The sequence below is a fragment of the Ambystoma mexicanum genome, chromosome 5p, assembly GCF_040938575.1.
Source record: "Ambystoma mexicanum isolate Mex_15411 chromosome 5p, UKY_AmexF1_1, whole genome shotgun sequence".
In the NCBI taxonomy this organism is placed as follows: domain Eukaryota; kingdom Metazoa; phylum Chordata; class Amphibia; order Caudata; family Ambystomatidae; genus Ambystoma; species Ambystoma mexicanum.
Window position 1 is genome coordinate 53,248,401 of NC_090930.1, and position 72,089 is coordinate 53,320,489.

The 72,089-nt window shown below is 49.6% G+C and overlaps 2 protein-coding genes across 2 annotated transcripts; one reads left to right on the top strand and one right to left on the bottom strand.

The window, feature by feature from the left end:
- Positions 1 to 14,182: 14,182 nt before the first annotated feature.
- LOC138480717 (zinc finger protein 182-like) lies at positions 14,183 to 39,134 on the bottom strand. The gene is made up of 2 exons (XM_069612423.1): positions 38,180 to 39,134; positions 14,183 to 20,396 (listed from the first exon to the last, which is right to left on the bottom strand). The coding sequence occupies exon 2, from the start codon at positions 18,640 to 18,642 to the stop codon at positions 17,569 to 17,571; it is 1,074 nt and encodes a 357-aa protein (XP_069468524.1). The 5' UTR covers positions 18,643 to 20,396; positions 38,180 to 39,134; the 3' UTR covers positions 14,183 to 17,568.
- A 15,934-nt stretch (positions 39,135 to 55,068) lies between these two features.
- On the top strand, positions 55,069 to 55,929 carry LOC138480485 (melanoma-associated antigen C1-like). The gene has a single exon (XM_069612263.1). It carries the CDS (start codon positions 55,069 to 55,071, stop codon positions 55,927 to 55,929), a length of 861 nt encoding a protein of 286 aa, XP_069468364.1.
- Positions 55,930 to 72,089: the final 16,160 nt, after the last annotated feature.

The window sequence follows — 72,089 nt, forward strand, 5'->3', positions numbered from 1 at the left end:
GCGGGGTAACCTACAAGTTCTCCACCTCTTACCATCCCCAGACCAATGGTCTGGTTGAGAGATTTAATAAAACTCTCAAGGGCATTCTAGGTGCTTTGGAAGAGCCCCTAAGGAGGAAATGTGATCTCCTCCTGCCATGCCTGCTGTTTTCTTACAGGGAGGTACCTCAATAGGGTGTTGCTTTCACCCCCTTTGAGTTACTCTTTGGACATTCCGTGAGGGGGCCCCTTGCCTTGATCAGAGAAGGTTTGGAAGCCACCCCTCCAATTCCCGCCAAGCAAGGGGGGCACTATGTGTTAGGCCTCATACGGAGGATGACACAGATGATGGGTCAGGCGACAGCGAATCTCAAGGCCAGCCAGGAATTGAATAAATACTGGCATGAACTTAAAGCCTCGCAAGTGGATTGGACTCCAGGCCTGGAGATCCTTGTGATGGAGCCTACCAAGCCTCGAGCTTTGGCAGACAAATGGACTGGACCCTTCAGATTCATCTCCAAAATGGGCGAAGTCAATTATCTGGTTGACATGGGAGCCTCTGGGGTAGCCCCTTAAGTATTCAATGTTAACAGACTCAAGCCTTTCCATAGGCGAGCGGAAGTCTCATGTCTCTTGCTGGCTTTAGAGCAAGAAGAGGATGAGAGTGAGCCCCTTCCTGATTTTCTACATAGCAACCTTCAGGGGGGCTCAGTGGAGGGAGTACATCTCTCTCCAGATCTGATGACAGAGCAGCAGAAGGCCTGCAGGGCTTTGCTCCAGCAGTATGCCTCTCTGTTCTCACTGACACCAGGCCTTACACCGTGGTGTAGGCATGAAATTGACACTGGTGACAATGTGCCTGTCAAAAGCAGGTGCTACTGTATGTCAGATACCAAATCCAGGCTGAGGTCGCCAAGATGTTGGATCTGGGTGTTATTGAACCCTCAACCAGTCCCTGGTCCAGTCCACTTGTCCATGCCCTCAAGGCAAGTTCCCAGGCAGGTACCAAGAATTGGAGGTTCTGTGTGGACTACAGAGGAGTCAATGCCGTCACCAAAACTGACGCGCACCCATTGACCAGGGCTGATGAGCTCGTGGACACCATAGGTGCTGCCAAATGTATTAGCACCTTTGACCTTTCCTCAGGCTATTGGCAAATAGCTCTGACGGACCATGCCAAGGAAAAGACGGCGTTCTCAACACCTGAGGAACTCTACCAGTTTAGTGTCATGCCTTTTGGGTTGAAGAATGCCCCTGCCACCTTCCAGAGATTGGTCAATCATGCGCTCAGTTGGCTGGAGGCCTTCTGTGTGGCCTACCTAGACGACATTGCCGTCTACATTCCACCTGGGAAGAGCATTTGACACATCTGGATAAGGTGTTGTAGGCCTTGAAAAGGGCTAACCTCACTATCAAGGCCACCAAGTGCCAGATAGCTCAGGGGAAAGTCACGTATCTTGATCATGAGGTAGGAGGGGGTCAAATCCAACCTCTCCACAGTAAAGTACAGGATGTACATGACTGGGAGACTCCCACTACTCAAATCCAGGTGAGAGCCTTTTTGGGCCTCACTGGGTATTATCACAATTTCATGGCGGACTATGGCGGACTATGGAACCATAGCTGCACCTCTGACAGCTCTGCCCAAACAACTGAGGAAGATTAATTGGATGGTCAGAGGGCCTTTAGTGGCTTGAAAGAAAGTCTATGTTGTGTGCGCCTGACTACAGCAAACCCTTTATCGTCCAGACGGATGCCTGCGACACTGGAATTGGAGCTGTCTTGTCCCAGTTAGATGACAAAGGGAGGGAACATCCGATCATATTCATCAGTAGACAAATCAAGGGTAGAGAACCTAGGTGGGCTACTGTTGAAAAGGAATGTTTCAGCATAGTTTGGAGCCTTAAGCGTTTTAGGCCCTACCTTACGGGGTCTACCTTCAAGGTCCAAACAGATAATAAGGCCCTGAAGTGGCTTATGCAGATGAAGGGTGAGAACCTGAAACGGCTCAGGTGGTCCATTAGCCTGCAAGGGCTAGACTTCTCCATAGAGCATAGACCAGGGAAGAGTCACGCTAATGCAGATGGCCTTTCCAGAAGGTATTTTGACCGTCTGGATGAGGGTGTCTACCTCGTGGGAGATTAGGCACCCTAACCCCAGTCTGGGGGGGTACTGATTGGCTGACTGACTGCTGAATGCCCTTCTGAGTGATTGGTTGCCTGAGTGTGACCCAGCAGAATGAATGGGAGATCAACTAGTATATCTGGGGGCCTCTCACTGCTTGAATTTGTTGAGAGGCTGAAGTTCTAACTGACGCTTGATCTCGACAACCGAGCCCGAAGAAGAAGGTTGACTGCTGTCTCCCTTCGCCGAAATCCGAAAGCCTTCGAGACTGATTCAAGAGAGGACCTGGTTAGGCGCCCTCTTCCCGAGCTACGAGGGACCAATGTGCACCGCTGACCTTCGCCAAAGCTCCCTGGAAGTCAGAACCTAGACAGGCTACCGACCGGAGACGGGGACCGCTGAGGAAAACGAAGAGAAGCACCGGACATTCCGTCCACCGTCGACAACCAGGGTTCGCAGGTTTGCTATAACCGCTGGAGGCCCGTCAAAGCTGTGTTGCCCAGAAGAGGGGACCGCTTGACACCGTGCCATTGACAACCGGAGCTGCAACACTCCCTTGATTAAGACACTTGATTCCCGGACGCGCTCGTCCGCACCGCCGACCGCCGACCGCCTTATCCCGCCGGAGAAGGCCAGGCCGTCGATGCGGCGAGAAGCATACGCCGGTGGGTTTCCTGCCACCTAAAGATCATAGAGACGCCGGACGACTCAACGCCCTTGCTGGACCAAAGTTCTTCACAAACTCTTTGCAGCCCTGAACTATCGACATCGAGGCGCCCTGCATTCCTCAACCTTGCAGGATGTCTTCGACACATCTTCGACAAGCACCACCAAGACCGAAGCTGTTGCCTCAACGCCACCGAACTTCCATCGAGGATTCTCGAAGCCGAGTTCACTTTCTTCGAGGCCTATCGACGATCCGTGGCTCCTGCTTTAAAGGGAGTCATTCTGGAAGGGTCCCTCGACGCCTCCTCGAGGAACTCTACTGTTCTAGGTACATTGGGGTGGTACAACCATCTTAAAGGGAATAAGACTCATTGAACAATATAAGTACTGGGCTTGTGGTATATCTTTATTTTACACGTTGCCCAGGTGGGGGATCTCCACACAGAACTGTGTCTAGGTAATGGGTCCAGTATTCTGCCAATTGTTCAAACCAACTGCTTTCCTCCTATGTCTATTGTTGGTTACCTTTATTAATTGATTTGTGTGACATTTGACCAGAGTACAGTTGATGCACTGTAATGAAATGTGATAATAATTGTTGCACCACTTATAACTGTATATATTTGCCATTGTAGATTAACTGAGCACAAAATGAGTTATTGTTATTGTGTATATAACCTTGAACCTTAATTTTATAAAGACTCTGTTTTAACTAATACAATGTGTGGACATTCCTTTGTGGGTGCTTGGGGACTACACTGTACTTAAGAACCACCCTGCATCACCTCCTGAGAAGCTAGGCCCGATTGCTCGTCCATTGCAAGCAACAATAGAGAATCTTGTCTGGGTTCCTCTGTGCCTCTCCTCTACCATATAGAGAGCAGAAGTACAGACCCCCCCTCCAGTCTTTACAATGACATTGGCTTTTAGCATGTTTTCAACCTCCTCAATTACTATCTTCTTTCGGGCCTCTGAGAGTCTATAGGGTTTTCAGATGTACTATTTTCCCTTTTGGGGTTGTGGTATAGTGATAAGTACCTTTTACCCTTCCAGGTTTTTCACTAAATATGTCAAGGAAAGTACTCACAAGATCATCCAAATCTCTCTGCTTATCTTTAGATAAGTCTTGGGTAATGAGATTGAGGTGATCAATTTCTTCGGGTACTAGACAGGACAAAATGGAAGAGGTGGAGGCAGCTGGATTTTCTTTCCAGTTTTTCAGGAGGTTTACATGATGTAGATGGGATTTCTGTCTTTTATCAGGTTGGGCTACCCTATACGTACAGGCACCTGTTTGTTCTATTATCTCAAAGGGTCTGTGCCAATTTGAAACAAGTTTGTTCTTGGAGGTGGGTAAGGGAACTAACACTTTCTGACCGACTGAAAATGAGCAGAGGTTCACCCTTTTATCATAAGCTTGTTTTTCTTGGGTCTGAGCTTTCTTCTTATGAGTATGAACTAGAGTTCTAACTAGCTTCATATGTTGTTGTAATCGGTTAGCTGTTGTTTCGCTCACCTGGTCTCTGCGGGGGTGTTGGGGCATGGTTGGAGCCCTCCCTGGACCTGGCTCCTGTGGATCAGCTCTCTCCCCAAGGTGCTGCGTTATCGAGGACCCAGGATACTGGTTTTGCTCCTATTTTGATTGAAAGATTGGCTCTCCGTCCAGCTTTCTTACAGCAGGGGCGCTGTAGATGGACCTAGTTGCGTCACTGGTCCTTGGCGTGAATGTCCAGACCGGCTGCAACCATTCCGTCTTGAAGGTAAGTTTTGTAACTATGATTATTGTTCGTATTGATTGTGATAATCTCCCTCCATGATTATTGTCCATAATTTTATATTGTCCTCTCTCTCTCTCTTTGGTATGAAGATGACCCAGGAATGTGTGATGACAAGAGTCTAGTCCAAAGGACCTACTAGAGGTAAGTAGCCTCTCCCTGAAGCTTGCTGCTTAGAATATGAAGGTCTATGCAAGTGCTAACCTTGTGCTTCCTTTCCCTTTGCAGGCGCAGCTGGTCGGTGCTTGATGAGCGGTTTCCGAACTCCTACGGGCGGCCGGAGATAAAGATCCACCAGGATGCTGCGTCGGAAGAAGATCCTGTGTTGATGGAAGTTCGGGACAGGTAAGGATGCTGGGCAGCACCCGCGAGGGGCTGCGGATTCAGGTAAGATATGCGCGTGGCTGCAGAAGGGGAAGCGATAGCAGCGCTCCCAGCGATGGCATGGCTGACTCAGGTAAGATGCGCGTGAAGTTGCAGAAGTGAAGCAATGGCGTGGCTGATTCAGGTAAGATGCGTGCCTAGATGCAGAAGTGAAGCGATGGCGTGGCTGACTCAGGTAAGCTGCGCGCGTAGTTTCAGAAGTGAAGCGATGGCGGTACTTCCAGCGGTGGAGTGGCTGACTCAGGTAGGATGCACGGGTAGCTGCAGAATTGGAAGCTGGTTGTTGAACTTCCCGCAATGGTGTGGCCGACCTCAAGGTAAGATGCTGGAGGGTTCCGGAGACTGAGGACACACGTGCTGAAACTGGTAAGATCTTCTGAACGGCAGTAAGCTTTACGCTGCTCTAGCAGACTAACGCGAAGCACCAGCATGCGCGTGGGGCCGGCTTATATAGCCTGGCCCCAGCCACTCCCTTTAGGCCCCGCCCTGAGGCCACACCTTGCCACTCCTTCTGCCTTCTGCACGTGCCTTCCATGCATTGCTATGGCCCGCCCTATGCAGATGCACGGGCCTTCAACAGTCTGTTTGCTAAGAACAATTTATAATGAGCTTGGTGCCAGAGGCGCCAAGACTGGGTCCATTGGGACCCTGCAAAATGTGAAGTAACTGGCCCATTACCAGTGGCCATGACAGCACTCCCCCTCAAGGTCCCTCTCACGATTGTCCTTCCCTCTTGTCCCGGTTTGGTGCGGTTGTTCCGGTGAAATTGTTTGATGAGTCGTGGAGCATGGACGAATTCGGCTGGTTCCCAAGTACGATCCTGGGGCCCGTAGCCCTCCCAATCAATGAGATAATAAGGTTTTGAGCGTACTTTCTTGGAGTCCATGATGTTTTTGATCTCATACTCAAGTTCCCCTGCGATGACCTCCGGTTCAGGTGGTGTTGAAATTCGGGTGTCTGGTTTCACTGGCTTTAGAAGAGAGACATGAAAAACCGGGTGGATTTGCATGTTGGAAATCCAATTTCATGGCCGCCTGGTTTATGATGGCCTTAATCGGATATGGTCCCACGTATCATGGCCGAAAGGTACGGGGTCCTTTTAATGGGACGTGTTTGGATGCCAGCCACACTTTATCTCAGACGTGATATTGTGGAGCCTCTCTCCTATGTCGATCTGCAAATTTCTTTTGCTGCTCTTCTCATGACCACTGTCAGGGGCCACAAGCTGTGCCACAAGAAAGCTCCCACATTTACTCTAAGGGCCTCAAGACTTCTGCATAAAGTCTCCTGGAGCCAGTCCTGGCGCATTTGGCGCCAGGCTCATATACCGTAAGGAGATACTTACCAGGATTACTTTCAATTGACTACATGGGTCTTTAAATTCAACATGGAAGCAACCACACAGCCTAGTTCTTAAGAACCAAGCCATGTGGTCTAGTGTTTTGGGTGTGGCAGGCCTGGGACTATTTTCCCTGGTACTATTTTAACTGGGCTATATAAACCACACCCTGACTGCAGAACACGCTTTGCGTTATTCTGCAACTAGTAGTGTGACGGTCACCGTGTCCAGCTCCTGGTCTTCAGCATCTTCCGAGTCCTGCAAGAACAAGAACAAGAACACAATTATATTGTCTTACCTGAGGATACACCATCCAGCACTCAGCATTTCAACCGGGCTGCAATCTGTGGAAACCGAGAGGTGCTAGCTTAAGGACTTCCGGCGAACCGCTACCACAGCTGCTGCCCGAACATCGCGACCTGCAGTAACGAGAAAAGGAAAAACAACATTAGAAAGTGCACGCTTCCAAAACATCGAATTCCAACAATCTTACCTGAAGTTGATGCCATCCTTAATTGGCCGTCACCTTCTTCGCTTAAGGAAATTCAAAGCATGCTCGGCTTTGCAAATTTTTATCGCCGTTTAATTCCAGACTTCTCACAGATAGTGCACCCAATTACGTCATTACTGAGAAAAAACAACAAGAAATTCCAGTGGACTGAAGAAGCGGAACAGGCCTTTCAAGAACTCAAGAAAAGATATACCTCCACACCAGTTTTGAGACATCCTCGCCCAGACCTCCCCTATGTGGTGGAAACTGACGCTTGAAACGTAGCTATGGGAGCTCAAAGAGACCCAGAAACAGGCCAACTACATCCTGTGGCCTTTTGGTCACGCAAATTCTCACCACCAGAACTTAACTACGCAATTACAGATAAAGAACTGTTAGCAATAAAATCGGCCTTCAAAGCCTGGCGGCAGTATCTGTTAGGTGCCAGACATACCATCACAGTAATCACAGATCACCGGAACCTTCAATACCTAAAGTCAGCAAAAGCTCAATCTTCGCGACAACTGCGGTGGGCTCTATTCTTCGCAGAATACGATTATGTAATCACATATCAACTGGGAGTTTGGAATGAGAAGGCCAATGCCTTATCTAGTATGGGTGTTGAAGAAAAAACGAACAGTACCCTGGACCCCGTTGCCATCGTCCCAATTGAGAAACTACTGGGACTTACTACCACATTATCAAGCTCGCCATTGGAAAGCGCCTCCCCCGACTCCTCACCTGTGTCGACGGAGCTTGTAGTGGTCTTGCGTCTTCGACGATAGTCCTTCTTGTCATGCAGATACGGTCTACCCCGGGAGCTCGCCACCGTGAACACTTCTAAATAAGTACTCCGGTGGCGAGGCTGGCGGAATAGACAAAAAGGGGGAAAAGCTGAAAAGGCATAAAAAAACCCAGAAGGTCTTCGCCGTGGGTGGAAGGAGAATTCCGGACGATTACTGCAGTAGAATGACTCCGATGACTGGCAACAATCCGAAAGGATAGCACGGTAGGAAGATCCAATGAGAGACCGTAGCAACAAGGTGAGTGGAACTCAAACCAGGATAAGAAAATCCAGCGAAGGAAGAAAATGGGCACAGGAGTGAGGCAGAGAAGGGGAGAACGGGAAGCGGCAGAAGGAAAGGGAAGGCGGAGACTGCCGAGCGAGGAGAAAAAAAATAGGGAAGGAAAAACAAGAACACGCCAAAGGTGCGTAGGAAAAAGGAGCTAGGAAAACAAGTGGAAATAAGGACAGGAAGGGCTCAGCAGAGTCAAGAGGAAATGATACAGCAGTGCAAAACCCAAAGCACAGAGTGAAGGGGGTTAAAACGCGCCGAGCGCCGGATCCGACTGGTGATAACTCGGACTGGCGGTGGCCATGTTGGAAATGATCTAGACCGCAGCTTCAATTTCAAAGGATACTTGGAGGCTCAACAATGGCGTCTCAAGCAAACTCTATTCCATAGTCGCCAAGACTGGTGGGTCGTGACAGTATGCCCCCCTCTATCTCCCGAAACATCAGGTTTGCCAGGATGAGTGCTATGAAACCTCCGGACCAGACATAGAGCATGAACATTAGAGCTGGGTTCCCAGGAATCTTCAGAGGTAGGGTACCCCTTCCAATGGACCAAATACTCCACCCGGCCAATGTGAAATCGGGAGTCTCGGATCATGGAAACCTCATATTCATCAAGATGGTTCTTCTGATCGAAGGACTTGACAGGCATAGGACTAGGAGCAGTGCTGCAATTGGCCTGACGGAGTAGTGACGAGTGGAAGACAGGATGAATCCGACAGAGGCTCGGAGGCAACTTAAGGCGGGAAGCCACTGGGTTGATACGTGAAGTGATCTTATAAGGACCTATGTATCTGGGAGAGAGTTTCGATGTATGTCCATCCAGGTAAGTTCTTGTTGGAGGGCCAAACCCTGTCTCCTTCTGCCAGAGGTGGACCAAGCAAACGTTTACGGTCTGCCTGCTTCTTGACGGAAAGTTGGGTGTCCTTGAGATTCTTCAGAGCCAGATGGTGCGCTTCCGAGATGGTGGTTAGAAGTGTCTCAAGGCACGGTATGTTCGAAGGAGTGGAATGAAAAGGTTGTAAACTGCGAGGGTGAAGTCCATAGGTACAAAAAAAAGGACTTAACTTAGTGGCTGAGTGGACAGAGTTATTATACTAGAATTCTGCCGTAGGCAGAAGGGTGACCCAATTGTCTTGTTGCGAGTTGATGTAACATCGGAGGTATTGTTCAAGGGTGCTGTTTAGCATTTTTCCAGTTTGGCAAACAATCGATGCTGACAGAGCTTTTCTAATACTGCTCTTACATAGCCAACATGATCTTCCTTGGACTGCGAATAGATTAGGATATCGTCGATGTAAACAAGAACACAGACATCCAATAGTTCGTGGAGTGCATTGTTCATAAACAACTGAAATGCCGCTGGCGCATTGCATAACCCGATGGTTGCTGATGGTGGACTATAACCACCGGAATGACTAGGTGTGAGGTCTGAACTGCTTTCTTTATTTTGCTCGACAAGGGGGCCCCTACCCTTGTCGAGCGCTGAAGTTTTCCGGAGCCAAAGCCTGGTCTTGCTTGTTATCGTTATTGTCCGTTGCACCTACAGTTTTCCTGGGGGGTTTCGTTGGGCAATCTCGCAGAAAGTGTCCAGCCTTGCCACAATATAAACAAAGTTGTTGTTGCCTCCTTTTTTCCCTCTCTGCCTTGGATATGGGGGCACGTAACCCCCCGATTTGCATGGGTTCAGTTGCTTCATGGGCCTTAACTTGGTTGTCTCTGGGTCGCATGTAAACTGTTCTCCCTTCAGTTCTTGTGCAATCTAATTTCCGGTCTTGTAATCTACGATCCAGTTGCAGCGTCAGATTAATGTACTCTGCACAACCTTCACGAGGATTGACTACTTGGGCTAGCATGTCCTTTAATTCCCCACGTAGTCCTTGATAGAATAATGTGGTTATTTTTTCTTCACGCCAGTTGGTTTGCGCAATGAGGCGATTAAAGGTGGCAATATATGTCAATAGTTCCTGATTTCCTTGTCTTAGGGACAATAGTTCGTTATCCAGAGCTTGTCCTTGGGAGTGTCTCGCAAACAACTTTTGCATTTCCCGTTGGAACTCCCCAAAGTTGTGGAGTACTGGGTCAACCTGATCGACCAATGGTATTGACCAGTCTGCAGCACTGCCTCCTAAATACGAAAGTACGAAGGCCACTCTGGAACTGTCATTCGGGAAGGCTCCTGGACGGCACATAAAGTGCAGGCGACACTGATTCATAAACACTGCATATTTGTTGGGGTCGCCGGTAAACTGTTCGGGTAGAGCCAGCGGTACAGCCCCTGGGAGCACCACTTACACTGGTGGTGATGGTGGCAAGCAAAGGTGTTGGGGTAATTCCAGGTAATGGGACCTGCCCCGCATGTGTTTGAAGTACCTGCCTTGCCAGTTTGTCGGTTCTTTCTCATGCAACTATGAGATCCCTTCTTAACGAATGAGTCTCTTGTCTGGAGGCATGCACTTCAGCTCGTAGTTCCCCTGGCAATTGGGCAAACTGGTCAGTCTCTGAAGCATAGATAATGCCCAGGCAGAGATCCGGAGAGGCTTTGCATTCTGTTACATTCGCCTGGTCCCTGCAGGGGTGTTGGGGCACGGTTGGAGTCCTCCCTGGACCTGGCTCCCGTGGATCAGCTCTCTCCTCCAGCCACTGCGTTATCAAGGAGCCAGGATACTGGTTCTGCTCCTGTTTTGATTGAAAGATGAGCTCTCTGTCCTGCTTTCTTCCAGCAGGGGCACTGTAGATGGACCTAGTTGCATCACTGGTCCATGGCGTGAAGGTCCAGACCGGCTGCGACCATTCCATCTTGAAGGTAGGTTTTGTAACTATGATTATTGTTCGTATTGATTGTGATAATCTCTCACCATGATTATTGTCCGTAATTTTATATTGTCCTCTCTCTCTCTCTCTTAGGTATGAAGATGACCCAGGAATGTGTGATGAGAAGAGTCTAGTCCAAAGGACCCACTAGAAGTAGGTAGCCTCTCCCTGAAGCTCGCTGCTTAGAATATGAAAGTCTATGCAAGTGCTAACCTTGTGCTTCCTTTCCCTTTGCAGGCTCAGCTGGTCGGTGCTTGATGAGCGGTTTCCGAACTCCTACAGGCGGCCAGAGATGAAGATCCGCGAGGATGCAGCGTCAGAAGAAGATCCTGTGTTGATGGAAGTTCGGGACAGGTAAGAATGCAGGGCGGCACCTGCGAGGGGCTGCAGATTCAGGTAAAATATGCGCGTGGCTGCAGAAGGGGAAGCGATAACAGCGCTTCCAGCGATGGCGTGGCTGACTCAGGTAAGATGCGCGCGTAGTTGCAGAAGTGAAGCGATGGGATGGCTGACTCAGGTAAGCTGCACGCGTAGCTGCAGAATTGGAAGCTAGTTCTTAAACTTCCCTCAAGGTAAGATGCTGGAGGGTTCCGGAAACTGGCGGCACACGTGCTGAAACTAGTAAGATCTTCTGAACAGCGGTAAGCGTTACGCTGCTCTAGCAGACTAACGCAAAGCGCCAGCATGCGCGTGGGGCCGGCTTATATAGCCTGGCCCCAGCCACTCCCTTTAGGCCCTGCCCTGAGGCCCCACCTTGCCACTCCTTCTGCCTTCTGCACGTGCCTTCCATGCATTGCTAGGGCCCCGCCCTGTCCAGATGCACGTGCCTTCAACAGTCTGTGTGCTGAGCACACTTTATAATGAGCTTGGTGCCAGAAGCCAAGGACTGGGTCCATTGGGACCCTGCAAGATTTGAAGTAACTGGCCCATGGCCAGTGGCCGTGACACCTGTCTGGGACAAGGGTATTGGTGCTTCTTCTCTTTCGTCACATGTTTCCCTGAGCATGTGCAAGATATCTCTTGGTTCTCTACTGTAGAGGAGGAGCCAAAAGCCTCTACCGGAAGTGCCGCCTCTAACTAGCCTAAATGTTGGGAACCAGAAATAGCTACAAAAGCAACACCTGTAATGATGCCTATTTTTTTTACATTTTTTTAATTTTATTATAAAATTGTATATGGTTCATTACAGAACCTTTACAAAAAACATAATGATGCCTATAACATGAGCAGCCTTTGAAGCAAAGCATCCGCTAAGAAGACCATTATGTATCCACGAAAAACTGATAACCTCTTGGGACAGCTCCCTGAGGAGCACGAGAAGATGGATGAAAGAAGAGACTGGTGACATCACATGAGTCAAAGTGACGCGCCTAAGAAGAGATGACAAAAGAGAAGGTGAATAGACCATATAGAATCTGATGACAAAGTTAAGAATCGAGTAAACTTTCATATGCAAAAATGAAGATTGCACGGGTGAAGAGCACGGAAGAAAATGAAAACCAGTTTATAATTGTACAGGTGCAGTAACGTAAGTACATTAAGTATTTGTGAAAGCTGGCTATACATAGTGAATAGTTGCTGGCGGTGCCGCCAAGGTATATATATGGATAGGAATCTGGAAGTTCCACATTGTATTTAAGCAAACTGAAAATCCTGTGAATGGAAGAACTGACAGTGTGGTGCAGTAGGATAAGCCCGGCTGGAAATGGAAGGAGAATCGAGAAGGCCTGTCTGGCCCAGTGTGAAGGAGTAGGGCAGCCAAGAAACTGGTTATCTATCATGGAGAGATACAATGAATGAGAGATGGGAGCTGAGCTCCTGTTAAGGTGCGGCAGAAGGACTGTCAAATTCTATTAATTTAATACCATTAAAATCAAGCAAGGAGCTCAAAACGTGGTCTCCAGTTACATGGTCAGATGACGATAGCCTTTGGGCAAGCTACGACGAAACCAGAAGATAAGGCCATGCCCACACTCCCTTCCATTCCCAGGAGCAGTAATACTTGCAAGGCCAAGTTCAAAAGACTACTCTCATGGCAGACAGCTTGAGTGATGATGGGCTAATTGGGTGGGTAGGTCTGGTCAAGTCCGACCCACCAACACCTGGGGCACCAGCTTGCATGCTGCTAATGAGTGGAATATTCCAGAAGGGTACAAGCGTGCCAACCAATTATAAAGGGCCATGTACCAAAGAGCTCTATAGTTAGAGACCTAATGAGACGTTGTGTATCTGATGGCGCTCACAATGCATTGCACTAGGGGTGCGCAGAGCTGTTCACTAGACAGAGACCCAATCTCAACCTAACCCCCACAGAAAGTATGCCTCTATGTTTCCCACTATCCAATCACAGTCCCACATAAGTTTCATTAGTTTGCCACATAGTATGATGTCAATGAGGACAAGTTTTTAGTATATAAGTATGTTTTTTTATGAAATGGGTTGAGATCTTACTGTCAGACATCTGTTGATATCCGTTGTACTCCCTGTTTGAGATAATTGTTATTAAAACAGCCAAATCTTTGCCAACTTCCCGAGTCTGTTTTATTATTGATGCTTGAGTAATTTCTGCATCCCCATCCACCCTGTAGAGTGTTACATCGTCTTAAAGAACCTCACTGGTTGACTACCATACAGCAGTTCAAAGGGAGAGAATTCAGTAGATGCTTGCGGAGTTTTCCTCACGGCAAACAGGGCCCAGGGGATCATGCAATCCCAATCTTTTCCATCCTCATTTACTAACTTTCTCAAGATGGTCTCATTGAGGGTTTCATTAAATCTCTCCGTCAATCCCTCTGTCTGGTGATGGTAAATTGAGATCCTTATGTAGTGATGTATAGTAATTCCTTTATTTCACCAATGAGCTTACTCATGAAATGCGTTCCCTGATTCGTTAGAATTTCATTTGGGAAAGTTGGATAACTCACACTTAGACTACTGCAGCAGCCTTCTTGCTGGAATTCCTGCAAACCAGCGGCAGAGACAGCAAAAGGCTCAGAATGCAGCGGTCAGATTAGTCTGCTATTTGAACAGAAATGATCACGTTTTCACTGCACACCCCACTCTACACTGGCTGGCAGTAGATGACAGAATCACGTTTAATATTGCTTGTTTGATATATAAGAGGTTGAAGGGGTTCACCCCAGCATATCTAGTAGACGAGCTTAGCCGATACCAACCAACTAGGCTGTTACACTCAGGGGACTAACTGCTGCTGAGCATCCCTCGATCCCGTTGTGTCACAAGGGGTGACAGAAGATTTGCTGTCTATGGTCCTAAGCTAGGGAATAGCATCCCCTGAGAAATTAGGTCTCTGGAATCATTCTACCAGTTTCGCAGAGCCTTGAAAAAGTTCCTTCTTTAAATAATTGGAATGTCAGAGGCTTGTGTTCTCTGAAACGGGCTGTAGGCTCTCCTTGATAAACTGATCTTTTTTGACTGATGCTCTGTATTCACTTCTTGCTCTGTTACCCTCAGATCATCTGCACCTTTATACGATTCAGTACGTCCTTGTGCGCGTTATAAATAACTCAAACCAAATCAAAAATCGAATCTTTATAATGGAAGCCTTTTTACACTCAGTATATTCAAAGTTATTCTCAGTGGTATAGATTGTTTTAATGCAAGCTGTGTCACACTTCATACAATGAAATCGTGTCTCCAGACTGTAACGACAGCTGTCCCTTATACGGTTCCGAATTGTGATATGGTTTTACACCAGTGTAGTATTTTGTTCCAAATTAAATGTTTTATTTAGGAGCTAACACAAATGATAAAACAAAGCTAATCCTAAAAAGCAAAATAAAATGAATACAGTACATATCCTAAGTCCATTTCTAAAATGAAAACTTTCTAATTAGAAGGATAAACACATTTTAGAAATTCTTAACTTTTAAATTAAAAAAAAGGTACACAAGGGAACGAGGAGAGCCACACATGCAGAAGGAAAAGGAACACACAATAAATCATAAATGGAAGAATAATTATGTTTACATCATTCTTTGCACTTTGTGTACTGATCTCTTCATTTTTTGACAGCTACATTCAAGACCCAATCATCGATTATCAGTTTATTGTCCGTCTTCAAAACCTTTGGAATCTGCTTCTTCTTTTTGCAACTGTCAGAGCACAGTACCTCTAAAACAGTTAGCCAGGAAGATCTGTATGTGCTTCTGGAGATATTGCAAGATTGCAACCGAGAGGCACCCACCACCCTGTGCTGTCATGAACTTCACTCAGGAATGAATCTACTCAAGGGTATCCTCAAAAAAATGAGAAGAGGTGTGTTGCCCTAGAACAAGCCCAGGATAATTCAGACTGGATTAGTTCTGAATTAGCCACCCAGGCAGAGGACTAATACAGTCAAAGAATACTTCCCGCTGCTCACCTACTTCACTTGCAGTAATCAGCCTACGTACTATCTCAAATCCCAAGACTGAGAATAGCCATATTTCTTCTTCTACCAAATACAGGGTAAAGAATTGCTGATGTTGCAATAGAGCAAATGTCTGCCTGAAAGCCTTGTAACACCCAGAACACATATATTGTTCTGCTCTGGGAGAGTTCTGATGTAGCATCAGATCTCCCTTTAGAATAAAAGCCTGGACAATCTTGGTACATTTATATGACGTTGCGCATTAATAACTTCTAAGATGTAGCAGTTCACATGACCTCTCACTTGTATGAATTTTCTGAGTTACTAATATATTATTCTTGCAAACCTGATCACCAACAGAGCATTCATATTCATCCTCATGAGTAGGGCCATGATGGCATTGTTTTAATGAACTGTTTTAATTGAAAGTTTTGCTTCACTTTTGAACACGTACAGGGTTTCACAGAGAGCAGCATTTCTTGTGCAACGATAGAATGATTTAGCAGAACATTTGCTACATTCCGCACGTATATGTGACGGTGGATTCAATAGTGGATTCAATAGTGTATTTGGGGGTCAAGATTAATAGGAATACTGATGAGGCTGCCCATTACGCTTACCTATGGCAGAAAATGATCCCGATGGTGAACCAGGGTAGGCTGGTACACCGGAAATGTGGTAAATTCACACTAATTCCCATCATCTCCTTCTATAAGCAAAAGGTGGCACAGACCATAACCTATGGAGCCGAAGCTGCTCTCCGCGTCTCATATGAGTGTTGGGAGAAATTGGAGGCTCATTTTTGGCGCAAGATTTTGCGCCTGCCAAATGATCTCCCACTGTGTAAAATTAGATTAGAACTTAGGCCTAAGTCTTTGGAATCACTAGTAGCTTGGAAGACGGTTTCATTATATAGCAAATGTGCCCTAGAGAATGTTTAGAAACCGTTTAAGATCTTGGCCTTGGCGAACAGGGTGGTCAATGGACCATTTGAAGAATGGAGAAATAAGGTGGAAATTTTTGTCGACCTGCTGATGTCAAACCCAATGAGTGTGAGAAAGAAACTGCTATTCTGTGATTGGATTACCACCATGGATCAGTGCAGTGGTTTAAGGTCGAAAGATCCCCTGTCCATGGAGGGAGGCAGAGTTAACGAACTTCCGAAATTCATGATCAAATTCCCTGACCCCAAATATCGTGATCTTCTGCTTAGATGTCGCCTAAATATCCTACACTCAAGAGAGATTTTGTTTAAGAGGAAAATGGTAGGGATTGAAAGTGCTAACTGTCGACATTGTATGAGCTCTTGCTTGGTGGAAACTCCGGAACATTTAATAATGAACTGTGAAGCTCTGACTAAGATCCGAATGTTATATTTAGAGGAGTCCTCATTGATGGAAACTACTCTCTCGAAAGGGGAATGGTGGAAATGGATGCTAATTGGTGACAAGCCTGGGATGGTTATAGCTGTGATGAAAATTTTGGAGGTTGTGTTAACCAACCAGGGGGAAACAGGGAGGGAGGAGGGGGATTAAGAGAGTTTTGGGATTGATGCATATCCCTATTGTCTCAATGTCAATCTGACATAGTATCATCTCATGAGTAGGTGGAGAGGATGTTGTAACATCCATGGATGGTATTTACAATTGAGCTGTTTAGGGAAAAGGTTTTATTCCTAGTGAAATGGCTGTTGTTGTTGCAAGCTATAGATGGCCTTTTCTTTTTTCTTTCTCTGGGGAACAAAGAATATTAAAGGTTTTTTTTAAGTTAATGATTGTTTTTAACCATAAAACATTTTTTTAAAAATTGCAAAAAAAAATATGTGTTTTCTAGCTAGTCCTTCAATGATTGATCAGCTGTCTCTTTGTCAGGCCTTGTCACGCTCGGCACATTTATATAGTTTCTCACCAGTGTGGTATTTTAGATACACTGAGAGATGCACTGAATGATTGAAATCTTTGCCACACACAGAACCTATATATGGTTTATCACAACTGTGAGTTCTCTGGTGTCTGATCTGGTCATTAATTGTAAAGAAAGCCTTGTCACACTATGCACATTTATATGGTTTCACGCCAGTGTGAACGTTCTGATGTCGCATTAGCACAGTTTTTGTAATTAAAGCCTTTTCACACTCAGAACATTGATACGGTGTCAGACCAGTGTCCACTCTCTGATATAGCACCAGCTGGCTGTCTGTATTGAACGCCTTGTCACACTTAATTGGTTTCCCACCAGTGTGAGTTCTCTGGTGTTGGGTGAGCTCTCTTTTTGATAAGAAACCCTTGTCACACTCAGTACATGTATGTGGTCTCAGGCCAGTGAGCAGTGCTTTGATGCCTGGCATGTTGTTGGTTTGTAATGAAAGCTGTGTTACACTCTGCACATTTATAGGGTTTTACGTCAGTGTGAGCTCTTCTTTCTAATGAAAGCCTTGTTACACTCAGAGCATTTAAAGAGTTTCATGCCAGTGTGTGCTGCCTGATGGAGCATCGGCTGTGCTTTGTAGTGGAACCACAGCTTTGTCACAAACAGTACATGTATATGGTTTCTAACCAGTGTGAGTTCTATGATGTCTGACCAGGTTTGGATTTGCAGTGAAAGCCTTGTCACACTCTGTACATTTATATGGTTTCACATCGGTATGTACTGTCTGGTGCCTGATCAGGCTCCCCTTTGTAACAAAAGTCTTTCCACACTCTGTACATGTATAGGGTTTCATGCCAGTGTGTACTGCCTGATGTATCTTCAGCTGACTCTTTGTAACAAAAGCCTTGTCACACTCAGTACATTTAAATGGTTTTACGCCATTGTGTACTGCCTGATGTAGCATCAGCTCTCTCTTTGTAATGAAAGCCTTGTCACACTCTGTACATTCATATGGTTTCATGCCAGTGTGCACTGCCTGATGTAGCTTCAGCTCTCTCTTTGTAATGAAAGCCTTGTCACACTCTGTACATTTATATGGTTTGACCCCAGTGTGTATTGCCTGATGTAGAATCAGCCGACTCATCGTAATGAAAGCCTTGTCACACTCAGTACATGTATATGGTTTCAGGCCAGTGTGTACAGCCTGATGTAGAATCAGTTGTGCCTTTCTACTGAAAGCCTTATCACACTCTGTACATGTATATGGTTTCAGGCCAGTGTGTACAGTCTGATGTAGAATCAGTTGTGCCGTTCTACTGAAAACCTTGTCACACTCTGTACATTTAAAGGCTTTTACAAGAGTGTGTACAGCCTGATGTTGCCTCAATAGACGCTTTGTAACAAATGCATTGTCACATTCTGTACATGTATATGGTTTCACGCCAGTGTGTACTGCGTGATGTACCATGAGTTGTGTTTTGCTAATGAAAGCCTTGTCACACTCTGTACATTTAAATGGTTTCACTCCAGTGTGTACTGCCTGATGTAGCATCAGCTGTTGCCTTGTAATGAATGACTTGTCACACTCTGTACATTTATATGGTTTCACGCCAGTGTGTACTGCCTGGTGTAGCATCAACTTGCTCTTTCTAATGAAAGCCTTGTCACACTCTGTGCATTTGTGTGGTCTCTCACAAGTGTGCGTTCTGCGATTCATATTGAGCTTTTTAATTGTAATGAATACATTGTCACACATTGTACACTTGTTGTGTTTCACACAAGTGTGAGTTGCCTGATCTAGTCTCAGCTGTGCCTATTTAGTGAAAGCCTTGTCACACTCTGTACATTTAAATGGTTTCACTCCAGTGTGTACTGCCTGATGTAGCATCAGCTCTCTCTTTCTAATGAAATCCTTGTCACACTCTGTACACTTGTATGGTTTTTCAACAGTGTGAGTTGTCAGGTGCTTGATCACCCTTGTTTTTAAAATGAAAGCCTTGATGCCTGCAGTACACTTAAATGGGTTCTCCCTGGTGCCACTTTGATGGTGTTGCATTGGGGCATTGTTTTATCTCAGTGGGATTCCCTGCTTCATTTTCCTGCGTTATCATTTGCTCTAGTGCATTTAAGTACTCTCGGTGTGGTGTGTCCTGCATGATGTCTTTTTTAGTGGGCAGTGGCACAAAATCATTTGCCGCATTCGGAACATGTAGACAGTCCAATCCATTGATTATCACTCATTCTAACAAAATCCATCTACAATGGAGTTCATATGTTCACTCCTTGGGGTAATAATTATAATTAGTTATTTTATCGTTTTTTAACTAAAGCGCTGCACATAGATACTTTTTTATATATAACTAATATTACCCATGTGAAGTTGGCTTTCAGTTAATAACCTTGCCAGGATTGTAACCTGTGTTCTGAAGAATGCACGCATATCTCAACAGTCAGTGAATAACCTGTTGAGCTATCTTATTAGCTAATAGCTCCTGAATACATTATTGTAAGTCTTGTTCATTTCTCCTTATAAGAGACACTTTCATACAGTCAGTACTTATATACATTCACTCAACTGGATAAAACATCCCTAGGGCAGGTATGTCTTTGCATAACAGTAATGACTGGAAATACCATTATTAAGATGGCAGGTCATGCCAGCACAACACTCTGTATGATCACATACTTTCCCTTTTAGCCTTAGTAAGTGCAGTTCAGTGCCTTTAGATGCTACTCTGGCAGGAGCTGCTGCACCAGCGTCAACATTTACAATGAACTTCAGCAACCACGTCAGCCATCCCCATGGCCAGAGACGGTGTTGGTTAGCTGGTTATGCTACACATGGGGTATCAGTGGATTCAACTTGCCAAAATTTGAGGATTTCTACCAATCAAAGTTCTGATAGTTAGTCCATGTTGTAAGTCATTTCAATCCTTCTCCTGTGGGCTTTCTACTCCTTCGTAGTTTTTTGGCCTTTGTGCTCCCAGAAACAGTGGTGTAATATGGATCATATGTAGGTGGTATCGTTCAGGATTAGGGTTACCCGTGCTTATTTTAAGATTGTGCCTAGCAGTTCACTTTATATAGAAAGTTGTGTCGCATTCAATGTACGCATGCTCTTGTCCCAGGATCAGAGTTTCTTTTGTGGTTCTCTCAAGCAATCAATGAACTGCTTACCACATTCAGTACATGTACGTAGCCTGTTTTCTGTGCACATCTCCATTCCCTGGTACGGTAAATGAGGCACTCGTCATTAGATGGTTAATATCTTCAGTGTATGGTACCCAGTGGGTACAAGAGGTTATGTGCCTTCTAAGCTCTTCTGGCATCCATAAGCTTTCCAGAGGCTGCAGTGGATAAAGTGGGAATGATTCTCTGCATCCTGAGAAGGTGTCGCTGGGGCGTTAGCCGTCATGGGAAAAGTCTTCTTGGAAAATCATTTGCCTGTCTATTCCTACACAGGACTCCTTTTAAAAATGCTTTGTTCCTGCAGATCTTTCCCCTGTTGGACTGAAAAAAGAAACCTGGAATTAGTGTTTTTAGAGCAAGAAACTGAAATAAAATAAGTAATTATTGTGTGGATTTCCATAAATGCATGTATTGCTATGGTACTGAACCAGTAAAAACTAAAATACAATTAAAATCTAAATCAAACATCAACCATATAATGTACCTCAAGGTATTGTCCCTATTAGAAGCCCTCTTCAATATGTGTCTGACCCCACTGTTCAGTTTAAGGGGAAGTCAACAGTGTGTCAAGGTTGGACTTTTATCAAATCCATAATCCCCTTTACCCCCGGTAAACTCGGGAAATCCCTCTGTAGTTCACGGTAAACACACCAACCTTGGAACCCTATTTTATCAATTATATATTCCCTCTGAGAGACACTCTTTAGTAACTAATACCTGCTCAGGAGTTGTCCTTGAGGGATAGTATTTTTTTTATTGTCTTGACTTCTGGCCACACCAGTGACTGCTCCAAGGTCGCCGCCGGGAACTCAAAAATTAAGACCTTTGGAGAAAACGATCAACAATCTGCCTCTATTTCAGCTCCTTCCAGCCGGTTGATGGGCTCCAATTCCAAACCCAATCCACAAATGATCACAGAAGCGGTACCCAGATCATTCATCAACTCCAAGTGTCAACCTCCTGAGGCCCACAATATTATATTAATGCCCAGTTTACTGGGGGCCTCTATTCCAATCTGCCTTAATAAGATGAGTATTTTATTCATTCTAGCTGAAATATTCACACTGAATGCGCTCTCTTCAGCAGACATTGAGAGGGTTGCATTTCCTGATCAAAATGATGTGTCCCGAGCTCACCTTTACTTCCCATCTAAATTGGTGCTCGATTTAGTATTAGCTGAAGGAGATCTATTGCACAATCTGGGGTTCTCTGTAGTACAATGGGTGGATGATTGTAAAGATATGGATAGTTCTTCTCGTAAGGATAACACTTTCACCAATTATCTTAAGCAGTGGAATGGGGAAAATAACCAGCTAGGTGCTAGAGTGGAAAGAGCTGGCGCGATTCAGGGACCTTCCGATTCAGTGACCTGGTGGCTTCGATGATGAAAATGTGTGTGTTAAAAATGGGGAAGTAAACGAAGACTTAACATTTCTATCATGGAACTCTAGGGGGCAACACATCTCTGCACTAACACAGCATTCTTAGATGTTTGTCAACTTGGTTTGCAAGTGGAAGGTAAGAAGTGGCACTTGCTGCATTCTGTTAGCCGGTGACTTGAATGTCAAATGTGTCTCCATTCTGTTGGATGACCTCTTTGTCAATCTTAAATTCGACAACTGCATTTTTGAGCAACACTCTAAAAATGGCTTGGTATGGAGTTCTACTCTTACTTCTTTAAATCTATATACCCTGCATGACCAAATCAACAACTGTGGTTCTAAACAATACACATGGTTCCGTGGCACTAGTCAGACAATGATTGACTATATCTTTGCCGATCTGCACTTGCTTGAGGTCCATTCTGAATTCTCCATAACTCCAACTTCTTGGCGCGATCGTTGTATGCTGAGAGCCACTTTGACAAAGAATGTATAGGTCCTTGTGACTTCAAAGTTTGTCCTGGAGGTAATGCCGTTTGTCGAATCTCCTTGAACGTCGATAAATTAGCCTGTAACTAAGTAACTAAGTTGTGACCTCTTTTTACTGCTACCTATGTAACTAAGTTGTCATCCCCTTATGTAACTAGCGCCACGATGCTTCTGAGCAGTTGCGCGCTCTACAAATACGAATTTTTTTAAAAAAGCCTATCGTTAACGAGAAGTAATGGCTCGGTCCACACTTGAATGGAAGATCAGTATGTTTAATGTTGGCAATTATGAAGGCTACATTGATATGGTGTGTGATGTATAATTCCAAATCTAGTAGTAGTCTAATTTGCAAGAAACACCAGCATGTTTATGATGTACAACCAGCTCAGAACAGATCTGCGATGAATAAAGTGGCAACCCTTCTCAAATTAATTGAAACGTGTCAAGAGTAAATTAGTAAAACAAAACTATAATATTTACTGCAAACAGCAGCAAAGCGTTTTTGATCCAGCAAGACACTGAACTGGTTCTACGAATTCTGTCTAGAAAAGACGTTGGCATGTTTTGGTCCCTGATCAAAGGACAAGCGCTGGCTACCTGTACTGCCCAGCTAAATGCTGTCGTTGAGTCAACTTGGGCAATGTTATTTTTTTATCTTTACGCTTTGAGTCCTACAAAACCCTCTGACCAAAAGGTCAATCCAATCACTGAGACGGTAAAAGAGGTTCCCATTAAAATCAGTGTAAATAAAGTCTTTGATCTAATTACTTCATGTAAACCTTCAAGAGGCGCTGGGCCTAACGGGCTCTCTAATGCCATTCTCAAAACTGATCCTAAAAATTGGGCTAATGTTTTAGCTATCTTATTTCAAGGCATCATCTCTACCAAAATCTTTCCATCTACATAGAAAATCGCCTACATTGTTCCCATCTTTAAAAAAGGCATGAAGACCGACCCGTCAAACTACAGACTGATTTCATTGCTGGACTCTGACAGCAAGCTCTTTTCATGTTTCTCATTTGGAGAAATTGGCTGTCAACAAGCCCAGACTATTCAAATTCCAGACTGGTCTATGAAAGAATTATTCAACTTCTCTAAATGGCCTTATTCTTAGATATATTCCAAACTTGACATGGGCCACCCCCGATGCGTGTACCTACATCTCATCGATTGATCTTTCATCTGCCTTTCGATCGCGTAGACCATGTCCGTCTGTGGGGCAAGATGAAAAACTGGGTAATTCCCAGTGGCCTTTTGGAGCTTATTATAGGTCTCCATGAGAACTCCTTGGTTAGGGTAAGGTTGAATAGAGAAAGTGCCATGTCTTGATGTATTCCAACTCTGTCCGGTCTCAGACAAGGATGTACCCTAGCGCCATGTTTATTCAATCTTTACGTGTTTGATGCTAGTGAGTACTTGATCCCGGCTACATTAATTACTCCTAAGGTGGGTTCTCAACATATTTTTTGGCTCGCATACGCGGATGACTTTCTTCTGTTTGACAAATCTCGCGTGGGTCTAAAAAGACTCCTCAAATCCTTTTCTGCATTTCCCGCAGACAACGGCCTTAAGATTATTTCAGAGAAAACTATAATTCTAGTTATATCAAGAAGTCTGAAAAAGCACCAACAAATGTGATCTTGGGAAGACAGTGTGATCACTTCAGCCTCCCGCTTGACATACCTCGGCTATATTATATCGGCTGCGCCAGGTTTTGTCAATGGGAGGAATGTGCTAAATCAGAAGGCGATCATGTTGGCCTTACATCGGAAATGTTTATCTTTTTCTATTCTGCCCGTACTGAAATTCTATGTAGGCAAAGTAGTGCCTAAATGAATCTACGGACAGGAATTATTTCACAAGGCTGCCCTGAAATGTCTAGACTTGTGTGAAGGGAAGCTATGGAGATGGGTTTTAAGCGTACCTACATGTGTCCCACTTGTGGCGATAAGGTTTAAATTGGGTTTTACCTCTATCCATGCCCAGGTCAAATGGAATTTGTTGTCTCTATTTAAGAGATTACTTTTGCCCATTCGTGATTCTCTTTATTTTAATCTACAAGAAACCAAGAATTTGAGTGCCAGTGTGAAACATCCCAACTTTGTCATTACAATCGGAACAAACTGTGTGAGAATTTTATGGAAAATTCACGTGAACATAGATATCCTCATATCAAACCCATACAAGGTTAAAAACCAGCTGTTTGATCATGGTTGGTTAGAGGCACATGGGGAATGACATGGCCACACCTCCATGACCCATCTTACCCATGAGCACAAAAAAGGGGTGAGATTGCACCATATCTCATTACATTTCCAGACAGTCCTCATAGGAACATTAGCCTTCATTTCAGATGGAATCTGTTGCTAACCAAATAAATCCTCGCACAGCGTGGCTTCACTGCTTCTGACGATCTAGAGTGTAGATTTTGTCATCAAGAGGGAAGTATTGAGCCATCTAGACATTTCCTTTTGTTCTGTGAGGAATTAAAGGTTGAAAGGCTTTGCTATCTGGCCAAAATGTTTCCTGCAAATCGATGGGTTCAGGAGACCCAAATCTGGCACCGCTTCAATAGCGGAAGTAATACTTCTGAAACCTTACCTGTTGCATCTGTTAGGGAGAATTCTCAGAAATGTGCTAATTCCTCTCTACCTTAGAGACCCCTAGCAACTTTGCTAGATTTTGTGGAATTGAATTTTTAACCTGGAGAGAGTGAGACCCTTTTTCCCACTCTGTCATGTTTTTTTGTTATGACTTGAACACTGTGTTTCATTTGGTTGTGGAGTCTGACAGACTCCATAGGCATCATCCTTTACATTGTGTCACACAGCACCTTCAGTGCAGTGGCAGAGGGAAGTCTTTCTGACATCCCAAAGGTTTAAATACCTTCACTTGGATAAACTACTGTTTCCAACAGCATTAAAGTGAAATTGACTTTACTTACATTTGTAACTTTCTAGACCCAGCACTCACTATCTTACCACATGGTGCTTTAGGGGTTACTTAGTATCCCCTTTGTCTAGCTTCTCATGTAACATTTTTATGTTACCCTTTCCTTGATGAATGGCTGGTGGCAGTGGTTTACTTTTAACCACCGTGGTGTGCTTTTATCGTGGGCTGCGTTCACAGCTGCAGTAAAACACCCAAGGGTGCCATTTTTGTCAAAATGACCCGTTCTTTTTTTTCCCGCCATTTCTTTGTGGAAAGTTCCTTCTTGAGATTTACTCTGCGCGCCAAACCACGTTTGGTCACTTTGCTCATTCTGTCTTTGGCGGGATTCCCGAGTGAAGCCCGCCTCTGGCTCCAGGGTGTCCGGCAGGGGCAGGAAGCGAGGGAGGTGCCCGAAACTCCCTGTGCTTAGTCTCCAAGGAGACACAAATGCACTCTTAGGGGATTGGCCGGCCGGCTGTCCGGCAAGGACAGCCGCCCTGCTGGGTGACTTACAGCTAGGCTGGAATGAATGGAAGAAACCTGCATAAAAGGCAAGGCTTTTTGGCTTGGAAGGCAGAGTCGACCACTGGATGAAGGAATCCGAAGAAGAACTTGGAAGAGACACCGGCTGCAACTCCTGGACCATTGGTTTGCCCGGTGAAGCCCTGCTGCAGTGCTGAAACTCCGAATTCGCCTCGACTAGAGAAGTCCTGCAAGGACGACTTCTCCCCTTGAGTTGGTGGGACCAATCAACTCCAAAGTAAGCCTGTCTGGACATCCTCTGGAAGCTGGTTGTATTTACAGTGCTGCTGCTGCTGCTGCTGCTGGAACCGAAGAGCCAGGGAGAGGAACACCAGATTGTATGTGTTGCTTTTAAGTTGGCCAATAGCTCCAGGAAGATCCTACGGACTCCCAAGAAGCAGGACTAACCGAGCCTGAGCCAACTCAACAGAGTGCTGGACCCCAGATGCAAGGAAAGCCGAACTCAACAGCCAAGAACTGCAGTGGTGCTATTTGCTGAGACGCGAGGAGCTGAAACCGCGAAGTGCCACTGAATAGAAGTACGTCCTTTTTCTATCGCCGACCGTCCCTTTGCAGTGCAGGAGTACTCCAGACGTCCTCCCTCTTGTCCCCACGACTGAGGCCCAGGAACACAGGATCTGCAGAGCTGCACAGGATCAGAAGCCAGCTGGAACCGGTTTTCTTCTAACCAAAGGTACTGTACAGTCTAAGAGAACTTACCTCTTGTTGTGTAACCTCATTTGTTCTCAGTTGAGACTTGTCGTGGTTACTTCTGTAGAGTTGCTAACAGCTTCTTTACCCCACAAGCCTAATCAGCTTGTGGCCCTGCTTTGATTTCTTCTTTTCTACAAAGACCTCTAAAACATTGTGCAAGACTTTTACCTACCTACAGGAATTGTTTCAGCTCACCTAGACCTTTGCCCAAGTGACTTTGGCCTGGCCTGGCCTGGCTCCCTGAATGACTCGTCTTCCGTCTGACTTTGTGTTTGGTCATCCTTCCAGGAAGGGGTTAACTTACTTTGTAGTGAGGGTTTATAAAAGTACTTACCTGCTTTCAGAATATTTGTGAGATCTCTTGTTTTGTTCTAATAACCTTTATCTTTGACATGCTCCTAAGTATTGTTCTAAATGCAACACTGATATATTAATGTCCACAGTGTCCTAGCCATTTAAGTCACCTGAGGGTGTAGGAAGTGTCTGTGTGCCATCAGAAAAGGGTACTTACTGATTTAGAACTACTAAAAGTGTGTATTTTGGAGTGCATTTGTGTGTTACTATGATATTGCCCCTTCTGAAGAAGGCTTACTCAAACTGGCTGTTAAATGCTTTAACAACTGTTTAATCACGAAACCTTGTGTGTAAGGGTTTATTTGAATACTTCTCACTGTGAATCTCTGTGTAACTCCCCTACTGCTCACATTGACCCCTCTTGAGATAAGCCTGGCTGCTCAATTACGCTACCAACCTGTCTAGTACAGACTTATACCAAAGGTTGGGTTCCTATTGCCAGGAGGTCGGGGTTTTTGTAGTGCACCCAAAGGGTACTGCATAAAATCTTGCCTAACAGCATCTTTTTTCAAGTCTTTGAATTTGAATGAAAGAAATCCTAACCTTTTGATTGTGCCTGACACGGATGCAGCGTAGCTTGGATTTGGTGTTCATCTTGTATGCCATCATTATAACCGTTTTATGTATTTTGTGATTTTCTCGTCAGATGAGAAATTGTCATGTTTTAGTGTATTATTGTTAATGTGACTTTTTATTTAAAATTGCTTATTGTATTGCTTCTGTATATGTTTACCATCATTTTATATTTGGAAATGTCTTCCTGTATATCCATGATTTATGTAAATGATTTTGTAAAGGTTAACCATATACAATAAAAAAATAAATACAAAAAATACAAAATAAAAAAAAGAATACTTTGGTTACCCCCCCCCATGCGCCTCACAGCACACGCAGAACCCACTAGGCTAGAATATGATATTATATGACATGATATGGCATTTATAACGCGCCTATACACACGTGTTTAAAGGTGCAATGTGGCAAGGGAGGGGGGAAACAGGGGAAGTCAGACAACGATCCTACTAGGCCAGGTGTCATTGAGATTGCGCAAGTGCGAGGGTAGGGAGAAGAGGAAAAGTGCGGAGTGGGGTGGGGACAGTACAGTACATGGGGTGAAGAATAAATAAAACAAAGAGAGAAGTAGGGCCAGCTGGTGGCAAGTGCAAGAGTAAGTGCAGACATCAGGTGACAAGTGCTGGCGGGGGACTGTAGGGATACAGAGAACAGTCCCCAAGTGCATATGTTTCCAGGGGGGCATTGCAGGAGTGTAACTGGCGGGGGAGGGAACCTGGGCCTGAGATCAGAGGAGGCCAGGTAACCAGTACAGTTTCAGGCAGGAATTCAGCAGGGGAGAGGAGGAGAGAAAGCAGAAGCAAAAGGGAAGGTTTTGAGGTGCTTCCGGAACCGGAGATGATTCTCCTCAAGTTTCAGGGGAGGCAGGGAGGCTGTTCCAGAGGGAGGCCCCAGCCGAAGAGAGTGATCTGTCACCAACTCGTTGCTTGGAGAAGCGACTGAACTTGAGGGAGTTGGAGGCGGATGAGCAAAGAGCACGAGAAGGAAGATATTTAGGAAGGGAGAGTTGCAGGAATTTGAGGCCCCATAAGGCCTTGTGGACAATGCAGAGGGTTCTGAACTTAATCCCTGATGCCACTGGGAGCCCAGTGCAGAGATTTCAGAGCTGGAGAGATACGATCCCTGGGCTTGCGGTTAAGGACAAGTCTTGCAGCCCTGTTCTGGATGAGTTGCAGAGGACGGAGTGTAGAAGCAGGCAGATTTAGAAAGAGGCTGTTGCAATAGTCCAGCCTAGAGAGAACCAGCGCTCTGGAGACAGTGAGTGTCTGGGGGAAGGAGAGGAAGGGAAGAATACCTCCTGAGGAGGTGCCGGTGGTAGTGTGACTTCTTAGAGACGTCAGAGATGTGAGGAGGGAAGGAGAGTGTGAGTCGAAGATGTCCCCGAGATTTTTAGCCTCGCAGCTGGGAGCAGGAAGAGGGCCAAGAGAGGTCGGCCAGAGAGCAACAGGAAAGCCGGGAGCAGTCGTGCTAATGTGGAGAATCTTAGTCTTACTGGCATTTAAGGCAGAGATCATTGGCGGCACACCACTCCTGGATAGCAGACAGACAGTCAGAGATGAGAGACGGAGAAGGAGTGGCAGATGGTAGCCTATAAATGAGCTGAGTGTTATCCCCATTGCACTGAAAGTATGAGCTATAATGATTATGCAAAATGGCACTGGATGCAGAAAGGGAACATGTATGTGCAGCTAAAGGACCTAATTGCAGTCTGGCTGGCAAAGATCCTTGTTATTTAGAGCTCCTATAGTAGATGTGCTAGTGTTTCCTCTTAGCCAATCAGGTTACACGTCTACTGCTGTTGCTATATGTTACACTACGTGGCTAGATTTTCATGTATTCCATTCAATGATGCACTGGTCTTCACGTTACAAATGCTTGTCTTTTTGTATTAGCGCATTGAGAAAGCTCGCGCAGAGCGAAACACTTGTTGGCATACTGTGTAATAAACACATTGGATTATCAAATTAGTTTATGGCTTAAATGTAGTTCTGTATTATACAACTGCCATTGCTCGTGTGTTGCACATAATCAGAAAGTCCCTGGTTCAGCGCAGGGCCCACTCCGCTCCACTGATAATCCATTTCCAGGTGTTAGCTGCTACCTTGGCACAACGCCCTCCTTAGGGAGTTTCTCTGCATACTGTGGGTGTCATGCGTGCAGCATTTCTGATACAAATCCCCCTAGCCAAGAAATAAATACAACATTCAAATACAAATGTTCACACGCCATGTTGAATGCCAAATGCGCTGTTTTTAGTTCCTTCTGAGAGCATCTTAACCTATCTTAATATTTTAACCGTGTGTGTGTGTGTGTGTGTGTGTGTGTGTGTGTGTGTGTGTGAGAGAGAGAGAGAGAGAGAGAGAGAGAGAGAGAGGAGAGAGAGAAAGGAGAGAGAGAGAGAGAGAGAGAGAGAGAGAGAGAGAGAGAGAGAGAGAGAGAGAGAGAGAGAGAGAGAGAGAGAGAGAGAGAGAAGAGAGAGAGAGAGAGAGAGAGAGAGAGAGAGAGAGAGAGAGAGAGAGAGAGAGAGAGAGAGAGAGAGAGAGAGAGAGAGAGAGAGAGAGAGAGGAGAGAGAGAGAGGAGAGAGAGAGAGAGAGAGAGAGAGAGAGAGAGAGAGAGAGAGGCGGCCAGAACGAGGATGGAAGGAATCGTGAATATTTGTGTCTTGCGTGCTGTGCTACCGTTTTTAGTATTTAGGGTGCAGTGGGAGCAGTGCAGGGTTAAAGAAAGGGAAGTATTTAGTGTGGAGGAGATGAGTAGCAAGTGTAACCTTCTGATTGATGGTAAAAATGGGTGGTGTAGAAGAGTTGCTATCAAGAGAGCCCACTGGGTGGTGTGTTGGTGGAAGGATGGGGTGTGGTGAGTTGTGTTACATATTAAAGTATTGTACAGTGTAGTAGGTGCTGCGTAGGGTTTCAGAGGGGGAGCTGATCTGTGAGTATGTCCCATGCAGTGTGAAGTGTTTGTTGGTGGGGGGAACGTGTGGGTGCCAGGTGTAGAGCTGGGTGTGTTCTTTAGATTAGGGGCCCCGTCAGGTTGGATCTTGGGGCCTTGCGCTGCTTTGGGTGGATGATGACGTCAGGGATTACCAGTGACAGCGTCTTTGGGGTCGGCTGGGGTGCGGGTGGGTTGTAATGAGAGCCGTTTAGGGAAGGTCAGGACTGGTGGCTTTGTGAGTCACAGGTGGTTGGAGTAGAGCACAGTGAGTGACCTGCGGCAGCGCGAGGGAGTTGGGTCACTTGAAGCATTTCCTTGGGTGCTGAATTGGTATGGGGGAAAGAAAGGTGGTGATGTGTGTACACAGCTAAGGGAGTGCTTGGTTCAGTAATCCTGTTAGGGACTGGTGGTGTGAAGATGGAATGGTGTTGCATTGGTTTGTCTTGTGTGGCATGGGGTGATGCCATTAACCATGTTGGGTGCGGCAAGTCACCTTCCTGTTTAGCTAGGAAAGAGGTAACATTCTATAGTTTCCCCACCTGAACTCTAAGTTTTAGAAAAGATATGAACCATTCCAAGGCCAACTCAGAAACCCTGGCAGCACTAGCAGTGGAATGGCCCTGGCAACACCAGCAAAGTAATTACCCTCGCAAACACAACAACTGAATGGCCCTGGCAACACAGCAGTGGAATGACCCTGGCAACACCAGCAACAGAATGACCCTGGTAACGGACTATCCCTGGCAACACTAGCAATGAAATGGCCCTGGCAACACTAGCAATGAAATGACCCTGGCAACATCTGCAGTTGAATGGCCCTGGCAACACCAGCAAAGTAATTACCCTCGCAAACACAACAACTGAATGGCCCTGGCAACACAGCAGTGGAATGACCCTGGCAACACCAGCAACAGAATGACCCTGGTAACGGACTATCCCTGGCAACACTAGCAATGAAATGGCCCTGGCAACACTAGCAATGAAATGACCCTGGCAACATCTGCAGTTGAATGTTCCTGGCAACACCAGCAGTGGAATGACCCTGGCAACGCCAGCAGTGGAATGACCCTGGAAATGCAGCAGTGGAGTGGGCCCAGGCAACACAGCAGTGGAATGACACTGGCAAAACCAGTGTGAAATTGCCCTGGCGATACCAGCAGCAGAATAACCCTGGCAACAACAGCAGTGGAAGGACCATGGCAACGACCCTTATGTCCTGTTATACTTGTGTTGTCTGTCTGAGCGCCCTGATTCCTGCGGGCTATGGTGCAATGGAAATAAAACAAAAATAACGAAAGCAGTGGAATGACACTGCATTGAGAGCAGTGACATTATCCTGTCCACACCAGTGGTGCAGTGACCCTGGCAAGACCAGCCGTGCAATGACCCTAGCGAGACCAGCAGTGGAAGGACCCTGGTGAGACCAGCTGTGGAATCATCCTGGCAACATCAGCAGTGGAATGTCCCTGGCAACAAGAGCAGCGGAATGACCCTGGCAACATCAGCAATGGAATGACCATGGCAACGAGAGCAGCGGAATGATCCTGGCAACACCAGAAGTGGAATGACCCTGGCAGCACCAGTGGAATGGCCCTGGCAACATCAGCAATGGAATGACCATGGCAACGAGAGCAGTGGAATGTCCCTGGCAATGAGAGCAGTGAAATTACCCTGGCCACACCAGTACTGGAATGTCCCTGGCAAGGCCAGCAGTGAATGATCCTGGCAAGACCAGCAATGGAATGACCCTGGTGACACCAGCAGTGGAATGACCCTGGCAACGACAGCAATGGAATGACCCTGGTAACACCAGCAGTGGAATGACCCTGGCAACGACAGCAATGGAATGACCATGGCAACGAGAGCAGCGGAATGATCCTGGCAACACCAGAAGTGGAATGACCCTGGGAACACCAGCAGTGGAATGACCCTGGCAGCACCAGTGGAATGGCCCTGGCAACATCAGCAATGGAATGACCATGGCAACGAGAGCAGTGGAATGTCCCTGGCAATGAGAGCAGTGAAATTACCCTGGCCACACCAGTACTTGAATGTCCCTGACAAGGCCAGCAGTGAATGATCCTGGCAAGACCAGCAACGGAATGACCCTGGTGACACCAGCAGTGGAAGAACCCAGGCAAGGCCAGCCCTAGAATGACCCTGGCAACACCAGCAGTGGAATGTCCCTGGCAACACCAGCAGTGGAATGTCCCTGGCAACAAGAGCAGTGGAATGATCCTGGCAACACCAGCAGTGGAATGTCCCTGGCAACAAGAGCAGTGGAATGTCCCTAGCAACAAGAGCAGTGGAATGATCCTGGCAACACCAGCAGTAGAATGACCCTGGCAACACCAGCAGTGGAATAGCCCTGGCAACACAAGCAGTGGAATGACCCTGGCAACACCAGCAGAGGAATGACCCTGGCAACACCAGCAGTGGAATAGCCCTGGTAACACCAGCAGAGGAATGACCCTGGCAACACCAGCAGTGGAATGACCCTGGCAACACCAGCAGTGGAATGACCCTGTAAACACTGGCAGTGGAATGACCCTGGCAACACCAGCAGTGGAATAGCCCTGGCAACACAAGCAGTGGAATGACCCTGGCAACACCAGCAGAGGAATGACCCTGGCAACACCAGCAGAGGAATGACCCTGGCAACACCAGCTGTGAAATTACCCTGGCAACACCGGCAGTGGAATGACCCTGGCAACACCAGCAGAGGAATGACCCTGGCAACACCAGCAGTGGAATGACCCTGGCAACACCAGCAGTGGAATAGCCCTGGCAACACAAGCAGTGGAATGACCCTGGCAACACCAGCAGAGGAATGACCCTGGCAACACCAGCAGTGGAATTGCCCTGGCAACACCAGCAGTGGAATGACCCTGGCAACACAAGCAGTGGAATAACTCTGGTAATACCAGCTGTGAAATTACCCTGACAACACCGGCAGTGGAATGACCCTGGCAATACCAGCAGAGGAATCACCCTGGCAACACCAGCAGTGGAATTGCCCTGGCAACACCAGCAGTGGAATGACCCTGGCAACACCAGCAGTGGAATAGCCCTGGCAACACAAGCAGTGGAATGACCCTGGCAACACCAGCAGAGGAATGACCCTGGCAACACCAGCAGTGGAATTGCCCTGGCAACACCAGCAGTGGAATGACGCTGGCAACACAAGCAGTGGAATAACTCTGGTAATACCAGCTGTGAAATTACCCTGGCAACACCTGCAGTGGAATGACCCTGGCAACACCAGCAGAGGAATGACCCTGGCAACACCAGCAGTGGAATGACCCTGGCAACACCAGCAGTGGAATAGCCCTGGCAACACAAGCAGTGGAATGACCCTGGCAACACCAGCAGAGGAATGACCCTGGCAACACCAGCAGTGGAATTGCCCTGGCAACACCAGCAGTGGAATGACCCTGGCAACACAAGCAGTGGAATAACTCTGGTAATACCAGCTGTGAAATTACCCTGGCAACACCGGCAGTGGAATGACCCTGGCAACACCAGCAGAGGAATGACCCTGGCAACACCAGCAGTGGAATGACCCTGGCAACACCAGCAGTGGAATAGCCCTGGCAACACAAGCAGTGGAATGACCCTGGCAACACCAGCAGTGGAATGACGCTGGCAACACAAGCAGTGGAATAACTCTGGTAATACCAGCTGTGAAATTACCCTGGCAACACCTGCAGTGGAATGACCCTGGCAACACCAGCAGAGGAATGACCCTGGCAACACCAGCAGTGGAATGACCCTGGCAACACCAGCAGTGGAATGACCCTGGCAACACCAGCAGTGGAATAGCCCTGGCAACACAAGCAGTGGAATGACCCTGGCAACACCAGCAGAGGAATGACCCTGGCAACACCAGCAGAGGAATGACCCTGGCAACACCAGCTGTGAAATTACCCTGGCAACACCGGCAGTGGAATGACCCTGGCAACACCAGCAGAGGAATGACCCTGGCAACACCAGCAGTGGAATGACCCTGGCAACACCAGCAGTGGAATAGCCCTGGCAACACAAGCAGTGGAATGACCCTGGCAACACCAGCAGAGGAATGACCCTGGCAACACCAGCAGTGGAATTGCCCTGGCAACACCAGCAGTGGAATGACCCTGGCAACACAAGCAGTGGAATAACTCTGGTAATACCAGCTGTGAAATTACCCTGACAACACCGGCAGTGGAATGACCCTGGCAATACCAGCAGAGGAATCACCCTGGCAACACCAGCAGTGGAATTGCCCTGGCAACACCAGCAGTGGAATGACCCTGGCAACACCAGCAGTGGAATAGCCCTGGCAACACAAGCAGTGGAATGACCCTGGCAACACCAGCAGAGGAATGACCCTGGCAACACCAGCAGTGGAATTGCCCTGGCAACACCAGCAGTGGAATGACGCTGGCAACACAAGCAGTGGAATAACTCTGGTAATACCAGCTGTGAAATTACCCTGGCAACACCTGCAGTGGAATGACCCTGGCAACACCAGCAGAGGAATGACCCTGGCAACACCAGCAGTGGAATGACCCTGGCAACACCAGCAGTGGAATAGCCCTGGCAACACAAGCAGTGGAATGACCCTGGCAACACCAGCAGAGGAATGACCCTGGCAACACCAGCAGTGGAATTGCCCTGGCAACACCAGCAGTGGAATGACCCTGGCAACACAAGCAGTGGAATAACTCTGGTAATACCAGCTGTGAAATTACCCTGGCAACACCGGCAGTGGAATGACCCTGGCAACACCAGCAGAGGAATGACCCTGGCAACACCAGCAGTGGAATGACCCTGGCAACACCAGCAGTGGAATAGCCCTGGCAACACAAGCAGTGGAATGACCCTGGCAACACCAGCAGAGGAATGACCCTGGCAACACCAGCAGTGGAATTGCCCTGGCAACACCAGCAGTGGAATGACCCTGGCAACACCAGCAGTGGAATAGCCCTGGCAACACAAGCAGTGGAATCACCCTGGCAACACCAGCAGTGGAATGACCCTGGCAACACAAGCAGTGGAATAACTCTGGTAATGCCAGCTGTGAAATTACCCTGGCAACACCGGCAGTGGAATGACCCTGGCAACACCAGCAGAGGAATGACCCTGGCAACACCAGCAGTGGAATGACCCTGGCAACACCAGCAGTGGAATAGCCCTGGCAACACAAGCAGTGGAATGACCCTGGCAACACCAGCAGAGGAATGACCCTGGCAACACCAGCAGTGGAATTGCCCTGGCAACACCAGCAGTGGAATGACCCTGGCAACACCAGCAGTGGAATAGCCCTGGCAACACCAGCAGTGGAATGACCCTGGCAACACCAGCAGAGGAATGACCCTGGCAACACCAGCAGTGGAATGACCCTGGCAACACCAGCAGTGGAATAACTCTGGTAATACCAGCTGTGAAATTACCCTGGCAACACCGGCAGTGGAATGACCCTGGCAACACCAGCAGTGGAATAGCCCTGGCAACACCAGCAGAGGAATGACCCTGGCAACACCAGCAGTGGAATGACCCTGGCAACACCAGCAGTGGAATGACCCTGGCAACACCAGCAGTGGAATGACCCTGGCAACACCAGCAGTGGAATTACCCTGGCAACACCTGCAGTGGAATGACCCTGGCAACACCAGCAGTGGAATGACCCTGTAAACACTGGCAGTGGAATGAACCTGGTAACATCTGCGGTGGGATAGCCCTGGCAACACGAATAACCGATAAGGAGGCGTGTCCTTTGACAAAAGTCAACAAATGGTCTCCGACTCCTGAACTGCTGTCGGTCCAGGGGATGAACAGTGCCCCCACTAGTGTGTGTCCATGTCCCCAATATAGCCAGTGGTGAAGCATTGCTAATTTTGTAGGACCCCACCTGTAACCCCTGGGGCGCCCCCTATGTACAGCGCTCTGGTTCTGCCCAGCAAGGATTACGCTTTATAAATTGCATTCATACATCCAGGCTTAGTGACTTAAAATGTGAAGGTAGGAATTGCCATCTTTCTTAATTAAGCATAAATGATTTACAAAGCACAGATTCATGAGGACACAGCAGCCACATAGGCTCCTTGCGTTCCCACATGACACCCCACCACATGGCTAGAACATCCCATGCCACATACAGTACCGCCCCCCTCATATGCTACCCTCAGCGACATGTACAGCACTCTGCTGGTTCCTACCTATCTGTGTGCTGTAGAACTCCCCTAATGCAATAAATACTATACGCCCCAAGTGCAGAACTCCCAGCAGCTCTAAGGTCCATCCTCTAAATCGAACACACATGCTTCAACATGTACACGGGGTGGACTGGGAAGCAAAAGAGGGCCTGGAAACCATTTTCAAGGGGCCCCATATTATACATTTTCTGACATCCCATCCCCTTACCCAAGAATATTTGGAAAGGAAAGTAGGTAACCACACAGAATGATGATGCAGAGGCCCACTGGGAAATCACCAGAGTTCGCAGTATGCCAGTCCACCACTGCATGCACACCTGTAGGCCAGTCTACCCCCTGCATGAATACCTGAAGGCCAGTCCACCGCAGCATGCACACCTGTAGACCAGTCCACCCCACCATACACACCTGTAGGTCATTCTACCCCCGCATGAACATCAATAGGCCAGTCCACCCCAGCATACACACCTGTAGGCCAGTCCACCCCAGCATACACACCTGTAGGGCAGTCCACTCCTGCACGCACACCTGCAAGGCAGTCCACACCTGCATGCACGCGTGTAGACTAGTCCACCCCTGCATGCACACCTGTAGGGCAGTCCACACCTGAATGCCCGTGTGTAGGCCATTCCACCGCTGCATGCACACCTGTAGGCCAATCCACCTCTGCATGCACACCTGTCGGCCAGTCCACCCAGCCTGCCACACCTGCATGGACGCGTGCATAGTCCACCCCTGCATGCCAGTCCACCCCAGCATGCACGCATGTAGACTAGTCCACCCCTGCATGCACGCATGCAGACTAGCCCACCCCTGCATGCACGCATGCAGACTAGCCCACCCCTGCCTGCACACCTGTAGGCCAGTCCACCACTGCACGCACACATTTAGGTCAGTCTACCCCAGCATGCACATTCATAGGCCGGTCCACCACTGCATGCACACCATTGTGGGCCAATAGTTCCTTTTCTCGCTGTATTGTATTTACATCTATGGCACTATATCATGGGAGTCTGTGAAGCTGCTCCCCGCCCCATACATTTTGCCAGTGTCATTCCACTGCTGGTGTTGCCTGGGCCCAGTGGGGTGGACGGCGACAACCCACTTTTTTCCAGAGGCTGTCTGTAACAGGAAAACCATTGACTGTCTTTTTTGACATCACACCTTCCTCAGGCCTCGAACCCGTGGTCGCTCGGTGGCAGGCCAGGCACTTCCCCACTGCACCATAAAACCTGATGACAGACATCAGCAATGGAGAAATGCCGCATTTCAGGACTGCCTGTTCCAGGGAAGAAATTGGTAGTGATTCTTGGATTTTCAAACATGCCCACCTTCTAACGTTCCCACAACACGATTAGAAGAGAAGATCCTCCTTTGTTTTTTGTGTTTTTTGATTTTATAAAAGGCAAATGCCATTCGTCCTGTGCAATGTGTATGCCTATGCAAAGCCAATTGAATGAAATGTGCATTTGTCAGTGATATGCTAATTTATGATGACGTCACACCCAATTGCATATGTCAATGGGCCCCCCACTGTCTGTTTTTATTTAAGACGTGAGACCAGCAGTAGACCCTGTGTTGTGGGGGGCCGTCTCGTGAGTACAGATGGACAGTCTTGCATTGAGCAGGGCTGTGACTGTGGGGGGCACTTGGTAAAAGGAAAAGGGCCCCTTGAGTCATTGCCCCCTGCTTACATCGCCCACTAAGGAAGTAGGGGTGGCGCAAGACCCCAGCATATCCCCCACACAGGCACATGGGAAATGCTCCTACAGTAGGGATAACACTCCAGAAGGTCACGTGCTTCTTTATAATTCAAATGCCAACTTCATACGCGTTTTTCTGCAGTGTGGCAAGTACTAGCATTTTGCACACATGTGAAAATGCTCTAATGCCAGTAAACTTGGGGGTAAACTGCATATAAACCCACCAGGAACCGAGTGGGACGCTGGAAGACACTGTAGGTCACGTGGCCCTGAAGCTGCGCGGAAAGACGTGGGGGGCACTTACTTGGCGAGTCTTTGTGGGGGAGATTTCACTGGTCCCTGGAAGAGCAGCTCATCAAGCTGCAGAGCAGGCAAAGTGCAGCAGGTCCTGCAGCAGGAGCAGCAGGCAGCTAGACACGGGGCACACAGCCAGGCACACGGTGATCAGGATGAGAGAGGGTGGGCAGGTCCCCAGACTGGGATTACTGTGGGGGTGGCATGCAGGGCAGGGAAAGTGCAGCAGGTCCTGCAGCAGTAGCAGCAGGCAGCTAGACCCGGGGCACACAGGCAGGCACAGGGACCAGGAGCAGCAGGCAGGTAGACCCAGGGCACACAGGCAGGCACAGGGACCAGGAGCAGCAGGCAGCTAGACCCGGGCACACAGGCAGGCACAGAGACCAGGAGCAGCAGGCAGCTAGACCCAGGGCACACAGGCAGGCACAGGGACCAGGAGCAGCAGGCAGGTAGACCCAGGGCACACAGGCAGGCACAGGGACCAGGAGCAGCAGGCAGGTAGACACGGGGCACACAGGCAGGCACAGGGACCAGGAGCAGCAGGCAGCTAGACCCGGGGCACACAGGCAGGCACAGGGACCAGGAGCAGCAGGCAGCTAGACCCGGGGCACACAGGCAGGGACAGGGACCAGGAGCAGCAGGCAGCTAGACCCGGGGCACACAGGCAGGCACAGGGACCAGGAGCAGCAGGCAGCTAGACCCAGGGCACACAGGCAGGCACAGGGACCAGGAGCAGCAGGCAGGTAGACACGGGGCACACAGGCAGGCACAGGGACCAGGAGCAGCAGGCAGCTAGACCCGGGGCACACAGGCAGGCACACGGTGATCAGGATGAGAGAGGGTGGGCAGGTCCCCAGCCTGGGATTACTGTGGGGGTGGCATGCAGGGCAGGGATCTGGGGGAGGCTGGCTCATGTGATCTGACCCCGGGGCAAGGCCAGGCGCTTCCTTCCTCTGCTACTGCTCCTCTTCCTCTTTTTAGAATGTTGGCATGCGGCGCTTTTCATCAAGGCTTAGTGGCGAGCGCCCCCTAGTGTCCATGTTATTTAATGCACTCCACTGGAGGAACTGTCAGTGCTCGCTCAACATTTCCCCAGCACCTTCCAAGCTGTTTGAATAACAGTTCACAAGCAGCGCGATGGAGCCGGGGGGAGGGGGAGGCGGGGTGGATGTGTAGTGGGGGAGTGGGGTGTCGAGGGAGGACGGCCACACCTCCCCTGAATCTCCTCTGCTACCCGGTGTGACATGATTCGTGACTTTGCTGCCTCGTTATGTTAGAGGCGGAGCGAGGGTGGGGCCAACTGGTGGAAGTGACAGGGCTCGAGGCTGAAAGCCTCAGTTACTATTGAGTTGAGGCCAGCATACCGCTGTGTGGGCCTCCATCTATCTGCGGGCTGCGCCTTGTATACTCTGGCCAGGCTGCGGCATTAGCGACGAGGGGGCGACCCAGGACACCCTTGGGGAACATATTCTACGTCGCATTGTGCGCCAATATTCGCCGCTGGAGCGGCCTGTTTCCCATTTCCACATAGGATCGTGCGCCAAAGCTCACCGCTGGAGCGGCCTGTTTCCCATTTCCGCATAGGATTGTGCGCCTGCGCTCACCGCTGGAGCGGCCTGTTTCCCATTTCCGCTTAGGATCGTGCTCCGACACTTGCCGCTAGAGCGGCCTGTCTCCCATTTCCACATAGGATCGTGCGCCAAAGCTCACCGCTGGAGCGGCCTGTTTCCCATTTCCACATAGGATTGTGCGCCTGCGCTCACCGCTGGAGCGGCCTGTTTCCCATTTCCGCATAGGATCGTGCTCCGACACTTGCCGCTAGAGCGGCCTGTCTCCCATTTCCACATAGGATCGTGCGCCAAAGCTCACCGCTAGAGCGGCCTGTCTCCCATTTCCACATAGGATCGTGCGCCAAAGCTCACCGCTGGAGCGGCCTGTTTCCCATTTCCACATAGGATTGTGCGCCTGCGCTCACCGCTGGAGCGGCCTGTTTCCCATTTCCGCATAGGATCGTGCTCCGACACTTGCCGCTAGAGCGGCCTGTCTCCCATTTCCACATAGGATCGTGCGCCAAAGCTCACCGCTGGAGCGGCCTGTTTCCCATTTCCACATAGGATCGTGCGCCAAAGCTCACCGCTGGAGCGGCCTGTCTCCCATTTCCACATAGGATTGTGCGCCAAAGCTCACCGCTGGAGCGGCCTGTTTCCCATTTCCGCATAGGATCGTGCTCCGACACTTGCCGATGGAGCGGCCTGTTTCCCATTTCCGCATAGGATTGTGCGCCTGCGCTCACCGCTGGAGCGGCCTGTTTCCCATTTCCGCATAGGATCGTGCTCCGACGCTCGCTGCTGGAGCGGCCTGTTTCCCATTTCCGCATAGGATTGTGCGCCTGCGCTCACCGCTGGAGCGGCCTGTTTCCCATTTCCGCATAGGATCGTGCTCCGACACTTTCCGCTAGAGCGGCCTGTCTCCCATTTCCACATAGGATCGTGCGCCAAAGCTCACCGCTGGAGCGGCCTGTTTCCCATTTCCGCATAGGATCGTGCTCCGACACTTGCCGATGGAGCGGCCTGTTTCCCATTAGGATTGTGCGCCTGCACTCACCGCTGGAGCGGCCTGTTTCCCATTTCCGCATAGGATCGTGCTCCGACGCTCGCTGCTGGAGCGGCCTGTTTCCCATTTCCGCATAGGATTGTGCGCCTGCGCTCACCGCTGGAGCGGCCTGTTTCCCATTTCCGCATAGGATCGTGCTCCGACACTTGCCGCTAGAGCGGCCTGTCTCCCATTTCCACATAGGATCGTGCGCCAAAGCTCACCGCTGGAGCGGCCTGTTGTCCATTTCCGCATAGGATCGTGCTCCGACACTTGCCGCTGGAGCGGCCTGTCTCCCATTTCCGCATAGGATTGTGCGCCTGCGCTCACCGCTGGAGCGGCCTGTTTCCCATTTCCACATAGGATCGTGCGCCAAAGCTCACCGCTGGAGCGGCCTGTTTCCCATTTCCGCATAGGATCGTGCTCCGACACTTGCCGCTGGAGCGGCCTGTCTCCCATTTCCACATAGGATCGTGCGCCAAAGCTCACCGCTGGAGCGGCCTGTTTCCCATTTCCGCATAGGATGGTGCGCCTGCGCTCACCGCTGGAGCGGCCAGTTTCCCATTTCCGCATAGGATCGTGCTCCGACACTTGCCGCTGGAGCGGCCTGTCTCCCATTTCCACATAGGATCGTGCGCCAAAGCTCACCGCTGGAGCGGCCTGTTTCCCATTTCCGCATAGGATTGTGCACCTGCGCTCACCGCTGGAGCGGCCTGTCTCCCATTTCCACATAGGATCGTGCGCCAAACCTCACCGCTGGAGCAGCCTGTTTCCCATTTCCACATAGGATCGTGCGCCAAAGCTCACCGCTGGAGCGGCCTGTTTCCCATTTCCGCATAGGATCGTGCTCCGACACTTGCCGCTGGAGCGGCCTGTCTCCCATTTCCACATAGGATCGTGCGCCAAAGCTCACCGCTGGAGCGGCCTGTTTCCCATTTCCGCATAGGATGGTGCGCCTGCGCTCACCGCTGGAGCGGCCTGTTTCCCATTTCCGCATAGGATTGTGCTCCGACACTTGCCGCTGGAGTGGCCTGTCTCCCATTTCCACATAGGATCGTGCGCCAAAGCTCACCGCTGGAGTGGCCTGTTTCCCATTTCCGCATAGGATTGTGCGCCTGCGCTCACCGCTGGAGCGGCCTGTCTCCCATTTCCACATAGGATCGTGCGCCAAACCTCACCGCTGGAGCAGCCTGTTTCCCATTTCCAATAGGATCGTGCGCCAAAGCTCACCGCTGGAGCGGCCTGTTTCCCATTTCCGCATAGGATCGTGCTCCGACACTTGCCGCTGGAGCGGCCTGTCTCCCATTTCCACATAGGATTGTGCGCCAAAGCTCACCGCTGGAGCGGCCTGTTTCCCATTTCCGCATAGGATTGTGCGCCTGCGCTCACCGCTGGAGCGGCCTGTCTCCCATTTCCACATAGGATCGTGCGCCAAACCTCACCGCTGGAGCAGCCTGTTTCCCATTTCCACATAGGATCGTGCGCCAAAGCTCACCGCTGGAGCGGCCTGTTTCCCATTTCCGCATAGGATTGTGCGCCTGCGCTCACCGCTGGAGCGGCCTGTTTCCCATTTCCGCATAGCATCGTGCTCTGACGCTTGCCGCTGGAGCGGCCTGTTTCCCATTTCTGCATAGGATCGTGCTCCGACGCTCGCCGCTGGAGCGGCCTGTTTCCCTTTTCCGCATAGGATCGTGCTCCGACGCTCGCTGCTGGAGCGGCCTGTTTCCCTTTTCCGCATAGGATCGTGCTCCGACACTCGCTGCTGGAGCGGCCTGTTTCCCATTTCCGCATAGGATTGTGCGCCTGCGCTCGCTGCTGGAGCGGCCTGTTTCCCATTTCCACATAGAATCGTGCTCCGACGCTCGCCGCTGGAGCGGCCTGTTTCCCATTTCCGCATAGGATTGTGCGCCGATGCTCGCCGCTGGAGCGGCCTGTTTCCCAGACTGTTTCCCATTTCCGCATAGGATCGTGCACCGACGCTCGCCGCTGGAGTGGCCTGTTTCCCATTTCCGCATAGGATTGTTCGCCGGCGCTCGCCGCTGGAGCGGCCTGTCTCCCATTTTGTGCGCAGGACGCTCGCCGCTGAAGCGGCCTGTTTCCCATTTCTGCATAGTATTGTGCGCCGGCGCTCGCTGCTGGAGCGACCTGTTTCCCCTTTCCGCATAGGATCGCGCTCTGACACTCGCAGTTGGAGCGGCCTGTTTCCCATTTCCGCATAGGATTGTGTTCCACCGCTGGAGCGGCCTGTTTCCCATTTCCGCATAGGATCGTGTTCCACCGCTGGAGCGGCCTGTTTCCCATTTCCGCATAGGATCGTGCGCCTGCGCTCACCGCTGGAGCGGCCTGTCTCCCATTTCCACATAGGATCGTGCGCCAAACCTCACCGCTGGAGCAGCCTGTTTCCCATTTCCACATAGGATCGTGCGCCAAAGCTCACCGCTGGAGCGGCCTGTTTCCCATTTCCGCATAGGATTGTGCGCCTGCGCTCACCGCTGGAGCGGCCTGTTTCCCATTTCCGCATAGCATCGTGCTCTGACGCTCGCCGCTGGAGCGGCCTGTTTCCCATTTCTGCATAGGATCGTGCTCCGACGCTCGCCGCTGGAGCGGCCTGTTTCCCTTTTCCGCATAGGATCGTGCTCCGACGCTTGCTGCTGGAGCGGCCTGTTTCCCTTTTCCGCATAGGATCGTGCTCCGACACTCGCTGCTGGAGCGGCCTGTTTCCCATTTCCGCATAGGATTGAGCGCCTGCGCTCGCTGCTGGAGCGGCCTGTTTCCCATTTCCACATAGAATCGTGCTCCGACGCTCGCCGCTGGAGCGGCCTGTTTCCCATTTCCGCATAGGATTGTGCGCCTGCGCTCGCTGCTGGAGTGGCCTGTTTCCCATTTCCGCATAGGATCGTGCTCCGATGCTCGCCGCTGGAGTGGCCTGTTTCCCATTTCCGCATAGGATTGTGCTCCGATGCTCGCCGCTGGAGCGGCCTGTTTCCAAGACTGTTTCCCATTTCCGCATAGGATCGTGCACCGACGCTCGCCGCTGGAGTGGCCTGTTTCCCATTTCCGCATAGGATTGTTCGCCGGCGCTCGCCGCTGGAGCGGCCTGTCTCCCATTTTGTGCGCAGGACGCTCGCCGCTGAAGCGGCCTGTTTCCCATTTCTGCATAGTATTGTGCGCCGGCGCTCGCCGCTGGAGCGACCTGTTTCCCATTTCCGCATAGGATCGCGCTCTGACACTCGCAGTTGGAGCGGCCTGTTTCCCATTTCCGCATAGGATCGTGTTCCACCGCTGGAGCGGCCTGTTTCCCATTTCCGCATAGGATCGTGTTCCACCGCTGGAGCGGCCTGTTTCCCATTTCAGCATAGGATCGTGCTCCGACGCTCGCCGCTGGAGCGGCCTGTTTCCCATTTCCGCATAGGATCGTGTTCCACCGCTGGAGCGGCCTGTTTCCCATTTCCGCATAGGATCGTGTTCCACCGCTGGAGCGGCCTGTTTCCCATTTCCGCATAGGATCGTGCTCCGACGCTCGCCGCTGGAGCGGCCTGTTTCCCATTTCCGCATAGGATCGTGTTCCACCGCTGGAGCGGCCTGTTTCCCATTTCCGCATAGGATCGTGTTCCACCGCTGGAGCGGCCTGTTTCCCATTTCCGCATAGGATCGTGCTCCGACGCTCGCCGCTGGAGCGGCCTGTTTCCCATTTCCGTGTTGGATCGTGTTCCGACGCTCGCCGCTGGAGCGGCCTGTTTCCCATTTCTGCATAGGATCGTGCTCCGACGCTCGCCGCTGGAGCGGCCTGTTTCCCTTTTCCGCATAGGATCGTGCTCCGACGCTCGCTGCTGGAGCGGCCTGTTTCCCTTTTCCGCATAGGATCGTGCTCCGACACTCGCTGCTGGAGCGGCCTGTTTCCCATTTCCGCATAGGATTGTGCGCCTGCGCTCGCTGCTGGAGCGGCCTGTTTCCCATTTCCACATAGAATCGTGCTCCGACGCTCGCCGCTGGAGCGGCCTGTTTCCCATTTCCGCATAGGATTGTGCGCCTGCGCTCGCTGCTGGAGTGGCCTGTTTCCCATTTCCGCATAGGATCGTGCTCCGATGCTCGCCGCTGGAGTGGCCTGTTTCCCATTTCCGCATAGGATTGTGCTCCGATGCTCGCCGCTGGAGCGGCCTGTTTCCCAGACTGTTTCCCATTTCCGCATAGGATCGTGCACCGACGCTCGCCGCTGGAGTGGCCTGTTTCCCATTTCCGCATAGGATTGTTCGCCGGCGCTCGCCGCTGGATTGGCCTGTCTCCCATTTTGTGCGCAGGACGCCCGCCGCTGAAGCGGCCTGTTTCCCATTTCTGCATAGGATCGCGCTCTGACACTCGCAGTTGGAGCGGCCTGTTTCCCATTTCCGCATAGGATCGTGTTCCACCGCTGGAGCGGCCTGTTTCCCATTTCCGCATAGGATCGTGTTCCACCGCTGGAGCGGCCTGTTTCCCATTTCCGCATAGGATCGTGCTCCGACGCTCGCCGCTGGAGTGGCCTGTTTTCCGGCAGCCCGGGCAGCAGCAGTGACATGCTAGACTGCTTCCCGTGAGTCCGGGCCTTGGCAGTGTTTTTTTCTTCTCGTTTGATTCCAAAGCACACTTTCTCTGCACTACCTCTTTGCCGTGAGCGCAGCAAGTCACACAGCCTCCAGTTTTCCGTCCCCACGTGACAGGATTATCACGCTTGGTGAGGAGCATCCTGGAAGTGCGTGATCCACTGGGGTGACGGTGGCACATGCATTTTTCATGTGCCCATGACCAAGTTTGGAGGTGAGGAGGCGGAGCCCTGCTCAGCATGACAAGTGAAACAGCTGCCATTTTCAATATAGCTGTCCTTATTTTCTAAGGTGGGAGATTTTTTCCAGTTTTTAAACACTTTGGCCCTCATTACGACCCTGGCGGAAAGTGACTGACCGGACCGCCACAGCGTAAATAGCGTTTCCGCCATTGCACGAAGGAGCAAAGTGCGGCCCATTCCGACCCATCGGGCACGAGCACCACGGCATGGCGGAAGTGCAAAGTCCGCGATGGCGGAAATGACCCCAAAACGGCCCACACCGCCGCCGTACGGCGCCCTAGGTGCAATACCGCCACCCATCACAGCGGACACCGCAGTGTGCGCCTACCGGAAAGTACGGTGACCGGAAATATACGGAAACGGAAGTAAAAACATGGGCCCGGAACGGGAAACATCCCGCCGTACACCTATAAAACCACAAAAACCACACAACCACTAAAAACACTACCCTGAGACACACCCCAACCCGTCATCCACCCTAGCGAAACCAAGAAAAATGGGAAAAGTAGCGAAGAAAGCGTGCGACCGCAAGCGGCAGGTCCACTTCTCCCGTGAGGAACTCACCGTGCTAACAGAGACCCTCCAGGAGAATGCTGCCGTCGTCTTCTCCACGCAAATGACCAGGACGGCACTTGCGAACAAGAAGGCCATATGGGCTCTGGTGGCACAGCGGGTAAGTGCGGTGGGGACCGCACCCCGCAACCCACAGCAATGCAGAAAGCGATGGGACGACCTGCGGATACGCGTCCGCAGCATACTCTCTGCCAACCGCAACATTGCCACAGCCACCGGGGGAGGTCCTGAATCACCCATCAAGTTGACCCCCTGGGAAGAAATCTGGGCCTCCACCATCGGAATGGAGAGCATAGAGGGAGTCGGAGGGATGGAGAAAGGAGTGCAGACATCCGAAGATTCAGGTAGGTGGGGCAGATAAAACAATGCTAAATCCACAATGTCCAATCATGTGAAGTACCATGTGTCCACATAGTGCAACAGAAACACATGTCCAGGAGAACGTCCACACACATCGGCCTGATAGCGCACTTTAAAACTCACAATAAATACATAAATAATTAAAAACCCCTAAAACACCCACTACACGTGCAGCAGGCACACCCTAACTGCAGGCTGCCAAACAACTGCACCCTCACTCCACACACAAATGAAAGCACCTCCAAGGCCCCGACCCAAATCACCCTCAGGTACCACCCCAATGCATGTGATACAATGCCATTCCAATTCCCACAGACCCATTAATAACCCTCGCCCTCCTTTACTCCACCACAGGGTCCGATCCAAACGACGAGCATCAGGACACCCCTACCAGCACACCTGCAAAGAGGGCCAAGACCAACGGCCAAAGACCCTCCACCTCAGCTGCACGCATCAAGACACGGCAGCAGCACAAATCAGGTGGCAGCACAGAGGAGGGAACATCAACAGGCACCCCAGCAGCCAGCATGCCCACAACACCACCACCACAGGTCCCCCCAACGGATGCCACAGAAGGCACTGCCTCTGGTGGCAGCAGCACCATAGGTGACACCCCATTGATGGCAGCATGCTCCGACACAGAAGACGGGGATGTCGAAGTCAGATCCATCCATGACCTGTCCCAATCCCCCTGTCTGTCCCATCCCGTACAACATGAGGATACCACGCAGGGGCACCCACAAGACGACGACTGGCCATCCCCCACAAGCCCTGTGGCAAGGCAACATGAGGTCAACAGCCCCTCTGTGACACCCCCGCAAATTGGCATGGCACAGCAGAGGCAACAGTCCCTCGACCAGTTAATCGTGCAACAGCAGCAACTGGCCACGCTCCTCAAGGACCATGCCGATGAATGTGGGGGCACTAAGGCAGACATAGAAACATCAACTGAGACACTTAGGGCAGAAATGGAGAGGAGTACAGAGACACTAAGGGCACAAATGGAGAGTAGCACCGAGAGCCTGAGAGTCCAAATGGAGAGTAGCACCGAGAGCCTGAGAGTCCAAATGGAGAGAAGCACCGAGAGCCTGAGGGGGGAACTGCATGCGACGTCCAAAGACGTATGTGCCGAACTTGCCGCAGTGCGCCGTGTGCTCACTGAGCTCTCGCAAACCCTTAGGGACATGCATGGACGTGAGCAGGCAGAGACATCATCCGTTGCAAGTTCCGTCCAGGGCAGCCCCCAACGTAGATCTGGGAGGAACCTGCGCTCCACAGGCAGGGGTGCCCCTGATACCCGCAGAGGGGGCTTGCAATAGCGACAGCCCACTGACAATGAGCATCTTTGGACACTGGTGTTCGGGGGGGAGGTAGGAGGGTGGAGGGGGTGTGTTGGGCTCACTTGGGTGGCGGGTCGATAGGGTGTTCAACATGATATCACATATGCCATAAACAGTGCACGATCAACCAATGAGATGTGTGGACAATGATCTTTGTGTACTAGGCCATCATAGGCGTACAGTCCATATTGTGCATGTACCAGACACACACAGTGCCACGAGTCCCGTGTCCATGTATCAGCCACCAGGCGTGAGTGCTAGAAGCATGCATCAATGAGATGCTGACGAATGTCACGGCCCTCCGGTGCCTCGCAGACTCCTTGAGGTGCTGCCACATCCCCACCCTCATCATGACCATCATCAGGTGCTTGCAGTTCTGCGTCAGGGGGCATGGGCACATTTCTACGTACGCACATGTTGTGGAGCATGACACATGCCATCACCATCTTTGCAACCTTCTCATGGCGGTACAGGAGTGCCCCGCCAGACCTGCTGAGGCACCGGAAACGAGTCTTCAGTAGGCCGAATGCCTGTTCAATGACTACACGGGTACGTGAGTGGGCATGGTTGTAGTCCTCCTCATGCTGGTCCCGTGGGTTCCGGACTGGTGTGAGGAGCCATCTCTTCAGTGGATACCCAGCATCACCTGTATGTGGACGAGAAACGTATGATGTGGAATGCCATTGCTACGTACGCACACCCCCCCCCCTTCCTGCCAGGTCATTGCCGCATCACATACCCCACATCATCATGCATGAAATGAGACTCACCGAGTAGCCAGGATCTGTTCCCTGCGTGTCGCTCCATGTAGCGTGGTATTGTTGAGTTCCTCAAGACCATAGAATCATGGGTTGATCCAGGGAATCTGGCACAACAATGTGTAATGATCCTGTTGGAGTCACACACCATTTGTACATTCAGGGAATGGAATTGTTTTCGGTTGCGGTACTGGGCCTCCATGGCATGTGGGACGACCAATTCCACATGGGTGCAGTCGATGGCACCAATGCAACCCGGTATGCCGGCAAGTGCATGGAATCCCACTTTTGTGTTGGTAATTTCCTGCTCCGAGCGTGGTAGAGAGATGTAGTCGTCTGCGTGCTGCAGGAGGGCATCGAGCACTTGCAATAGTGTCCGTGAGAACAGTGGCTGAGAAATGCCATGCAACTGTCCGACTGTGTGCTGGTAGGTGCCTGTGGCCAGGAAGTGGAGTACAGACACCACCTTCAGTAGGGGTGGGATGGCGGTTGGGCTATCTATCATGCTGACAAGGTCAGCCTGTGTCATGTCCACAATGGCGGCTATGGTGTCCCGGTCCAAACGGTAGAGGGTGTGGATCTGCTCATCAGTGAGGTTGAACGGATGTGCTCGGAGGCGTGGGATTGCGGGCTGCCTGCGTGGTGGTAGTGGCTGTGCTGGCGGCCCTTGCTGGCCCTGCCTTGCCCTCCTCCTCCTCCTGCGTCTCCTCCGTGCGGCCGGTTGTAGTTGGTGTTCGTCTTCTTCTTGGAGTTGGAGTACTTGCAGTGCTATCAGGTCCCCCAGGGCCAACATCGCGAGTCCTGCCGGTAGCATTTCGGAGTGGGTGTGGTTGTGGGAGGAGACTGGGTGTGCAATTTATGTGTTTTCAGGCTGTATGGCCTCCACCTGTGGTGATTCATTCCACCTGTGCAAACTGCTCTCCCCTTTGGCCGAGCACGTCCCGCACACAACGCTGCAATTCGAGGAATGGCATCTTGCTATTGCAATCATGTATTTGTACCCGATGGCCGTGTAACATTGGTTGATATGTTCATTCTGCTATGGTCCCATTGTTTCACATACTATCTTTGCAGTCGCGAACAGACTTGTGAAGGGTCAGTGGAACGTAGTACTCGAGTAACGGTGGGCCCTCATGCATCACTGTACCGAGTTGCAACGACGGGCGGGGCGTCCCATTTGTGGGTGAAGGCATTTGCCATTTCCACACACAGCCGCACTAGATGGATTAATTAGTGATTTCAAACGGCCACAGATGCCTTTTCGACGTGATGTTGCAAATGAGGAATTCGAAGGGCGGCGCTTTCGGTTTTCAGCTAGCGGCGAGGAGATGCCCACAGGTCTGACTGCAAATATAACGTTCTATTGTTCAATGTCCTTGAGACAGGGGCCATGGCGAGGATGCAATGATTGATATGAATGGTTTGGGATGCGCAATAGCGACGTGGGCGATGAGGCCGGACGTTCCCAAATACATGTTACTTCACAACACTGGAATTACGGGCTGGGGCACTGTGGATTTTGCAGGCTGCATAACGCACAGACTCAATGGATATTTCTAATGTTGTGTGAGTAAATATTCAGGCGTTTTTATACCGGGATGAGGGAATGATGAATGGATGCATGGGCAGGTGATTTGATACAGAGTTTGCCATGTACAGGGCTTCTTGGAATCTATCCGCCTCCCCTGCGCTATGTGATGCAGGGCTGCCATAGTGGGACCATCGTCTATCTGGCCTTGTTGAGCCCTCCCTGTCTCGACGCGCCCTCAGACACTTGTGTCCATGCACGTTACCAATCCCATATGATGGATTCTGTTTTGACAGACGCATGCACAGGTACACTCGTTTGTGATGGTGTTTACACCTCGATATAGATGGTTATGAGTCGCAAGTGGTTTTGGGGTGGTGATGATCCTTTGGAGTGGGCTAGCATGCATATGGCTGTGGATTTAGTGTGATCATTGAAGTGAGTTGTTCGAATGTAGTTCTGATGGCCATTCTGTTCTTTTTCTTTTCTTTTGGTTGACAGGTATCTCCTCCCCTTTTGCCACTGCCATCTGTATGCCACTCCTGCAGATGGCTTTTACTCCCGACACCTGCTGCTTCGTGTTAATCAGTGGAGCAGCATTACGATCTTATGGGACGATCGCCAATAGGCCACATGCCCTTACGCAGTACTAGTGGCTCGGAGCAACATTTCGGCCTTTCAGCTGGACTAGTGCCTCCCCATAGGGACGGCCCTGCGGTTCTGTGCGCTTCCATGTTGCCTTTTCGTACGTGAATGTGGCTCTGTGTACCATGATGGAACAGGGCGTCACACAAGTAGTGGCTGGTCATTTCTTGCGGATGCAGCCCACAATGGTGAAATGTGTTTTGGAGTTCATGGCCTAATGGCTGTATGGGCTTGGTGATTTTGTTGTGCATTAAATTTCTATTCTGATTTGGCCCGTGTAGCGTTCTTCTTTGCAAGTGATGTGGCATATTCCTATTTGGGGAGCGATGTATTGGGAGGAGATCTGCATTGGGTTCCAGCTTCGGAGTTTAGTTGCGTGGTACTGTACTGGGCGCGTTTGCCTACGAAGCCCAGTGAGGTCAGGGATGGGGGCTGCCAATATGACTGTTTGAATGTTGTCATGCTCAGGGGCGGGGGATTGGGTTTTGTGTAACAGATGGCGGTCAGCCAGGTGGACTGGTGGAATGATGTGATTTTCGGAATATTGCTGGTCACAGGTGCCTGTGTTTGCGTGCGTTTCGGGGGGGGGGGACTGTGGTCATGTCCATTGGAATGGCTTCTGTATTCGTGCCATCTGTGCCCTGCAGCTCCCATTGGCCCCTCTTGTGATTCTTTTGTTCGTTGGCATGCATGGGTGACTTGTACATTTCACTGGTTGCATTGTGACTTCATTGCACCTACGGGGAGTTGTACTTTGTGGGCAGGGAGCGGTGTACAGGCACTCAGTGGGGCCGTTTACGGTTGATTCACGATGCCGTACTTCTCACCATGGCGGAATGGTACATTCCGCCATGCTTGATGGCGTTAGGTACATGTCCGCTAGGGTCGGAATTCGCGTACCCTTGCGCCATGGTGGTATTTACGGTTTGGCATGGCGCGCGTACTTGGTGCAGTTAGCGTTGGCGTTCACTACGGTGTCGCTAATGGCTTCGTACTTTGCGGTGACGGGTCATAGTCGCACCGAGTGCTATTCGATGGCGGTATTGCATTTCCGCCATCGTTTTCCGATTTCCGCCAGGGTCGTAATGAGGCCCTTTGTCTTTCAGAGCTTTTAATTTATGGATGTCTGCAGTCAATACCATAGTTTCGACGGCTGAGTTTTAACCTGCCTTTGCTTCAGTGGTGCAAAGGTGTTTACTGCCAACATCATTTTTTCATAGACGGTCGCCAGTTTAGATGCAGCGTCCAAACAGGAGAGATTGTCCTTTAGGGGCGAGATTAAGGGGCGCAGGCTATCTGTGGCTGTTGCTGGGTGCCTGGAGCACTCAGCCCGTTTGGCCACGCCCCTTTTCGCTGTGCAAACGAGAGAGGAGGAAGAGGAGGGTTCAAAAGCCCCTCACCCTTGCCGCAGAGGCCCGCAGGCTGCCTGTGGCTGTCCGGGGTTGCTAATTCTGTGGGCTCATTAGACATATTTTGGCGCTCATCCTTGGCTTGCTTCGTTTGTGCACCTGCCATATCCTAACAGCTCTCTATGCCCAAGAGCACCCATAATTCTACCACAAGGGTTAACGAGCACAGCTCTGCCTAGTCCTGCTGCAATCTTTGGTTCACGCTGCAAATACGCTAAACTAAGGTCTTAATTAACCTTCTCCTCTTCACCTGACTAGTTTAACATCAGCTTTCTTTTGTGGCGGTTTGTTGCTTGACTTCTGTGTGGTTCCATTTTGATTTCCTGCTGCTTTTAGCCTCGCCACTTGGATCAATTGTGGCTTAGTGAGGTGAGCAGGGCTTGTTCAGGAGTCAGACTAGTCAGACTAGGGCAGCTCCCCAAGCTGTCGAGGCGTGCCCTGCCCGCCCAGCCTTTTCCTACTAGTTCAAACCTTCTTCTTGACAGCCACACTTTGGTCTTATTGGCCCTACTGCCGGGGGAGCCATTAACTGTGCTATCTGGAAGACCCAGTAAAATCTCCTGTGATCAGTGACCTTGGGACAATTGAGCACCTTTGAACTGAAGCACCTGCACTTTAATTGATCTTTGCTTATGTCAAATCGCATTATTTGTAAGTGAGTACCCCAGCGCTTTTAGATGACATGGCTGTAGCCGTTTTAAGCATTGATTGTGATCTATTGTGATTTATTGGTGTAACTGTATGCATATATGTTTTTCTAGCTTGGCATTATTCCAAATGTACCCCCCTCCCCTATAATTAGTAAGCTCCTTGCTCTACAATCATTAAGTCTAAACGGAAGGCGGTGCAGCCTATCCCCCCTCTGGGAGTAGTAAAAGGGCACACACATTATTAGAACCTATTCAGGAGGTTAATATCCTCATCACTGAAATGAAGGGCCTCTTGCATGAAAGTGAAGGCCCAAAAGCCAAGAAATTAAAAATCTCAACATGCAAGAAGGTTGCTGCTGCCCCAAACTGTATCCTGGAACTTGAAGATCCTCCCAGAATCTGTAGCTCCTATCCTAAAACCCTTGGTCCAGGCCCAAATGTCTAAACTAAGCCATTGACGAAAACCGGAGGACCCCCTGAGCATGTATGAAATAGGGCCCTTTGAGGGCCAGGAGGGGGTAAGAACTACATTTTAGCAACTGCTCAGCAGGGGGGAATCTGCCGCACAGGTGAGAGCCCACACATCATCAGAGCCCTGTGGCATCAGCTGGGAAAGCCCTGACCCAGGTGAGAGCAGGACCACAGATCATTTACCTATTCAGGGCCCTGTGGCATCAGCTGGGAAAGAGATGCCCCCCAGCCCTGACCCAAGTGAGAGAAGGACCGCAGATCATTTACCTATTCAGGGCCCGGTGGCATCAGCTGGGAAAGAGATGCCCGCCAGCCCTGACCCAGGTGAGAGCAGGACCGCAGATCATTTACCTGTTCAGAGCCCTGTGGCATCAGCCGGGAAAGAGATGCCTGCCAGCCCTGACCCAGGTGAGAGCAGGACCACAGATCATTTACCTATTCAGAGCCCCGTGGCATCAGCTGGGAAAGAGATGCCCGCCGGCCCTGACCCAGGTGAGAGCGAGACCGCAGATCGTTTACCTATTCAGACCCCCTTGGCATCAGCTGTGAAAGAGATGCCCGCCAGCCCTGACCCAGGTGAGAGCGGGACCGCAGATCATTTACCTATTCAGAGCCCCGTGGCATCAGCTGGGAAAGAAAGAGATGCCCGCCAGCCCTGACCCAGGTGAGAGCGGGACCACAGATCATTTACCTATTCAGAGCCCCGTGGCATCAGCTGGGAAAGAGATGCCCGCCAGCCCTGACCCAGGTGAGAGCGGGACCACAGATCATTTACCTATTCGGAGCCCCGTGGCATCAGCTGGGAAAGAGATGCCCGCCAGCCCTGACCCAGGTGAGAGCAGGACCACAGATCATTTACCTATTCAGAGCCCTGTGGCATCAGCCGGGAAAGAAAGAGATGCCCGCCAGCCCTGACCCAGGCGAGAGCAGGACCACAGATCATTTACCTATTCAGAGCCCTGTGGCATCAGCCGGGAAAGAAAGAGATGCCCGCCAGCCCTGACCCAGGTGAGAGCAGGACCACAGATCATTTACCTATTCAGAGCCCCGTGGCATCAGCTGGGAAAGAGATGCCCGCCGGCCCTGACCCAGGTGAGAGCAGGACCACAGATCATTTACCTGTTCAGAGCCCTGTGGCATCAGCCGGGAAAGAGATGCCTGCCAGCCCTGACCCAGGTGAGAGCAGGACCACAGATCATTTACCTATTCAGAGCCCCGTGGCATCAGCTGGGAAAGAGATGCCCGCCGTCCCTGACCCAGGTGAGAGCAGGACCACAGATCATTTACCTATTCAGAGCCCTGTGGCATCAGCCGGGAAAGAAAGAGATGCCCGCCAGCCCTGACCCAGGCGAGAGCAGGACCACAGGTCATTTACCTATTCAGAGCCCTGTGGCATCAGCCGGGAAAGAAAGAGATGCCCGCCAGCCCTGACCCAGGTGAGAGCAGGACCACAGATCATTTACCTATTCAGAGCCCCGTGGCATCAGCTGGGAAAGAGATGCCCGCCGGCCCTGACCCAGGTGAGAGCAGGACCACAGATCATTTACCTGTTCAGAGCCCTGTGGCATCAGCCGGGAAAGAGATGCCCGCCAGCCCTGACCCAGGTGAGAGCAGGACCACAGATCATTTACCTATTCAGAGCCCTGTGGCATCAGCCGGGAAAGAAAGAGATGCCCGCCGGCCCTGACCCAGGTGAGAGCAGGACCACAGATCGTTTACCTATTCAGAGCCCTGTGGCATCAGCTGGGAAAGAGATGCCCGCCGGCCCTGACCCAGGTGAGAGCAGGACCGCAGATCATTTACCTATTCACAGCCCTGTGGCATCAGCTGGGAAAGAGATGCCCGCCGGCCCTGACCCAGGTGAGAGCTGGACCACAGATCATTTACCTGTTCAGAGCCCTGTGGCATCAGCCGGGAAAGAGATGCCCGCCAGCCCTGACCCAGGTGAGAGCAGGACCGCAGATCATTTACCTATTCAGAGCCCTGTGGCATCAGCTGGGAAAGAGATGCCCGCCAGCCCTGACCCAGGTGAGAGCGGGACCGCAGATCATTTACCTATTCAGAGCCCCGTGGCATCAGCTGGGAAAGAGATGCCCGCCAGCCCTGACCCAGGTGAGAGCAAGACCGCAGATCATTTACCTATTCAGAGCCCCGTGGCATCAGCTGGGAAAGAGATGCCCGCCAGCCCTGACCCAGGTGAGAGCGGGACCGCAGATCATTTACCTATTCAGAGCCCCGTGGCATCAGCTGGGAAAGAGATGCCCGCCAACCCTGACCCAGGTGAGAGCAGGACCGCAGACCGTTTACCGATTCAGAGCCCCGTGGCATCAGCTGGGAAAGAGATGCCCGCCAGCCCTGACCCAGGTGAGAGCAGGACCGCAGACCGTTTACCGATTCAGAGCCCCGTGGCATCAGCTGGGAAAGAGATGCCCGCCAGCCCTGACCCAGGTGAGAGCAGGACCGCAGATCGTTTACCTATTCAGAGCCCTGTGGCATCAGCTGGGAAAGAGATGCCCGCCAGCCCTGACCCAGGTGAGAGCAGGACCACAGATCATTTACCTATTCAGAGCCCCGTGGCATCAGCTGGGAAAGAAAGAGATGCCCGCCAGCCCTGACCCAGGTGAGAGCAGGACCACAGATCATTTACCTATTCAGAGCCCCGTGGCATCAGCTGGGAAAGAAAGAGATGCCCACCAGCCCTGACCCAGGCGAGAGCAGGACCACAGATCATTTACCTATTCCGAGCCCCGTGGCATCAGCTGGGAAAGAAAGAGATGCCCGCCAGCCCTGACCCAGGCGAGAGCAGGACCACAGATCATTTACCTATTCAGAGCCCCGTGGCATCAGCTGGGAAAGAAAGAGATGCCCGCCAGCCCTGACCCAGGCGAGAGCAGGACCACAGATCATTTACCTATTCAGAGCCCCGTGGCATCAGCTGGGAAAGAGATGCCTGCCAGCCCTGACCCAGGTGAGAGCGGGACCACAGATCATTTACCTATTCAGAGCCCTGTGGCATCAGCTGGTAAAGAGATGCCCGCCAGCCCTGACCCAGGTGAGAGCGGGACCACAGATCATTTACCTATTCAGAGCACTGTGGCATCAGCTGGGAAAGAGATGCCCGCCAGCCCTGACCCAGGTGAGAGCAGGACCACAGATCATTTACCTGTTCAGAGCCCCGTGGCATCAGCTGGGAAAGAGATGCCCGCCAGCCCTGACCCAGGTGAGAGCAGGACCACAGATCATTTACCTGTTCAGAGCCCCGTGGCATCAGCTGGGAAAGAGATGCCCGCCAGCCCTGACCCAGGTGAGAGCAGGACCACAGATCATTTACCTGTTCAAAGCCCCGTGGCATCAGCTGGGAAAGAGATGCCCGCCAGCCCTGACCCAGGTGAAAGCAAGACCACAGATCATTTACCTGTTCAGAGCCCCGCGGCATCAGCTGGGAAAGAGATGCCCGCCAGCCCTGACCCAGGTGAGAGCAAGACCACAGATCATTTACCTGTTCAGGGCCCCGCGGCATCAGCTGGGAAAGAGATGCCCGCCAGCCCTGACCCAGGTGAGAGCAAGACCACAGATCATTTACCTATTCAGAGCCTTGTGGCAACAGCTGGGAAAGAGATGCCCGCCAGCCCTGACCCAGGTGAGAGCAGGACCACAGATCATTTACCTATTCAGAGCCCCGTGGCATCAGCTGGGAAAGAGATGCCCGCCAGCCCTGACCCAGGTGAGAGCAGGACCACAGATCATTTACCTTTTCAGAGCCCCGTGGCATCAGCTGGGAAATAGATGCCCGCCAGCCCTGACCCAGGCGAGAGCAAGACCACAGATCATTTACCTATTCAGAGCCCCGTGGCATCAGCTGGGAAAGAGATGCCCGCCAGCCCTGACCCAGGCGAGAGCAGGACCACAGATCATTTACCTATTCAGAGCCCTGTGGCATCAGCTTGTGGAAATCGAAATAATATTGTACCTCCTATCGCATTGTTTGAATGTATGTTGGCCTACGCCAAGTCGTCTAAAAACATTGTGTACATAGATTCCGCAGCAAGGTCTTGACCTTAATGTATTGTGTAAATCGCCATCTTGGATTTAGCCGCCATTTTAGGTTCTCTTGTAGTGCGGAAGTCACCCTGAACAACAAAATGGAGGCCGAATGACATTTCGAGTGGGATTCTGGCCATTGTGATCTCCGCACACATGAATAAATAATATGCCCGCAGGCTACTTGTTAGGGTCGCGAACTGGGACCTTGTCCTATCCCTGACCTATGTGTAAATGAACACTGTATCAGCAGAACTGATCAAAATGCATACATTATGGGATTGACCTGGCAACGAACCCTAGGTTTGGTTCTGAGAATGGTTAACTTGCGAGGGGGTTGGTCAAGAGCTGGATGAAAAGTATAAAAACCCGAGTATCCCAATGTTCGGTCTCTCACACTAACACGGCGAACTACCGTTGATGGTTCATCCTGTTACTCTGAGGGCCGAATAGCTATCCGTATGTCAATTGACTTTTGGTAATTGTTGTATCTTTGAATAAAGCGCTTTGTATGTCCTTTGTAACCTGTGTTGGTGTGTTTCCTTTGGGCTTCCGGCCTCATATCAATTTTTATGTTTCCACAGTTGGCGCCCGAATAGGGACCCTCAAGATTGATGCCGGATCATTGAAGGTTGAAGCAGACTATCGAACCGGGATCGGACGGTGTGATTCTGCAGGCCCGACCGATCGAGATGCGATACCTCGGCAGCGCTGCATGATCCGATCCTTGGACGATAGTCGTGTGGTCTGACACGGCATCTTGACGAGAGTCCAATTTTGAGGCGGGCAGATTTGCCGAAACCACCAAACATAAGGTAAAATTCGTTAGGTAAGTTCTTTGGTAAACCGTACGGTCCTCCTTAGGTTTGGTCAGGTGCAGTCGTGACCCGGCTCTTAATTTAACCCTGACAATTTGAATTTGGCGTATTGTATCTGCAGACACAAGTATTGGACCAGGTAACACCAATTTTTTGTGAAATGCCTGGGAAATTGTCTAGCTGTTTTAGGGCTCCGTTCCGCAGCGATCGACAATCTTTGGAATTTAGCCGTCCGGCACCACAGGAGGGGTCGCCGGCGTGTACTATTTACTGTAAGTATGGCATTGGAAGTATCGTATTTAATGATATTTGGCACAGACAGACCAGACATGCCTTCGAATTTCAGTGGCCAATCAATGGTAGTTTTGAGATCCCCCGTATTGAATACTTAGAATCAATCTTGTTAAAGAAAAAGGCTAGACCAGCAGCTTTTGATGTGTTACAAAATTGGAAGAAAGAAGCATTGCAGCAGCTTAAAAGTAGGGATAAACATGCACGTCGTCATAAAACAAACGCTGAAAAAGCATTTTTATATGATAAAGAAAAGCGGTCAGAATTAGTTAAAAATATGGATAGAGCCTTTTCACTCGGAGTCCAAAAATATACCCCTCTAAAGATTTCCATGTTTCTGAGGAATTTATTGAGAAATTATTAAATGAACGCAGGCCCGATGCCTCAGCGCCACCTCCGTATGCCCCTATTTTAGGCGCTCTGCCTATTCCTGTTGTTGCACCTGTTGTTATTCCTGTTCCCCCTGTACAGCCTATTGTTCCTAGTCCTTTTGTTGTTGTTCCTCCGCCTATCGCACCGCCCCTTCCCCCTGCACCGATAGTTGCACCTTTGTTAAATTTACCTATACCTCCGCTCCCGAGTGGCCCTGTATTGATTGAAGTTGATCCAGGTGCAGGGTCAAAGGTTGTGACTCGTAGTACTGTTTCTGCAGATAGGAAACAGGAATTGTTTGCATGGGCTAAGCATTGCATGGAGAAAGGTGATCAAGCTAATGTTTTTTCTACATTATCTAATTTGAATAGTTTTCCCGAGAAAAATGTCTTTATTGAAGGTTTGGGGACTAATTTGTGTGTGATGTGGGGTAGATTACAAAATTCGGATCTTCCACAAGGGGTGAGAGATCTGAATGCTTTGGCACTTTCGAGGGACACAGAGCAGAAAGTATATGGGCATGTTGAAAGATTGTTTGAGTTTAGGAAAGACTTTGAAAAATCACGAGATGAGGATGATGAGGACGATAGAATATATGTACAGAAACGGTTCCTTCCGTGCCGAAGAGCGGCACCTGAGGAAGTACGAATTTGTACCAAAGATGCAGTTCGATGGATCTCGTATTCATCGATACCGCCAGACGAAGTGTATGACACGTATAGTCAGTATACAGTAGAAATGCAAAGAAAGGTAATTCAGGTGATGGTACAGCACCTGCAAGAAGAATGTGTAAGGAAGAGGGTTAGTTGCCCCATAGATTTTGGGGATTTGTAAAAGGGCTTTTTCGCCCGACACTTCTACAGCTGCCTTAGTGCTCGACCTGGCTCTATTGCTTAGTAAGCGGCCAGAGGTACCTATATCTCAGTTGCCTATGAGAGAGGTTCCTCCGACCTTTGTCCCAAAAGTTGAGATCCCCACCAACGCTGGGACTGGTGCCCCCGCTGTGGATATCCCTGCACATTATGTATCGCAATTTGTTCACGTTCCGTTTTCACGACAGGAAGTGAACACAATTAGACAATCAGTTCCCGATATTAGGAAAAACCCGACGGGGTTTTACAAAGAAATAGAGTCCGTTTTACAGTCCTCTGTGTTCACCTTGAGTGACATTGACTTGTTATTCCCTGTACTCCTACCCGTAGATGTATGGAAACAGGTTCGGACAATAGATGATGTGCCGGAGTTGGGAGATACGTGGGCAAATATGATTAGAATTGATGGAGAAAGACCAGCTGGTGAGAAACCACCACAGGTAATACTTACTTTACCTGATAGGATTGTCGCTAAACTAAAAACTATAATTCCAGAGAAAAGGATTATTTGGGACAAGCTTACGGCCTGTGTCCAAGGGAAAACTGAAGGCGCCACCGAATTTTTTAATAGATTCGAGCAGGTATTTTCTGACTTCAGTGGACAGGATTTAGGTACAGAGTCGGGAAAGAGGTTGTTTGTGGACAAATTTGTACTTGGATTGTTACCTGACATCCAGTCACAAATTATGTCCTCAGAGAGCGCTTGGCAGGCAAAATCTCAATCTGAGGTTTTACACATGGCTCAGTATTATGAGAACCGTGTTAATAATGAAAAGGAGAAAATGGAAAAGAGAAAGGGTGATTTGAAAACCAAAGTATTGTTGCAGCAAATTGTTAGAAACCCCAGAGGAGGTACGACACAGACTAGAGGTCAGTATGTTCCAAAAGGAAATGCTCCTCTGAGTACTGTGAATGTTAATCAATGTGCTTATTGCCGCCAGGAAGGTCATTGGCGAGCACAGTGCCCTGTCCTTCGCCAAAGGTCAAACAGTGCGTTTGGAGGTATGGGTAGACGACCTAGGGGCTGCCCTGGAGCAGGGGGCCACGACAGAGGTCAACTTTTACAAGATTCTCAGAAACCTTTTTCACGGGAAAATCAGTCCTCGAGTATGGACTCGAGAAACATATTTGATCACCCTTCTGCTGCCTACCTTTCTGAAGAGCTTCCTTCTGACGAGGCTCCATATTATTAGGATTGCCCGAAGCAGGGTTTGGAACCTTTGCCTATTCCCGGTAATCAAAAAGGCCCCTACGTTGAATTATTAGTGGGGAATAGGAAACACCAGTTTTTGATTGGCACTGGAGCACAGAAGTGCTCCATTGATCATTCTCGGGTTCCAAACATCCCACTGTCAGGGCAAACAAATGTTTCCATAGGGTTTTCTGGTGTACCAACTGTTTGTCCGGTTTCTGCGCCGGTACCTGTTTCTTTGGGTCCCTTTACGGACCATTGTCCCTTTCTTCTCACTTCGAACTGTGGAGAGAATTTGCTGGGGTTGAATTTGTTAAAGAAATTGAACGCAGTAATTCATTGTTCTTCGGATGGAGTACGGCTAACAGTTTCACCACAGCAACTTCCTAATTCTCAGTTCTTGATTCGACCTTTACCTCCCAAGTTTAGTATTGTCCTGGAATGTTTGTGGGTGGTGGACGACAATCATGTCGGAGTGTTGCATATTGAGTCCGTTAAAATAGTCCTGAAACATGGGGTGAAACTGCCACGCATCCCGCAGTATAAAATATCAGCTGAAGGCGAACGTGCTTTAAAATGCATTGGGCCTCATTCCAACCCAGGCGGTAAGGGGTTTACGGCAGCGTAAACAGCGCCGACCCTTACCGCCTGATTCCGAGGTCCCTTAGCGCCATGGAGGATTTAACACCTGCTTTTAGCAGGTGTTAAAATCCATGGCGCTAAGGGACCTTGTTGTTAATTACGCCACCGTAATTTACGGTGGAGTAATTAACGCCTTCCCCACTCCCATTATGCCCTATGGGGCAAAAATGGGAATGGGGAAGGGTAAATGGGGATTGGGGACTTACCGCCCTGCCAACCTCGGAATGGGGCGGTAAGTCCGCCAACCACCATGGCGTAAAAGTAGTTTACGCCATGGTGGTAAAGGTACGACCCAGGCGGTAACTTACCGCCTGGGTCGGAATGAGGCCCATTGTCTCCGATTTTGTACATCGTGGGGTGATCGAAGAGATTACAGGTAGTTTGTGTAACAGTCCGATCTTACCCGTATATAAGAAAGGCGACAATGCAATTCCATACCGGTTTATAATTGATCTCCGTGCTATTAACCGAGTGGTCGCCCCACAATTTCCAATTGTGCCTGATGTGACAACGATATTAACAATGATCCCTGCTACGGCTACGCACTTTAGTGTTGTGGATCTGAAAAACGCCTTCTTTAGTATTCCTATACATAAAGAAAGCAGATATCTGTTTGCGTTCACCTTGGGGGGACGCTCATTTACATTTACGAGGGCACCTCAAGGGTATACTGAAAGTCCTAGTATTTATAGTAGAGCCTTGAAAGAGCAGCTCGACACCCTTGAATTGCCACCTACTTGCACGCTGCTTCAATATGTTGACGATTTGCTTTTGGCTGCAGATTCTGAGAATGCCTGTAAAGAAGGCACTATACTGTTGCTTGTTCATCTAGCTAAAAATGGTCATAAAGCTTCGCTTAAAAAATGTCAATATTGTTGTCAGGAGGTTGCCTATCTAGGCTACCTCCTGTCAAAGGAGGTGAGAAGATTGACACCTGAAAGAATAAAACACATTTCTGGCATGTCTGTTCCAAATACACAGAAGGAAGTCAGAGCCCTGATAGGTATCGCTTCCTACTGTAGGTTGTGGATCCCGAATTTCGCACTAGTGGGAAAACCGATGTTGGCTTTGACGAAGAAGGGCATTTCTCTGCCACTGCCATGGGAATCAGAACATCAACGATCATTTGAGCTTCTCAAAACCGCGCTATGTTCGGCACCGGTTCTGGGTACTCCAAATTATGACAAGGCCTTTGTGTTGTTTGTGCATGAATGTGATGGATGTGCTTTGGCTGTGTTAACGCAGGAACACGGAGGGAAGAATAGGCCGTGCGGCTACTACTCCTCCGCCCTTGATCCTGTCGCATGCGCTTTGCCAAGATGTTTGCGCGCTGTTGCTGCTGCTGCCGTGTCTGTAAAACAGAGCGAGGGAATGGTCCTAGGCCATGATTTGATTTTGATGGTACCTCACTCTGTTGATATTTTATTGAACAAAACCCAAACGCAACACCTCACCTCAGCACGGTTAACAAGGTATGAACTAATTCTGTTTGCCCCTCATATTCAAATTAAGAGGTGTTGTGTTCTCAATCCGGCTGAACTTTTACCTTTCCCGCAAAACACTGTTTGCGGTGACGAAGAATCACATGACTGCCTGTATTCCACCGAACAAGAAACAAAGGGCATGATAGATCTCATAGATACTCCTTTGGATAATGCAGAAGGGGAACTGTTTTGCGATGGCTCCTGCTTCAAACTTTCGAATGGTAGATCTACAGCTGCTTACGCAGTTACTACATTGAGCAAAGTTGTCGAAACTAAGAGAATTTCGCATAACTCCGCGCAGGCCGCAGAGATTATAGCGTTGACCCAAGCTTGTGAACTTTCCCAAGGGCGAAGAGTAAATATATATACTGATAGCCAGTACGCATTTGGGGTGGCTCACAACTTCGGAAAGCTTTGGTCAGAAAGAGGGTTCCTGACCTCACATGGGACCAAGATTCAGCATGGCCCCTTGATAGTGCAATTACTTTCGGCACTCTCACTCCCTAAACGGTTAGCGATCATGAAATGTGCAGCACATCGCAAGGTCATAGATGATGTAGGTAAAGGGAACGCTTTTGCAGATTTGATAGCCAGACAAACGGCCACAGACCTTAGCATGGATATGTATGCTTCGAGGGAAATGAGAGATGCTTGTATAATGGATGAAGGTATTGGGTCTGTGCGAGATATTCAGACTGATGCCACGATGGAAGAATCTAGAAAGTGGGCTGAAGGAATGGGGAAACTGGATGACGAAGGGTGTTGGGTGGATACATCCGAAGGGAAATGGTTGCTACCTGATTCTTATGTATTGGCAATGGTTACGATGGCACACGGTCCTACGCATGTGTGTGCCCAGCAGATCACGAAAATGTTAGAACAGGTTTGGGTAAATGACAAGATTCTGGAAACTGCAAAGAGGCACGTCCAGAACTGTATGATCTGCCTACAGCACAATGTGGGTAAGGGGACAGTGACTCCAAGGGGAAGTTTTGGGCCCCCTTCTGTCCCCTTTGAGGTTATACATTTTGATTTTATTGAAATGGAGCGATGTAATAATTTAAAATATGTTCTTGTAATCATTTGTGCCTTCAGTAAATGGGTCGAGGCTTTCCCCGTCAAAGATGCTACCGCCATGACCACTGCAAAGATTATGGTAAAAGAATTCTTTCCTCGATTTGGGCTCCCGAGGATCATCTGGTCGGACAATGGTCCTCACTTTATCGCAGCAGTAATTTTGCAAATATGTGCAGCCCTAGGTATTGAGAAACGATTTCATTCAGCTAGGCATCCTCAAAGTGCTGGGTTGGTAGAAAGACACAACGGTATTTTAAAGAATAAACTTGCAAAAACATGTGCTGATACCAAACTAAAATGGCCAGATGCTTTGCCTATTGTGTTATTAGCTATGCGTACCACACCTCAGACTAGAACTGGGCTTTCTCCATTTGAAGTAGTCATGGGGAGACCTGCTAACATTTGGGGTCTCCCAAAACCTAAAGCCCTGAGGGAGGTGGAAAATGTATTGCTTGTAGACTACTGTAACCAGTTAACTAAAAATCTGTATTTCATTCACCACCAGGTGAATTCTGCTTTACCTGTACGGTTCAAGGGCCCAGGACACGATATACAGCCTGGAAGTTGGGTCCTCGTGAAGGCCTACGAGAGGTCTTCCTGTCTCGCGCCTCGCTGGCGGGGACCCCATCAGGTATTATTGGTCACCAGGACAGCAGTGCGGGTGGCTGGAAAGAAGAACTGGATTCACGCGACGCACGTCAAGAAACTTCCTCACCCGACGCCACACGTTACAGAAGAAGCAGAACCCCTCGCTGATGCTACAGTCTCTGATCTTGGAGTAGCAAACAGCGCTGTGAGTGCGTCGGAGAAGTTCTCTGAGCCTGAGGAGCTTGGGAAACAGTCCATTTCGTCTCTGCACTCTCTTGAAAAATCACTTCGGGAAAACACTGTTTCGAGCTCTGCGACTTCCGTCGCCACCGACACGTCGCTTCCCTCAGGAAGTGACGATACTTTGCTTCCAGACCACACAATTTTGGGTACCATCAGGTACAACCTTCGACCACGGAAATAGAACTACGGCACGAGTGTCGTGCATCTGGAAGTGATTGGAAAATTGTCTTGTTATGAGAAAGTTTTGTTGAACAAAAGGGATTCTGCTGGCTAGGGTTGGGAAGGACTAAGAAATCACGCGACCGTAGTGTCGCCAGCAACGAACATTGGGGCCGTCGATTGAGAAACTACGATGCCTGCCACCTTCACCGCTGCTCCCCGCACTGGACTTTTAGATAAGGGGGTGAACAAATCGAACAATGAACAATGTGCCTGGGCCCCGAAAACGTACTGTTGTGTTTTGATTTTGATTATTGTTATTTTTGCAACTGCTGCTGTAGGACTTTGGTATTTCGAAGAAATCTATCCTTTGAAACCTTTATTACCGACCAAGATCGTACCAACTGTTTTGACTCCCTCTGTACACCTTCTCACTCTATCCCCTAGAGACTCCCAACATAGACATAAGTATTATAATAACACTCTGATGATAGTAATGAATGCTACTCATGCCTTTTTTAATAAGAGTAATTGTTGGATTTGTACTCATTTACCGCAACATGGGAACAAGGGACTGGGATGGTATATACATCCTCTACCTTTAACGACTTCTTGTTATGCCTCTCTTAGAGCACTATTCTTTGGCCGATGGAATGATAGCATCTCAGGGAACTTTGATGGAACTAATTTAAATGATTTTGAGAAACGTGAATTGACTCCCCTGGGATGCTCGCTTTTCGCAAATAGAAGTAAACCTAACGTCGCTTCTATTAGGCCGTCTGACAAACTATCTCTTCCTTTTCAAACTCTGATTTCCTTTAAAATGGCTCTGATAGGCAATAAGGACGCTGTACCTCCTTCTTATTCTGTAAATCATAGTCCTGACTCGGTTCCCTTCTGTGTACAGAGAAATGGCACTAGGCCAATGGGAGATTTTGAAGCTTGGAAAAATATTGTAAATTTGACTGGGGAAAACAGGCCTCTGTATGTAGGGGGGCCTGTTTATTTTGTTTGTGGTAGTTTAGCATTTCCCTGGTTGCCCAAGGATTGGCAGGGAACCTGCTATTTAGGAATATTGTTACCCGGGGTATTTGTAGCAAGTACGTTAGAGATTTCTAAGGCTCGCCCGCGGCGAGACGACAACGGAGATACTCCTGGGCAAGTATTGGGGGACATAGCGAAATCAGTTGTGCCCTTTTGGGGACAAATAGCAAACTCGGAGAACATTAGGGGATTAGCAAGGGTATTGGAGAGAACGATCAACCGGACCACGGACATACTCTACAATATGACCTTAGAGCAAAAGGCGATAAGATTGGTAGCACTTCAAAATCGGGTGGTATTAGATGTCATCTTGGCAGAACGAGGTGGAGTATGCAAATTAGTGGGGTCCGCTTGTTGTGTTTTCGCACCAGACTCCTCGCCAACAATTTTTAAAGCAATTCAGAACTTACATACTCTCAGTTCTGAAGTCCATATCCCTGTAGGAGACTGGAACCTTAGTACTTGGTTTTGGGATTCTTTGTTATCTTGGGGTTGGAAGGTGCTTTCCGTTATTCTGGTTATTTTAGGGATTCTGTTATTTCTTTGTTGTTGTTTTCAATGCCTCCCAAGTATATGTGGAATGTTAGGGGGGTGTTGTGCTCAAGCAGTGAGCGCAATAGGGCATAAAATATATACCCCAGGTACAGCATCTAAAGAATTCATGGTACAAGAGGCTTTTATGAACGACCTTATGGCTATAGACATTACAGACAATGATGCAGAATCTATGGATGATAATACATGGAGTTATTTTCGAAAGTATTAGGGATGATGTTTAGCACTTGGCATAGGCTAAAAGGAGGGTCTGTGGAAATCGAAATAATATTGTAACTCCTATCGCATTGTTTGAATGTATGTTGGCCTACGCCAAGTCGTCTAAAAACATCGTGTACATAGATTCTGCGACAAGGTCTTAACCTTAATGTATTGTGTAAATCGCCATCTTGGATTTAGCCGCCATTTTAGGTTCTCTTGTAGTGTGGAAGTCACCCTGAACAACAAAATGGAGGCCGAATGACATTTCGAGTGGGATTCTGGCCATTGTGACCTCCGCACACATGAATAAATAATATGCCCGCAGGCCACTTGTTAGGGTCGCGAACTGAGACCTTGTCCTATCCCTGACCTATGTGTAAATGAACAACTGTATCAGCGGAACTGATCAAAATGCATACATTATGGGATTGACCTGGCAACGAACCCTAGGTTTGGTTCTGAGAATGGTTAACTTGCGAGGGGGTTGGCCAAGAGCTGGATGAAAAGTATAAAAACCCGAGTATCCCAATGTTCGGTCTCTCACACTAACACGGCGAACTACCGTTGATGGTTCGTCCTGTTACTCTGAGGGCCGAATAGCTATCCGTATGTCAATTGACGTTTGGTAATTGTTGTATCTTTGAATAAAGCGCTTTGTATGTCCTTTGTAACCTGTGTTGGTGTGTTTCCTTTGGGCTTCCCGGCCTCATATCAATTTTTATGTTTCCACAAGCTGGGAAAGAGATGCCCGCCAGCCCTGACCCAGGTGAGAGCAGGACCACAGATCATTGGACCACAGATCATTTACCTATTCAGAGCCCTGTGGCATCAGCTGGGAAAGAGATGCCCGCCAGCCCTGACCCAGGTGAGAGCAGGACCACAGATCATTTACCTGTTCAGAGCCCCGTGGCATCAGCTGGGAAAGAGATGCCCGCCAGCCCTGATCCAGGTGAGAGCAGGACCACAGATCATTTACCTGTTCAGAGCCCCGCGGCATCAGCTGGGAAAGAGATGCCCGCCAGCCCTGACCCAGGTGAGAGCAGGACCACAGACCATTTACCTATTCAGAGCCCTGCGGCATCAGCCGGGAAAGAGATGCCCGCCAGCCCTGACCCACGTGAGAGCAAGACCACAGATCATTTACCTATTCAGAGCCCTGCGGCATCAGCCGGGAAAGAGATGCCCGCCAGCCCTGACCCAGGTGAGAGCAGGACCACAGATTGTTTACCTGTTCAGAGCCCGGCGGCATCAGCTGGGAAAGAGATGCCCGCCAGCCCTGACCCAGGTGAGAGCAGGACCTATGGCAGTACAATTGCCATCAGCGGGACTTTGGAGGCGTGTGTGGTTATGATCCCCACTTCTAATCGGTACAGGGCTTTGGGTGAGGAAACAGCTAGGGGAGGGTGTTACTAACTTACTGCCCCCCCCCCCAGCAAAAATGAGTAAAGGAGCTAGCCCCAAATTGCAGAGAATGTGCACCACAAAGACCAATTGCATGTGTTTAGATGTGGGCACACAGACGGATGGAGCCGAACATATCCCAAACCTTACACAAGGAGGGGTATTAAATAACATGCAGGTGCCACTAGACCCCCTAGCCTTGATGGGTCAGCTATGTGATAGGCTGGCGACGATGTTTAAAACCAACCTGGCTCAGGTTGTTGCGGGTCTGGCTTCCACTAGGGCAAGGTTGGATGCAGGTAACGGAGCAACCAGGGCCGCTCCAAGCCCTGTAAACCCGTTCTTGCTTAAAACTAGCACAACCCTGCCACTCCAGAGTGGGAATCCAGACCTAGGGGCGTTCACACCACCTTAAATGCCCCACCGAGGCCGGCCCTGTGGGGGGGTTATAGTAGCAACCCAAGTAGTGCCATGCATGCTCCCCGTGATTGGAGGGTTGGTATGAAGGGGTTGCCAAGAGGCATGCCCCCCCCCATTCACCGTGGCAAATGCAGGGACTTTCAGAGCCAAACTCCACACCATTGGGACCCCCTCGTGTTGGAGGTTGTTCACCCACCCCAGGTGGGGCCAGCGCACCCTAGCAGCCCGCCAGAAGATTCGACAAGGCGGGACCCTCGATCACCTTGCATAATGTGGGAAAAACAGCTCCAGAACTACAAGAAAATCCAGAGATTTTGACTAATAAAGTCATGCATTACTTTAGAGTAGTGAGAGATTGTACATCAATCATTAGAAGTGATATTATGGGTTGTACCAGAGGAAGGATGCCTCCAAAAGAAGATGTCAGAATAGTAGTTTCACAAAATAATGTTGGGCTGAGGATGGCCTCTTATCTACTGAGGCTAGGACATATCCCCAGAGGGGCTCTACAATCTCGAACCGACCTACAGTAGGGTCAGAGTGGAACATTAATCAACCCTTCATTCCCCAGCCCATTCAAGGTCCACATTGTCCCATTGGTCTCACGAAGGATGGCAGTCCCCCCTGTGAAGATTGTAGACCTTGAGGCTAACGATTGATATAATACCGCCACTCTTACAGAGCCCCAGATGGGTGAAGTGGGTTTCAGTCTGATTTCCTGGAATATAGCAGGGTTAAGGAAACACCTGGCGGACAATGAGTGGTGTGACCTAATAAGGAGGCATGATATGCAGGAGACGTGGGACTTGGAGCAGACCATGTTCCAGGGGTATGAGGCTTTTGGGGTATCGACAAGAAAAGAACCAAGGGGAAAACACTATGGGGGTTTAGCGACATGGGTTAATACAGCTCTGAACATCCGGATTCAGACCATAGACACGGGCTCCCCGGACGTCCAGTGCTTAGTGCTGAGCTGTGGCACTGACCGCCCAATTTGTATATGTAATTTTTACAATAGAGCTGACCCCAAGTTTACGAATGGGGTCATTGACCAGGCCTGCAATGTAATCCTGACACAGCTTGGACCACTCTCCCCAAACTATCGTACCATTTTTGTGGGGGATTTAAACATCCATCTTGAGCCCCTTCACGACATGGAAGGGGCATTGAATGACTTAGGTGAGGCATGGGACATTCCAATCTTGGCCCCGCCTCCCAGGCAAGGAGCCCATCCGCCGGCCATCGGGTTATGCTTCGACCCTGTTGGGACTGGGCCTCAGAGCCTGTAACAGTCGTTTTTTAAGGATCAGCCCCCAAAGCCGATCTTTGCGGGACATTGGGGTTCCTCTCACATAGATTATATCTTTTTGTCAATGGAGCTAGGGGCCACAATCTTAGACTTTGAAGTCCTAGACATACAAGGGAGAGACCCCAAACCACTATACATGAAGTCATCAGGTTGGGGTGGTAGTCTTAAAGTTCACCTAAAGGATCCCTCTAGGAACCGTGTCCCCATTAATATCCAAGGTCTATCAAAGCAAAGAATAAAATGGGTTGGCCTAGACTTAATCTCCCAAAGCCCAGATGTCACTCCTGTCATATCTAAGGCACTGCTCTGGGATGGTCGTGGGTGACGCCGAGATCTTGCCCACATTTAATAGAGTTATGGAAACTATCCAACCCTATGTCACGAAACCTACTAAGTGTATAAAAAAGCATGCTTTAAAGACCTGTCCTTGGTACGATAAGGATTGCAGGTTTGCAAAGACTGCAATGCTAAACTGACTAAATAGTAAACAGCCTATAGATAGAAAAGAACTCAGAACACTTAGGTAAACATTTAAATCCTTGACAAATGCCAAAAAAGTCACCCACGTCAGACAAAAATGGGATGACCTACTTGAGACGGGCCAATCGGGTGACTCTTGGGCCTTTTGGAGGTTGATGAGGGGCCTGGAGAATGGTCGAGATAGGGGGGTTGTTTCTGAAATAACTCCCAATGCTTGGGTCAAACATTACCAGAAGCTTTATGGTCCAGTAGAGGGCTCAGAGGAACAAGCACAACCGCAAGCATGCTTGATGAGAGGGGATGGGAACGGGCCACTCCAATTGGAATTGGGTGTGATTTGCAATGGGATTAAGATACAAAAATGGGGGAAGGCCCCTGGCCCAGATCTTGTCCCAATAGATCTATTTAAAGATGAGCTGATCGTTTGGGGTCCTATGTTAAGGCTGTTGTTTTATGCTTGTCTAAGTCAAAACACAGTACCTTCCCCCTGGCGAACAGCCACCATATTACCGATTTTATAAGAAGGGGGGAGGGACGACCCATTTAACTTTCGGCCTATCTCGCTTTTGGATGGTGTCGGGAAATGTTTTGCAAAAATCATCAGTATACACCTTCAGGATTGGGACCAACAAAACAATGTCATTTACCATCTCCAGGCAGTTTTCCAGCCAGGAATTAGCACCGTAGACCAGGCTCTTTGCCTGCACATTGTCACGCAGAAGTACACGGCCCTGCAGAAGATGAGGCTATATTTAGCTTTCGTTGCCCTTCGACCGCGTTCGACTGCGTGTCAAGACCCCTACTATGGGGAATACTAGCTGAGAGGGGCATCCCTAATGCTCCCCAACGCATCCCTAACGCTCTTGTGCAGATAATCCTACAGCTGTGCTCTGGGAACATAGCTAGTGTTCGATGGGGTTTGGGTGCCCCTTTGAAGTTTGAAGAGGGGTAAGGCAGGGCTGTATGTTGGCCCCCCTCTGCTTCTTGATATATAGTGATGTGGGGGTGAGGCATGTAAGAAGAAATTGCCTTGATCCCCCAAGTTAGGATTAGAGATCTATCCTGTACTGCTCTTCGCTGATGATGCAGTCATACTAGCCACATCCCCAAAGGGTCTTAGGATCACCCTAGAAGCCTTTGTGTCAAAATGCTCCAAACCTTGCCTTGAGAGGAACATCGTGAAGAGCAAGGTGTTCATTTTCCACCCAAAACATAGGAAATATGTGAAAATAATGTTGCTGAATAACAATATTCTCCTTGAGCCCTTGAGCAAGTTCGGCAGTATGATTACTTAGGCATACAGTTTAATAACTTGGGGACCGGGCCCCTTCAAGTGGCGAAATCGTGCCTACAATTAGAAAACTATGGAGGAGGGATAGTCAGATTCTTCTATCAACATGGCCAATAGCCGATATCACCAGCCACTAAATTATTTATGACTCAGGCTAAATCTGCAGCCATGTACGGGGCCGCGTCTGGGGCAGTGGTGATTGTAACAAACTAGGGATGGTGGAGAGAGCCATAACAAACAAAAACTTCTGGGACTCCCCAAATCCTCACCAACTCCTTCCTACCCTTTACATGGA

Coding starts and splice junctions, on each gene's coding strand:
- LOC138480717 (XM_069612423.1), bottom strand. CDS start 18,642: ATGTGTGACAATGTATTCATTACAATTAAAAAGCTCAATATGAATCGC.
- LOC138480485 (XM_069612263.1), top strand. CDS start 55,069: ATGCCCGCCGGCCCTGACCCAGGTGAGAGCAGGACCGCAGATCATTTA.